Here is a 72,089-nt window from a genome sequence, read left to right as displayed (position 1 = left end):
CTCCCTTCATGACTTTTCCTGACTCTTGAAGGAGGAGTTAAGGATGAACATTTAAGGCTGAACATCCCATCCCACAGTCATTTGTTCCTAGAACCTTAGCTTTGACTGCGATTTTCAGCAAAGGGAAGCTTCTCTGATGGAGGCTGAGGATTATTCTAATCTATTGAGAAAAAAAAAAATATTTGGGAGGCAGTGTGGCAATATTTCCTTTACAAAGCAACACTAGGAGGTTCAGTTATAGTTTCGTCCTCCCCAGCTGTGGACCTTTGACCAGGTCTACAATAATGAGTATCAACTCCCTCCTAAAGTGTAAAACGCAGATGCAATCAGAAACCAGGATTTTACCCCTAACAGCTGTGCCACTAATGTGCTGATAAATACTTCTTCCCTGGAAAACTACTGCTGTAGCATTTAAGACCCAAAGGTGCCAAAGACCAGAGGAGACTTCTCTCCTCTGTAGCAACTGCCAGCACTATGATGTCTACCTGCAGAGAAACTTCTGGTTCAGCCCCAGCATTGCAGAAGGTGTGTGAAGCATTTAGCATTATGGTCTTAGCATCCAGTTCTCATGGGCAACCAATGGCAATTTGGGGATCTTTGGGGTCTTCCTGGCTGACAGCTCCTAAGGAAGTGTCTCACACTCAGTAGAAAGAATTTGATTTATAATCCATGGCTTCTAGGGCCATCATTATCCGTCTATGTTTGGTGTATCTGCTCAAAAGACAATTCTATGATCATGGAATCCAGTCATGTTCAGACTCAGGGATACTCCATATGGCTTTCTGTGTCCCTATAAGTCATTTCATGTACTTTCCTACTGGAACCTCCTCCTTCTGTTCAAGAACCAGCAAGCTTGCACCTCCTCAGACCTCCTACCCTATAATCACCTCATCAGAAAAGCTAGGGCTGGTGAGTGTGCACTTCATCTTTGCTGTGCTTTAGAGAACAGCACAGCCAGGCTCGCCCGCAGCTGGGGATTTGTTCATCACCTTGGCTAGAGTCACCCTCCTGTCCCAGAGAATTCCAGATTTCATATCTTTACTTCTTTCTTCCCAAATCCATGACCTCTCAGGTATCCTCAGCATCTTATCTCTGCTTGTTCTGGGGTCGAGACCTCTGCTATCGATGTGTCTCAGGCTCACTCTTCACGTGTCTTAATTGCATACTTTGCTACTGAAGCTAACTCACTTCATGTCTTTTCAGATGTAGTTTTACTGTTCTGTCCTGTTCTCCATTTTCTCTTTGCCCGTTCCCATTTCACCTCCCTTTGTGAAGAAGTGTCACCTGTAGCTCCTCCTCCTCTTTGCATCTGTTCCCTGCTGAAGCCGTGGCCCCGGGGATCGGTACCAAGCAGGGTGTGACAGATGGGGGACTGCATCTGGACTGGACAGGAATGCAAACTGTCACCAAATAGACACTTGCAAACTCATTTCCATGTCAAATATGTATATAACAGTGATTTATCTATTTGTTCTGTTGCTGAGGGCATGGTGGTGATGACAGGCGTGACATGATCGAGGGGACATGTCTAAGCATTTCTTACATTTTAAACTAGGATGTCCTAGTTATATTAGAACAACGGCAGGAGATACGTAATGGTGTAATGGGTTTCAACCTTAAAATATCAACACAAAACACTATAATGGTGCAAATTTGACGGCATGATAGCTACAACAGACATAAATAAAATATACAGAACAATATTTTTCTTAACTCTTTAAATTAAGCTATCTTAGGATTGTTTAGATAAGCAACCTCTAAAACAGGCAAGAGAGATCCAAACACTATACTTTGTTTTCTTTGAAACACATTTAAAAAAAAAGGTTTCAGAGTACCATGTACTTGAGAATCTCTGTAAAATCTAGGAGAGAGTGTTGATGGTCTTCATTTTAAAGGTTGTTTGCAATTTAATTATTGAAATTTGTGAGGCATATCATGCAAAAGAAACAGACAACCTATAGACACAGAATATTCCCATCCACAGAGCTGAGGTGCAATTTCTCACTGGACAAAGATGAGATGACTAATGTCATGGCTGGGAGAGATACTGTCACCACTGTGGATGTGGCAGCATGTGAATTAGATGATTTACCAGACAGACCAAGCTTAGAAGGGGTTCTTCCAATATTGCTCATGTGATGATGGCCACATGGGGACACTGGGTCTGTGCAGAGATGGTCACCAAGACTGTGTGCACAATCCTGACATTGGTTTAGAAGCAGGGACACTACAAATGTTGCTGAAGAACAAGGACACAGGAGAACATGCTCACGGCACACATACTGGCAAACTTCTGCAAGTACTCCCCAGTGACTTTCTATCACTTGGAAAATTAAAAGGGCTCACTAAGTATCCCTTGACCTAACTTACAACTTGGTCAAAATATAGCTTATCCTCAGCATAGCGCCTTTCTAATGGATTAGGAGTTACATACTGAGTGCTTGCCTGACATAATGTGGAAGATGGAAGGCCATTGGAAAGAATCTTCTAGTGACATCTGCAAAATACTTGATCAACGTTTATTCTTATAAAATTAGTTTATATTGTGCAAATGTTTAGGGGAAAATAGTGAGGTCATCTTCAAAGAGGGCCATCATGGGTGATCAGATATTATTTAATGTTGAATATTTCTCTCTCAGGATAAAAATATGAATTCATCTACCCAAAATTCCACAGACTTCCCATGTATGTGATTTCATCTGATGAGCAGCTGCCAGGTGCCTCTCATCTCACTGAAAAACCCCAAATCATCATTCAGTTTATACATGTGACCCCTTCTAAATGTTTAATTTTTATTCTTACTTATTTACTAAAAGACAGAGTCTTGCTATATAGCTCAAGCTGTCTTTAAACTTGATGTTCTCTGGCCCCCTTCTCTGAAGCACTGGGGTCAGAGGAATGGGCTGCCACATCCGGCTACATTTTGACCCAAATTTGTCACTGTCTGAAGCTCCATAGAATCATTAAGGAAGGAAAAACATCTTTAACTTGAATGCATGGTGTGTTCTGTGCATTGCTTATTTATGGAATATGTGCATATAGTAATTCAGATCAAAATATGGATATAATACTTTGTTTTAGTTTCTCAGTTTCTGTGTGTGTATTTATCATCTATCTATCTATCTATCTATCTATCTATCTATCTATCTATCTAACTAATTCTCTGCCCATATGTATGTTAGCAAATATTTGAAAGAATGACCTTGAGGGTAAGAGACACCAAAAGAGACAATTTGGGATGGAGCAATAGAAGAAAAATAATCTAAATTTAATATAGCAGTTAAATACAAATATAATCACACTAAATGAAGAGTGGTGATATATTTGTCATAGTCCTATCACATAAGCACATGCAGCAGAAACTTAAAGCACCAGCTCTGTTAAATTATTCTCATTTTAGACATTAGATAAATAGAAAACAGTTCCCATCAGTGTGTGCTGGATCATGGCCTAAGTCCTGCTGGACCTGGACCTTGAGTGATTGCTAGCAAATCAAGAAATCAAGAATACAATACGTTAAGACAATTACTAGATTTTAAATTTTATTTTATTTTTAATTATGTGTGTGTGTGTGTGTGTGTGTGTGTGTGTGTGTGTGTGTGTGTGTGTGCATGTGAGCACATGCATACACATGTAAGTACAGGTACTTCTGGTGGTCTAAAGAGGACACTGGGTCCCTGGGAAGTAGCTGAGGTTGTAGGTACTTGTGAGCGACTCAGTGTAAGTGCTGGGAACTGAGCTCTTGTCCTTGTACTCAGAGGCTTTTCTCTGTCCCGCCTTGTCCTTCAGACCCTTCCAAATAACTACTCAGAGGTTTATATTAATTATAAATGATCAGCTGGCAGCTCAGGCTCATTACTGACTAGCTCTTACACTTAAATTAGCATATATATATATATATAATTAACCCATAAAATATATATATATATATATATTTTTTTTTGAGACATGTTTTTTCTGTGTAGCTTTGAGCCTTTCCTGGACCAGGCTGGGTTCAAACTCACAGAGATCCTCCTGGCCCTGCCTCCTGAGTGCTCAGATTAAAGGCATGCACCACCACCGGGCAGCCCCATAATTCTTATCTATGTTTAGCCACGTGGCTTTGTACTTTTTCTCAGTATGGCATTCTCCTCTTGCTTCCTCTGCATCTGGCTGGCAACACTTGACTCTGCCCTTCCTCTTCTCAGCGTTCTCTTCATTTGCTCACCCCACCTATAATTCCTGCCTGGCTACTACTGGCCAGTCAGCATTTTATTAAACCAAATTAAGTGACAAACCTTTACAGTGTGCAAGAGGATTGTTCCACAGCAGGTCCTCTGCAAAAGCAGTAAATGCTCTTCATCTCTGAGCATCTCTTCAGCTTCCCATTAGTGTTTTTTGGTTCTTTATCTCACTCACTCTCTCTCTCTCTCTCTCTCTCTCTCTCTCTCTCACTCTCACACACACACACACACACACACACACACACATGTACACATACATACACACACACTCACATACACACTTCATGAGATCACTTAGGTTTTATTGTTTATTGCTCCCATAAATCGAGGCCCAGATTAAAGGATGAAATCTAAACCACACTCTGTGGTTTTGGTGTAGAAACCTGCTAATTACACATTTCCATGTTGACTTAGAGTTGGGCTAAAGATACAGAAGGCTCTCATATTTGTGAAAGATATAAGTAAATAAATGCAGACTCTATTACAGCCTTATCTGCATTACTGAAGGTGAGAGTCGAGGGACGTCTCCCTTCAGGTTCTGAGGAGCTTGGAGACATATTTATGTGAGTAGGGATTGCATGTTCTCTTATTGCCCACCCCGGGGAACTGAAACACTACACACAAATATCCATTTTTATACCTATAGAATAAGGACTCTTCCTTGTGACTCACCATTTGGAACAGTAGCACAGCCCTGATTCCCCCTCCAACTCAGAGTTATCAGGCCTCAGAGAAATAATGTGAAATACTTCAAGGAAATGAGTTCTAAAATCATGTATCTGCAGTGGTTTAAGTACATGCAAAATACAGAGTTAGCATTATGAACTCTCAGTATAATGGCTACCTGAACAAGTTGAGTGTAATGACATCACCAACTGACATGCCAACCCGAACAGGGGAAATTCCACAAGGATCTACACTTGGATGAAGCTCTGAAGATGCTCAATGGCTGCTGAGAGGGGAGAATCAGTTTTCTCCAGGGATGAGCTCCCATACAGGTTTTCCAATACCAGTCAGTCAGCCCTGGACAACACATGTATAGTCAGGCAATGGGAAATGAACTTAGCAGGTTGTATATGTGTAATGGATGTGTCTGAGAAAGAGAGAGAGAGAGAGAGAGAGAGAGAGAGAGAGAGAGATTGTATGTGTAGCAAAAATGAAGAAGATGTAGTGAATTTGGAAGGGAGGGCTATGGGAGGGTTGTGAAGGGAGGAGATGTGGTTGTAGTGGTGTATAAAGTTTTACAGAATTATTAGGATTAGAATTGTAATAACCAATGTTTTAGAGCAAAAGTTTGCACTCTGGCAATCCCTGACTGGATTCTGGAATTGGATGCTCATCCTGACTAAACAGCTCGATCAGTAATGATGAAAGACAAAAAAGAAGGGTTAATCACTGCACAATGGAAAAAAAGAGCCAATAAAGGGTCCGAGAGTCCCATGTCTGTCTTCCAGGTGCTAACTTGAGCTTTAAGTTCAAATGGGAGAAACTGAGGCAGAGGAGCAGGAGCTCTGCATAGCTAAGCAACTCTGACAATGGCAGAGTTGGTTTGATACTTTTCTTAGCTCTGCTTCTCCAAAGCAGTGCAAAAGTCATTGCTCAAAGAATAGGCTGGTTCTCAGGAGATGGCTACTCATGCTCCAGCAGCTATGCTAGCTGGCTTCATGTCAACTTGACAAAAGTTAGAGTCACCAGAGAGGAAGGAGCCTGAGTTGAGGAAATGCCTCCATAAGATCAGACTGTAGGCAAGCCTGTGGGGCATCTTCTTAATTAGTGATTGATGGAGGAGAACCCAGCCCATTGTGTGTGATGCCTCCTCTGGGCTGGTGGTCCTGGGTTCTATAAGAAAGTATGAGCTAACCATGAGGAAAATGCCAGTAAGCATCCTCCTCCATGGCCTGTGCATCAGCTCCTGCCTCCAGGATCCTGCCCTGCTTCAGCTCCCGCTCTGACTACTTTTCATGATGAACTGTTATATGGAACTGTGAGTGAAGTAACCCCTTCCATCTACAAGTTGCTTTTGGTCATGGTGTTTTATCACAGCAATAGAAACCCTAACTAAGGCAAGCATGAAGCTTCACCCTTAATGTTAGTTGCCCCTGCATGAGGGGCACTGTGTTCTGTAAGTCTCTCTTCCATAATGGGAGGATGCTGAAGTTACAGGATGACAACTAGAGTCCTTTAGGTTCCTTCAGAGATCTGTAACATGACTGTGTCTAAAGCTCACAGAGAGGTGGTTGAGTCATTCCTGAGTTTTTGCCTTCACCTTGAAGAAAAATTATGTAGATCATGTGTTGCCCTTTTCAAGGTAGACTCCTCTTCAGCAATTGACATGTGTACATGCAAAAGTAAGCAGGTGACCCAAAATAAAGAGGCTGTGAAGCTGTGTTAGCATTTTCTGTTTTTATTGTCAACCTGAAGGGATTTGAAATTACCTGGGAGACACACCTCTGGGTGGATTTCTGAAGGCTTTTCCAGAAAGGCTTTTTATGTGGGAAGGTAGACTCACCATGAATGCAAGCAGCAGCATCTGATGGACTGAAGTCCGAGACTGAGTGTAAAAAAAAAATCAGTAAGTTTATAGCTAAGTGAGTACCAGCTTCATTGTCCACTGAGAGGTGAGGCATCCCTGCCATTCATACTGTTAGCATAAACTCCTCCACACTTTACTCATTACAATGGATGAACTCTCTCAACATGTGAGACAAATAAAAATGTCTTTCTCTAAGTAGTGTTTTGACCAGATGTTTGGTCATGGCAATGCAAAGGGTAAGTAATGCAGAAACAGGTACAAAATGAAGACAAGAAAGCAAGGTTTCATCTCTGTTGAGTTAACTAGAGGGGCCAACTGAGGAGATCAGGTTTTTTATCAGAAGTTTCTTGGTGCCTGTCATAAGATGAAGGGAAATTCCCAGAAACTGTAGCATGAATATTTATCCAAATATCTTCCCTTCCAAGTTTGACCCAAGATTAGAGCCCCAGCCATGAACAGTTGGAATGTCCTTTGATGCAGTTGCCCATATATTCAACTGTCTGTGGTGTGAATGGGAGTTGAGTCTTTTAGTCATCCTCATGGAATGGGGATTAGGTTGATTGGTGCTGGGATACATGAGACAGTGTCAGTTGTTCTTTGTGGGAGGCCAGCTTCATTGGTTTCCTCCTGAAATACATAGCTTCTCTCACTTTGTTACACATAAAATGCTTGAAGTCACAGTCTTTGGGTTTTTGGATGCTGTGGTGGTCCGGGATTGTGCTCTCAGGAAACACTTTGCCCTTTACAGAAGGATCAATGAGGGGAAGAAAGGTCACTTCTGTGTTCTCAAACACTGGCCTTGCCGTTAGTCAAATGTTGACTTGAGAGCCTGCTGACTCCAAACTCAAACACTGTAACTAGACACGGGTGTGATGAGAATGTCTTCGCTTTGGAGAGTCATTTTTGGTGTCACGTTGTGTAGACATAAAGGTTAAAGGAGAAGGTTAGGATTTACAAATCTCAAATGTATAGAGAGGACGCCCTCAGAGCAGACCTTGGTGGCATTTGTTTCAGGTGCTTTCCTTGGTATACTCCTGTTGCTGTAATGAAACAAACAAAAGGCCAACCAACCAAACAACAACAACAATAACAACAATAGCAGCAAACCCTCACCATATGACATGGGAACACCATACACGAATCTCAACAATATGGCTGCCTAAAAAAGAGCTGCACAGTGAAATCTCACTCCCCTCCTGGATAAGGAAGCACAGACAACTGATGTCTGCAGAGAGGGGGAGAATCAGTGATGATGGGTTATCCAGAGCGGTCAGCACAAACATCATCCAAGTATAAGCCTTAGAAGCCTTAGTAAACTGACTCAGAATGGACACACACACACACTCTTACAGAAATTTTAAAAAAATACCCAACAAGAGCATCCAACTGCATTGCCTCTCTCAAAGTTTCTCACAATTTTTTTTTTGTAGTTGATTAATACAAAACAGTATCCAAATAACTATCTGCTGCTTTTGATTGATGTTTCTATTTATGCCTCTTCTGTCTAAATTGGGGTGTTCTGTCTATTAGCTTTGCACTAGCTACTCTGTGTCTGTACTGTAACAAAATGCCTGGAAATAGTAATTTAAGGATGAGAGGCTGTATTTCCGGCTCCCATTCCCTGAAGATCCAGCTCCATCTTGACAGAGCTGGTTATATTGTGACCACAGTCACAGAGTAGTGAATGCTAGTGCTGCTTTCTCTCTCTCTCTCTCTCTCTCTCTCTCTCTCTCTCTCTCTCTCTCTCTCTCTCTCTCTCCAGCCTTGGTGCCCCCAGCTTCTAGATTATTAGCACCCACATTAAGACTGAGTCTTCCTACTGCAGTAAACCTAGTATGGATGATCCCTCAAAGGAATTCCCACAGATTTCTTTTCATTTTAATTCTAAATTCCATTGAACTGACAATAAACATAGATTGTCACAAATGGTGAATGCCACTGTGAGTTCTGGACATGTAAAATTTTGCTCGACTTTTCGAGAAATCAATACCTAGAGGTGGAAATCTGGTTAAAAGTGAGTTCAACACTAAGGAAACTGCTTCTCAATTGGTGTTTTTGCTTTCCACTGCATTGTATAAGTTGATTTCACCAATTTTCCTGATGTTATGGTGACAGTAAAAAACATTTAGATTTTGCTGTATCACGAGATACACTCAATTAACAAAAGAGCTACAAGACAAAGATGGAAGTCCTGTACAAACCTTGTGAGGGACGGAAGAAGGCGTTTGCAAAGCGATGGAGAGACTGTCTGCTAACGGAGAAGCTGTTGCTACATTTCTGGCAGTGTTGAAAGAGAGGTGGAGAAGAGTGGATACTGTTTGTGATGACACTGGCCTATTCAGGAAGATGAAGACTAGAACCAAACTTATAAAGTAGACGGAAGCAGCAGGACATGGGATGCAGAAGGGCAGATTAACTCCTCTGTGGGCAACACCACTGCCAGCCAGTTGATGAAGCCTAAAGCAGAGTGAGGCAGAAGCAGGAAGGGCCCACAGTATCCAGGGCACAGCAGCACTATGCATGCACAGTAGCAAGCGCACTCCACAGTGCAGGGAGTAGCCATTGTCCTGTGGAATGATTTGACCAGTGCTTGGCCTCAGAAGTGAGGAAATGCTTGGAGGAAGGCTTGAAATGTTAAGGCCTGTGCATCCCATGTAATCCTCCTGAGTGTGCTGTGAAAATCAAGATGCTTTGTGTTGCATGGGTCGGCTGGGGGAGTGTACAGAAACCATTATTTTAGGCTCAGTGGATTGCAGAGGTGTCTCCCAGAGATCAGAAAAAGGGGAGCTGTGGGCATGGATAGAGATGGAGTAAAACATCAAGATGAACTCCAGATGGCAATTGCCATCTCAGACTCACCACTCAATGACGAGTAACAGGGGAAGGAAGATTCCTTCTCTCTCATTCTTCACTGTTTCTCTGCCAGGCTAGACAAGCTCCCACTGGCTGGATCACTATGAAGAGGAAAGGAAGAGAAGTTAGTGAGGAGGAGGAGGAGGAGGAGGAGGAGGAGGAGGAGGAGGAAGAAGAGGAGGAAGAGGAGAAGGAGGAGGAAGAGGAAGATGACAAAGATACTTCACTTGTTGCAACTGAACAATAAATAATTGGATATGTAAACTTAATTTTTTTAGAGATTTATTTAACTGCATACGTGTGAGGCACATGCCTGACCTACAGAGGTCAGAAGAGGTTATCAGATGCCCAGGGACTGGTGTTACCAATGTTGTGAGCATGTGAGCTGGGAATTGAACCTGTGTCCTCTATGAGAGCAGCAAATGCTCTTAACTACTGAGCCCTCTCTCCAGCCCCTTGATAGCTAATCTTAAAATGAGCACCAGCAATATAATAATTTGTTTCATTTTGTAAAATAATTATACTGTTGTCATAAACATGATAAATGTGATAGTTTATTTCATATTTAACCTTACTGAGTCCTTTTCATGGGAACTGTTTTTAGTTACTACCTGTCAAGTGTCTACACTGAACCTCTAATGCCACAGTGATTCACGTGATTACTGAGTCTCCCTCCCCCTTTCCTTCAGTCTATGATTTTTCTGCCCCATATTCCCTAAATTGAAAATAGATTTCATTTTTATAAACTGAACCTTTTTTCTGACATCTTAGCTCTCATAACCCAACCCACTCAGCCAAAGTTCCTTTCAATTACTCAGTGAACGCTAAGATGCCATGTAAGATTCTCCAGTTTAATTTTAAAGCAGCCATTAAATGTCTTTTATAATTGGGCGAAGCAAAGAACGTTATTAAAATTGAGCTGTAATTGTTTGCTTTGATATGCTCTGTGTAATGATGTTTGAAGCAGCCTGACTCAACGGGTGCAGTTGAAGACAGAGCTTCCTGTGTTAGCACCACAGAAAGATGGCTCTGAAGTTACAAGAGAAGTGGGGAGGTAGGGGGAGTGGCAGGGGGATGGTGAGGAGATGGGGCACAAGCTGCAGGAAGGGATTCCACTGCACGATACAACTATGATCTTTCCAGACACTTCATGAATAACTGGCAATTCATTTTTGTCTGTTTAATACACTTACTAAAGAAATGATGAGCTTTGAATGATAACTTTGTAATTAATAACTTAGTGGCTTACATTGGTGGGGAACTTGAAGGCTTTGGTGTCTGCCTTGGTTTGAATGCCAGGGGCCCCATGTGCTCAAAAGGAAGCAAACAATTCCGTTTAACTGTGTTGAGCTAAGGCACAAAAGAGTGAGTCTGTCCTTCCTCTCTGGTGATCAACATGTCTCCTTGGAGTAGGGTGTGTCCTGATCTCCACAGGGAGGAACAAGGTTCTAACATGCTCCTTTGCTCTGCGAGTGTCTGTCCACAGATGCCTCCAGCAGACAGTCAGGAGCCACTGGGATGTTAGAATTTACACTATTTCCCACACATTTCTGCTCCTGTCTGTCCCGTATCCAGCTGTGGTTATGTGGATACTTGGTGTTCACACCACAGAAACACTGGGTGAAGTCAAGGAAGGGTCAACTGAGGGCTGAGGGATTCTGCTCCCCTCCTCGGGTTCCCAGCCCTGTAAGAGGTGTTCTGAGAGCAGAAACAATGACACTCTAGACTCAACTAGAAGGTTCCATTCAACCCACAGCTCCAACACCACACATGCACACATACACACGCCCCCCCCACACACACATGCATACATGTGAACATGCACACATATAGACACATACATGCATTTTTTCTTTTTCTGTCCATAAATAGGAGCAACAAGTATCTCAGAGAAATGCTCTTTAAAAGGCACTCAGCCTGCTTCTACAGTCTCCGTCCTCGAATTCAAGGACATTTTCTTCTCTGAGCTGGATGCAGAAATCTATATAAAGCTAAGGAAACACACACACACACACACACACACACACATGCACACACACATGCATGCATGTGAACATACACACATACAGATACATACATGTGAACATACATAAGCGCAAAGACACCAGTGCACATGTGCACACAGACACAGACACACATGTATGAATGCACACACACATATATGGGACATGCAGATATGCATGCATACACACACATACATTTTAATTTTAAAAGTTTAGTTACCTGGAATTGCCTAGGATAGCAGTGGCAGCATGTTCTGAAGAAATTAAATTGCTTAAATAACAGCAACATGACAAGGTGGAAGCTACCCATAAGATATTTCCATTTCTTGTCACTTCTGTAATGTAATGTGTGGAAGATGTGTGGCTCTGGTAGCAATCAAGAAGTTATTCAAAATTTACTTAAAGCCTTCCAGAAGATGACAGTTATCATCCAGTCACTAAGGTTATATATACTAATAATTTTCTGAAGACAATAAAACTTAATACCACTTGCTATAAAAGTGCAAATGTCAGCACATTTCAAATGAAGAAGACCAGTCTCACCTGAGAAATGGGGGCTGGATGAGCATGCAGGCTGTACAGAGTGCTGCTCGGGAGGTTTGTCCAGCCTTGCTTTTCTCCCTGATAAGGTACAGAGTACACACGTACAGTTCTTACAGTGCCCTGTCTATTACCCATCACACAAGTTAAACTCACCCAGCCCATCACTCCTGACTTGGTTGATCCTTATATTGCTATGTGTGCATACCTATGTGTGCAGAGCCCAGCAGGCTGCAGCCCAGCATGGCTCCTTCCTATCCAGTTCCTGTTGTCTGCACACAGTGGGGTGATGACAAGTGTCCACATTTCTTTTAATTCCCAAATTGCTTGTACCTTTGAAGTGTTTGAATTCAACTGATATCTTGGTTCAAAGATGTACTCAGAGGGGCTGAGTTATAGGCAAGCACCCCATTCACACAACAGAGCTCAGATGCCCTCCTATTATATTTTATTTGTGCTGAAATGTGACTTTATTTGTATGTTAATAAATAAAGTTGCCTGGGGGTCAGAACTAATAGCAAGCCATAGCAGAAGTCTGGCAGTGGTAGCACATGCCCTTAATCCAATCACATGGTAGGCAGAGTCTGTGTTTTCAAGGACACAGCCAACATGGAGACACATGCCTTTAATCCCAGTACCAACCATAGAGACCTGGAGGTCTGTATAGATAGGCAGTGATGAGGAGATCATGTGGTTGGGTTTACAACCAATGAGAGGGCAGAACAGAAAGTCAATAAAAATACAGACACACAGGAAGTAGGCCCCTTTTTTTCTCGGGAAGGATGGCAGCAGCTGGTAAGCTAAAGGTTATTCGCTAGAGCTCTGACCTCTTGGGCTTTTAACTCTTTATTTGGCTCTGTGTTTCTTATTTAATAAGGCTGTTTAGAGTTACACACCCTCCTTTGGTTTTGACTGTGTGGGTTCTGTTACAGTGGCCTTGTCAACAGATCCCTGGTATAAGGGAAGCCCACAACCTTCCATGCCATTTCATCAATAATGAAAGTTGTTTACCCAGCACTTATGGACAATAATTCTCAGACTAGGTTTATGACATGTGATTGTACTCATGGAAATTATAGAATCTAGTGTCTGGGCATATCACTGAGTTGATCATTATGACCACCATCTGCTGAGTGCACCTCCAAGACCCTGTCCTCTACCGAATGCTAGTCTCATCCTCCTCACATCCTAGAGTCAACAAGAACTATTTTCTGAATTTAGATAAAGTGTTTTCATCTCCATTCTAAGGATGAGACAAATGTGGTAAAATGTTGCTGTGGATATCGCTCTATGTAAATCAAGTTCTGATTGGCCAGTGGCCAGGCAGGAAGGATAGGTGGGACAAAAGAGAAGTGAATTCTGGGAAGTAGAAGGCTGGGGAGAGACACCGCCAGCTGCCGCCATGAAAAGCAACATATAAAGACACTGGTAAGCCACAAGCCATGTGGCAAAGTATAGACTAACAAAAATGGGTTAATTTAAGATAGAAGAAGTAGATAACAAGAAGCTTGCCAGGGCCATACAGTTTCTAAACAATGTAAGTTTCTGTGTGCTTTCTTGGTTGGGTCTGAGCGACTGTGGGACTGGCGAGTAAGAGAGATTTATCCTGACTGGGCCAGGCAGGAAAACTAACTACAAATGGCGCCCAACGTGGGGCACGAGTTTCCACCTAAAACCTGAAAAAAAGATTCTAAACAGAGCTAAAAACAACTTCCTAGTTGTCTCTCTCAAGTTAGTGGCAGCCTGCAACTATGGCAGGTTCCTGGCGGGTTCCTGGTGTGTGTGTGTGTGTCTGACCTGCAGTGTGGTGGGAATGAAGAATCTACAAGCAACACTTTACTCTGCTGTGTGGTAGATTTAGCCTTTGCTAGTTAAAAACAACAACAACAACAAAAGGTTTCTGGGCTATGCACTGCTTTGATAGAACTGCTTCTGATAGTTGATGGTACACATGGCTCCAGACCCAGAGCTGGCAGTAAACTGTACCACCGCCATGTTGGGAAGCTGAGGTAGGTGGAGCCAGCAGCCACAGTGTCATTTCAGTCTTACAAAGATGGATATTACACAGCAAATCTGGTTTGTCTTGTCTTTGGGATTTTTAACTACAGAAAAAGATTTGATCATAAAAGCTGTTGAGTTAAACAAATATGTAAATTTTAAAGGTACCTTGACTTCAAAATTTGGATATAAGGATATGTTACTTTGAAAAAGAGTCTCTGCTTTTGTTTCCACAGAAAGCCAGAGGCTATGGATTTGTTCCAGAATAAGATACATCAGGTTTGATCAGCCAAGACCACCTAAAGGTCTCCAATGACACCATGGCTCAGATGATCCAAAATCCAAAATGATTTCAAGGCAACTGGCTCAAAGGTTTACCCTCTTGGACTACTCCATAATCCTAAAATTTTCTTTGTGTTCCCAGAAGATACAGCGCCCCCCTCCAGAAGGAAGAGGTAAAAAAACTACGCCCAAATTCCCAGCTGGCTTTGGAGATGGAATTGGCTCACTCCTTCTCTAAACCCAGAGATATTGCTAAAAGAAAAGGTTAAGAGATTCTTGTGTCCCAAATCAGAAGAGCCCTCTGGTGTGGGACAGAGAAAAACCACTATTTTATTTAAAACAGGTTGATTATAAATGCAATCTCTTTCTAAAGATAAAAAGGGGATATGATTTAGATATGATAGGATGAAAGGGTAAATTAATAAACTTAGTTCCAAAGAGCAAAAACTCATTTAAAATGTTTTACATTGGTATAGATTTTAGTTTATTGATACAAATTTAAAGTTTATTTTTTTATACTGTGTGTATATTTCTATTCTGGTTTAAGGTATTATGTTTGTACAGCTCATTTTAAATTGAAATGGATAATTAAAAATAGATTAATAATTAGTCATCTATGATAATCATACTCATAGCCATGTTAGTTAAGTCTTCTAGATATACAGAGAGATATTTCAGATAGACGGGTAATCCTCAAACACTTCAAAGGTCTACAGAATATGGCATTTAAAATATTTTTAAAATTTAGACTTTCTGGACAGTGAGACATGTCTGCTCCTGGCAGCACCAATTTACTTCAGAGAGGAGGATGGGCATTGAAGACACTTCATATGGAGTTTATCTTCACCTTGGCAAAAATAGCCATTTGGACAAGAAACTGTTCTTGCCTGGACTGCTTGATCAACTGGACGTACAGGACCCATAAAAAGGTGACCACTAAACTTTGCTTGACAAAATGGTCCTTCAGGTTCCTGCTTCACAGAGGAAACTGCCAGACATTCTACAGGACACTGAGAGAAGTGACCGAGAGACTCTAGCCCTGTGGGCTGAAGACAAATGCCCCAACTTTACAAAGGAACATTAGGTGACTGTCCAGGCTGCCAGCTGTCTCTGTCTACCCTGAAAGACTCCCAAAAGTTGCTTGCATCCTTCTCCCGGTTCTCAGGTAATATTATATCCTTCTGAGGTCTTTGATGTGGTCGAAGACTAGATAGTTATAATTTCCTCAGTTATGATAAAAGATAAGTTAGATACAAAACCTTAGACTCACAAATATAAGATAGATAGGATATCTTCTTTAATATTGTAATGTAATTCTTGCTTGATAATTGTTTTGTTATATGTAGTTGTACTATGTAAAAGTTAAAACCTTCCTTAAAAAAAAAAAAAGAAAAAGGGAAGTGCTGTGGATATCGTTTTGTGTAAATAAAGTTCTGATTGGCCAGTGGCCAGGCAGGAAGGATAGGTGGGACAAGAGAGAAGAGAATTCTGGGAAGTAGAAGGCTGGGGAGAGACACCGCCAGCTGCCGCCATGAAAAGCAACATATAAAGACACTGGTAAGCCACAAGCCATGTAGCAAAGTATAGACTAACAGAAATGGGTTAATTTAAGATAGAAGAAGTAGATAACAAGAAGCCTGCCATGGCCGTACAGTTTCTAAACAATGTGAGTTTCTGTGTGCTTTCTTGGTTGTGTCTGAGTGACTGTGGGACTGGCAGGTAAGAGAGATTTGTCCTGACTGGGCTAGGCAGGAAAACTCTAACTACAAAATGTTTATAGTCAAGGTGAGTAAATTAATGGCACAAGGAAGTGTTTTATTTTTATTGTTAATTGTGTGTCTGTGTGTCTATGTGTGGGTATGTGCACAGGAAGATAGGCATATACAAGGGCCAGAAGAGGACATCAGCTCCCCTGGAGATGGACTTACAGGTACCTGTGTGGCACTTGACCTGGGTGCTGGGAACCTGCTCACACCTGCTGGAAAAGCAACGAGTGCTCTTAACCACAAGCCATCTCTCCAGACCCAAGAGCAGATATGAATGCCATGCTTACAGCTTTTCTTTACATTTTAAATTATTTCAACATGATAAAATCTTTAATTCCAACTTCATATATCAGGCTTTAATGACATATTTTCCAGTCATTTCTTAGTATACATGTATATATGTATATGTGCATATTTATATATAATATATAACTATGTAATGGACTAAATACACCATGCACTGTGTATTAAATATGCATCATTGCAGACAAACATGGCCTTCATATTTGCCTGTTAAAGGGAAGGGTCTGTATCCCGGTCCGTTAGATGCAGGCTTGTGATTTCTTCAATGAAGGGGTCATGACAGAATTGACATTGTGAGCATTCACTAAAGAGTTGGAAGCTTCTGTCTTTGTACTGCCATGAAAGAAGCCAGGATGGATAGGTGGATAATTGAGGAAGAAGGGCACAGGAGAGAGAGGGGTAGGAGGAGAAAGTGTGTGTGTGTTGTGTGTGTGTGTGCATGTGCGGGGGGGGGGGGGGGGGGGGGAGGAGAGAGAGAGAGAGAGAGAGAGAGAGAGAGAGAGAGAGAGAGAGAGATGGGGGAGGGTGAAAAGAGGAAGAGAGAAGAGGTCCCAGTCTAAACGAGCTCTAACAACCCATGTGAAGCCACCTCCATGGCACACCAATCTTCACAGGCAGCTGAGGCAGCCACAGCATCAGGCCAAGCAGGATCAGCAGGAATAGTGACCTTATGAGCCACTAAAGTCTGGGTGGCTTTCCAAGCCATAGGCAGTATGGTTGCTCACACACAGGTACACTGCTTCCTCTGCTAGTCATATCTCACACATGCTTTCTGTGGCCCATTCCCATGGCCCATCCCCCAGTGAATCACAGAAACATTGACTTGGATTCTGCTTTTCAAGCCACCTTCTGGATATCTCTCTGAGTGAAAGCATGTTTCAGATGAGCTTTGTGGCAGCAGGGGCTTCATAGATAGCCAGCCCTTCTGTCAGTGGTGACATACCAGAGCCTGCAAGGAAGTGTGGGAGGGGCTAAGTCAACAGGGCCACAGGGACATCATGGACGCACCGTGGTTTCCCATAGTTCATTTACTGTGCGGGAAAATTTTTTCCATTGCCAAATGATTGTGGTTCTTGACCATCCATTGATCCTCAGCATCCAAGCAGATTTTCTCTATTATAAGTGGTCCAGAATTACTTGTGAAATGAGTCAACAAAGAGCTCCATGGAACTGCTTGAGTCTTCGACTGGGATGGGGTCTATCTTCAAGGGATGGAGCGAAGGTAGAAGGAGCCTGGACCGAATTATGACATCTAGGTCTTGCATGGGGTTCCCTAAGGCATCTTTCTCCTGTGTTTGTCTTCTAATCAAACATTAAGAAGGCTTTCGCTGTTGAGGAATTTACCATTACCTTCTTTCTTTTGGGGATCCTTTCCCTTTCCAAACTGCAGTATGATTAATCTGGAGGTTAACTATCAGGAGACATAACTACACAATGTGAGTCAGAAGACAGCCTCACTCACCTTACCCTTCTGTTTCTGTGGAGTTGAAATATCGTCACAGGGTGGCTAGAGGGCTGCATTCTTGTTACAAACTACCACAGAGGCAACCTATAGAGCCCAACTGCTCAAGTAACTGAGGCAGGGGACTGGCTCCCATCAACTACTCTCATCTTTCCTGTGGTTGCATGTTCCTGCTCCACTTGATGCCAAGCCACAGATACCCAGCACTTCAGTGCAGTGTGGTGAAAGTGTCTGGTGCTTTATGACCCCATCATTTGACTCTTTAAAGATGTCCTGATCAGATTAAGTGTTATAGTTATCCATTGAGTCTAGAGGAAGAAAAACACCAGGATTACCTAAATCCTTCTAAGGGACTCTGGTGGTCCTCTGCTGTTTCCTGATGGAGGGCTGGATCTGTTAGTTGCTACATTGGAGCTGCAGGCCACCTATGGTGGAGGGAGCCTCTTCGGTTTGTTATTCTTTAGGGAAAATCTATGTGAAGACAGAGAATAAATGAAGCTTCAAGTTGCATATATTTAGTGTTTTTTCTTTTTCTGTCCATAAATAGGAGCAACAAACATCTCAGAGAAACACTCTTTAAAAGGCACCCAGCCTGCTTCTACAGTCTTAATGTCCTCAAACTGAAGGGCATTTTCTTCTCTGGGCTGGATGCAGAAATCTATATAAAGCTAAGGAAACATAATCAGTGGCTGTCAATATGTCATGTTTCCTTTTAATCTTCAAACTCATTATGGGGACAGAAATAAATTAAATGTGTGTAGATAATTGAGTAACTTGTTAAAACAACAGATACTTAGAGAAGAAAACCTAGTAGCTACGCCAGCTCCTCACGTGACTGACTAATCCCTCACTGTTATAAGGAGCCATTCACTGGCAAATTGTTAATGATATCCAAGGATATCCCTCTCACATGACCTATATGTTTCTTGCTTCTATTTATGACAGGAATTAAAAAAAAAACTCTGAGCCTATTTATATACATGTTTAAACTTTATATTGAAGCTTATATACATACACACATATGTAGTACATGCACACAAGTGTGTGTGTGTATATATATATATATATATATAAGCTGATAATTATCCTAATCTTCAAGTTCTGGTTATGTTTTGATTAATAATTCCTTCAGTTCACCTCTCTCCTCTTACATCCAGAGTAAGGAATAATTAAACCCATGATGTTCCTTCCGTACTTCGCTTGGAAAATTCCTCAGTCAAATGTCTAACTGATGCTTTTAACAAGAGCCAAATACTTCTGGCCTAGAGGTGTAGTGCCAATTCTAATTGGTCTTAATAATAAAAACACCCAGAGTCAGATATCAGGGTGAAAGCTGAAAGATCAGAGAAGCAGAGCAGCCAGCCACTAGGAAGACTAGGAAGACTTCTTACCCCTACTGAATCCTCAGACTGAAATGGAGCTGAGCTCCTGTCTCCTCCCACTTTATCACTTCCTGTTTCCACCTCCCTAGTGCTGGGATTAAAGGTGTGAGATCCCAAGTGCTGGGATCTGAGGTGTGTACCACCACTGCCTGGCTCTGTTTCTCTTTAGACTGGATTAATCTTGTGTAGCTCAGGGTGGCCTTGAACTCACAGAGACCCGTCTGCCTCTGCCTCCCAAGTGCTAGGATTAAAGGTGAGTGACACCACTGCCTGGCCTCTATGGCTAACTGGTGGCTTAGCTCTGCACTCCAATCTTTAGGCAAGCTTTGTTTGTTAGATCATAAACAAAATATAACCGTGTGTGTGTGTGTGTGTGTGTGTGTGTGTGTGTGCGCGCGCGGGCGCGCGCGAGCATGTGTCTGAGTTGAAGACTCCATGCTTGTGAGTGTTGCCCTTACAGGTCAGCACTGCTTGAGAGTTGTCCCCTACTTCAGCACTCAGGTATCTCTACTGTGCCTCATAACTGTGTCCAATGTAGGTGGCTGGAACAAGGCATCTGGAGAGGGCATAGAAGTGGGGAAGGAGGAGGAGTCCTTACTTTGCTGCCATAGCAAAATATCCCAGGCTAGGAGGCTTATTTCTCCCAGTGTGGAGGCTGGGAGGTCTCCTTTGAGGGTTCTAGTGGCTCCACTCTATGGTGCAAAAGCTCTTCCTGGCAAGCAGGTGGCTGGCCATCACAAGACGTCATCTTGTGCGGGTTTCAACTTGCCCCTTGCCTGGTTCTGCCACCAGGTGGAAGTATGTGGTACCTCTTGTGCTGTATCCAGCTGCCCCACAATGACTATGGCCAGGGAGGGATCTGGCCTGAGCATCTGTGAGAACCTGTGGCTAGGAGTCTCTAACAGGGTCTGATGAGGAAGCAGGCCCAGGTTGTAGGCACCTCTTCTCCCCTCGGCGGTCTTGAGTCGTGCTTCCAAGCGATCGTTGAACTCTCAGTTGCTGAAGGTCCTGATAGTTCTCTGCTGAGGCATTGGTTCTTCCTGGTGGGCCTGTCTCAGTCAACTCACAGCATGGCAGGCATCCTATCAGAAGCAGGTGAGAGAGAGTGGGGCAGGGTGTGCAAGAGAGAAACCACAGTGCCCTGGTAACTGACTCTCAAAAGTGCCATCCCTTAAGGCCTCATAATTGCTGCCAAATTCTAAGTGTCAGGAAAGACCTTCTGTGTGCATTCTGTGCTAGACGAGATCAATCAAGGGTGTGCCCACTGTGTTGGCTGCTATTATAGCCATCCCTGGCACCAGTGTCCCCTGCCCCTTCCACCTGTATTTCCACTTCCTGGGTATTACACACTAAGGGTAGACAGTGGTAAAATGGGTGAGAAAGATGAAGCATCCAACAACCTCTACAGTGCAGAGTAGATTTACAGGACTTGAAATAGCTACAGCTTGGACGCTGGCTGCAAGCCACCTGTGTTCAGATGAACAGCGAGGGATGCTTAATAATGCATGTGTTTAGTGTGTCCTTACCTTTCGGCAGCCGTGCATTTTACTCCAGTTGGACTGAGTGGATGTGCTAAATTCTACTTCTTTCACATTGTAAACAACACCATTGAATAGACTTTGTCATGAAATCATTAGACAGTGGCTGGTGCCTTATTTCTTCTCTTTAAACAAAGAAACAACAACAGGGAGATTCCTTCCATCATCATGTGGGAGAGTTAACACAGATGATTCCTGCAGCACTTTACAAACTGCTCATATTTATGAAGGAAAGGAAAAATATAAATCCACACATATTTCACTGCAGGGGAAATAGATGAAGCCCGGTGTCGGGGAGCTTGTCTTTAATCATAAAATGTGCAGCATTTGGCTGGGGAGAATTAGCCATTTGTCTTACTAAAGTAACTCCTCAAGAGCGCCAAGGGCCCAGAAGCAAAACCCATAGGGCTGTGTGTGCCCTCCAGGGACCTGGGCATGAGCTATATTCAGAGACAAAAGGATACCAGCATGTACACCCTCGATCGTATTTCTGCCAGGGACGTGCTAACTTACACCATTCTCTTTATCCCAAAACGTCCCCGTGAATATATCCATCAGGCACACTGCACATTTGTAGCCATAGGATACTGAACAAGAGACAGTAAGACTTCACTGTCTGGTGATTTATCTTTGGGCTGTGTCATAGACACTGTGGATGATGGAGTCATTTTTCCTCCTTTTGGAGACTTACACCGTTCTTAGCCCATTTTCTGGATCTTCTTTGTGTTGGATTATTGTCTAAAGGGGCGTGAGAAAGAAATACACACCAGAATAGTGAGGAAGGCAAGACATTGTCCCTGGTGAATTCTCTCCACCACAAATGTGGCTGTTTTGATGAACTTGGTCCGTATGTCATCATGGCAAGCTATCCATCCATCAATCAAGCGGGTCAGTCCCAGGTTGATGGCTTCGTAGCAGATCCTCTGGCTGAAGAGACTGGCGTTCATCTCCTCAGCTGTGGGTTACTCATGCCCGTTTACTATTCTAATCCTGAAGGTTGTTTATAAGAAATGTCCTCACCAGAGAGCATGGTATTTTCAGATCGGTTTGGCCAGATTTATGTTCTGAGCTCATCATGCAGCTGGCGCAGGGGGAGGAGGTTACCAGCAGTGTTAAATCCTACATTATCCTCAATCTTGTTTCTCATGTAGAGAAATTTTACATCTTTTATGTTTTCTTCACATTTTAGAATGATGCCATTATCAAAATATCACATTAGGTTTCATAAACTTCCTGTGATTTTTTTTTTTGAGGTGGATTCTTAAAAACATTTTATTTATTTTTATTTTCTGTGTTTGAATGTTCTTTATTTTTCTGGCTTTTTATGCATCACACAAATGCCTGGTACCCAAGAAGAGCAGAAGAGGATGTCTGATGCCTTGTAACTGGATTTAGAGATGGTTGTGAACCACCATGTGGGTGCTGGGAATTGAACCCTAATCCTTTGTAAGGACAGTAAGACATTACCTACTGAGCCATCTCTCTGGGCCCCGCTTAAGTTTTCTTTTATTGCCCTCTAACATTTGGGTGAGGCAACAAGATTCAGGGGTGTGAGGGTGGAGTTCTCCAGGGGTGTGAGGGTGGAGTTCTCCAAGAATGAGCTAGTCTGTAAAAAGACAAGGGCGGGGGGTGGGGGGACACTCTTTAGACATAAAGCTCACCAATGCTACTGCTTTTGACATCATTTCATTCCTTGATGGCTTTATACATGCATATAATGAATTTTAATCACTTTTACCTTCAACCCCTTGCTCTCATCCCTCACTGTTGAAATGCCCCTGCTTCACAACAAGACCATGTGTGACTTTTATGTGTTCTGTGTATGTGTCTAATTAAAGTTAAATTAGAGCTGCTTACAGGAGTGTGGGTGGAGGTTATTTCCTGGAACATGGGTACTGACCAATGGCCACACCATTGAAGAAAATGAGACCCTCCTACTTGCTAGTAGACCCTCAGGGAGGGCCCATTTGACACACTTTATAATATGGCACTACACACTTACATACAAAGCACACTGGAGTGTTTATAACAGCAGAATTAAAAGACTTTTCCAAGCTACTCTTGATCTTCTTGATCCCCTGGATTGGCCCAGAGGAAGAGATGGTGAGGGCATGTGGAGGCCAGGGAGAGCTCATTTCGTAGATGCTCCAGAGCATGCCCCAGGAGCAAGGCTGGACAAGACGGGTCAGGACAATAACAAAAGCAGTGATGAGTTTTCTGGATAAATTCCAGTCAAGCCGGAGGTGTTGCATGTGGCATTGTTCACAAATGAGATCCTGGGCAGGCCACACTTGGGGACAGATGGGAATCTCTTATGACAAGGACATGTAAGTTCTCCAGGTGTTGGGAGCTGTTTACAGCAGAGGCCATTCTTCCCAGGGTGTACCTCCTAACTCTCTGGAAGGGCAGAGGTACTTACAACTGAGTGCTAGTGTTTAAACAATGCATGTTGTAGGCAGCCCCAACATCTAGGAATGACAGCCAGCAAAGGCAGACCTAAGATGGACACTCCCTTCATCTGGTACCCTACAGTAGAAGTGAAGGGAGCTGAAGCAGGGGGCTGCTTATTAGGAGAGCATGCTCAGACAGTGAGGCAAGCAGCATGGAATCTCCCCTGCAATTTTGCCAGTTCCCACCGTGTCCTATGAAGCCTTGAGGTCAGGCAAGCACTCCTCACAGGGTACTGTCTCTGGGACTGAGGAGGTAAAGGAAGGCTGGAAACATTGCCAGCCTCTGGGGATCCATAATCATATTGGAAGAAGAGCGGTAATTAAATATCTTGATGATTTTGACTTTATTTTGAATTCAGCTTGTTCTTCAGAGCAGGTGGGTATTCTATGTTGAATCCTTTAATGCTGCACCTGGAGAGAAATAATGATTACTAGTTTTTAGCATAAGAAGTTATGAAAATATTTTGAAACATTACAAAGTTTCATTTCCTGCACACAATTACATATTGCTTATACCACTGATGACTTCTAACTTGTGTTTTTAAGAGATTTTCCCAAACATAATCTCTAAGTCAGGTTCAGCCGTCAGTTTGATATAGCCTGTAGTTACCTGAGAGAGTCTCTGTTGGGAGGATTGCCTGCATCAGATTAGCCTATGGGCATGCCAGTGGGGTAATTCCTGGTTGACATAGGTTGGCCAACCCATGGTGAGTGATGTCATTCCTAGGCAAGGGGATCTGGGGTGTATAAGAAAGCTGACCATACAAAGGTGGGGAACAAACTGTTAAGCAGCATTACTTCATGGTTTCTGCTTGAGTTCCTGCCCTGATTCCCCTGAACGATGGACTGTGACCCCGAGAGTATAAGCCAAATAAACCCTTTCCCTCTTAAGGTTTTGGTTATGGTGTTTATCGCAGCAACAGAAAGCAAATTAGAACACAGGGTGGTGTCCTGGCCACATTTATAACAACTTGTCACCAACTAGAGTCACCAGAGAACGGGGTGCCTCAATTGAGTAAATGCCTCCATAAGATCAGGCTGTGGACAAGCCTGTAGGGCATTTTCTTAATTAGTGATCAACAGGGAAGGGCCCAGCCCATTGTGGGTGGGGTCATTCCTGTGATAGTGGTCCTGAGTTCTATAACAAAACAGTCTGAGCAAGCCAGAGGAAGCAAGCCAGTAAGCAGCACCTCTCCATGGCCTCTGCATCAGCCCCTTCCTTCAGATTCCTGCCCTGTTTGAGTTCCTGTCCCGACTTCCTTCAGTGATGGACTATGAATGTGGAAATGTAAGCCAAATAAACCCTTTCCTCCCAAAGTTGCATTTGGTTATGGTGTTTTATCAGATCAATGATAGCCCTAAGACAAAAATTGGTGCCAGAATTGTGGAGTTTTGCTGTGACAGACCCGACCATGTTGTTTTGGGGAGGACTGTGGAAGGACCTTGGAACTTTGAGTTAGAAATGCCATTGGGTGCTCAGAGCTTGGTGAGCTGTTCTGAGGGAGCTTGGAAGGCAATGCCAAGAGCAGTGCCGATGATGGAGGCCTGGCTTATAAAGTTCGAAGAGATATTTGAAGACTTTATCGGGGTCCTTTGCTACTCAGAATTAAGGCTCTGTGTTTCTGGTCAGCTGAGGCTGAATAGTTGACTTCAATCAACAAGAGACCAGTGCCCCTCAAGTGAAACAATTGTTTTACTAGGACTATCAATGCTGGACAGTTGGAACTGAGAAATTAGTGGTAATTAAGAAGAGACCAGCTTCACAGATGTGAAATCTCCCACAAAGTGTTTCCTCAGGATCAGCACACAGACTGTGTTCTACAGGTGGCCATTATTGTACCTTGTGCTGCTGGCAGCTGCACTTGGTCCCATGTAAGAGTCTCCCAGGTGGTGGTGGTTCTGAAGGCATGAAGGGGTCTTGGAGAGCAGAAGTTCAGCACTGTAAGAGGCCAGGAGAGGCCGTTGGTGAAAGTACAGTTCATTTCCTGTAGAAGACTCCAGCATTTTGGAAATGCCAGTTCCGTGGGATGATTGCCAAGAACAGCAGCAGCCATAAAGTGGAGCCTGCCCAAAACCTAGAAGACAAGTTGTGTGTGCCATGTCAGAGGGCGAAGCCTGAGAAGTGACCCAAGCCCTTTGAAGAACCAGAAAGATTGTGAGTGAATCCTGGATATTGGACATTGAGTGATTTACACTGTTGGAGTTTGGTTTTTGCTTTGATCTGATTATGACTGTGCCCTGGTTCTTCCCTCTTGAAATAAAGTATTTAATTTATTTTTTATTTTATAGGAACCCACAGTTGAGAGACTTCTAATTATAAAAGAGACTGAGCTTTTAAAGTGTTTGAGTGTGTATGACTGTAGGACATTATAAGTTTCTAAAATATTTTATACTGTGTTGTTTATATTAATGTATGATTTGGGGATGAACAAAAGTGGAAAAGTTGTGGCTGAACAGTAATTTATTTGTGTGTCAAGTTGGCAAGGGGTTGTGCTGACCAGTTTTATGTTAAGTAAACACTAGGGTAAGGTCATCAGAGAAAAGTGAACCTCAACTAAGAAAATGCCTCCATAAGATCAGGCTGTAGGCAAGCCTGTAGGGCATTTTTGTAATTAGTGATTGATGAAGGAGGGCCCAGCCCATTGTGGGTGGTGCCATCCCTGGGCTGGTGGGTCCTGGATTCTATAAGAAAACAGGATAAGCAAGTCACAAGTAGCAAGCCAATAAGCAGCACCTGTCCATGGCCTCTGCATCAGCTCCTTCTTCCAGGTTCTAGACATGTTTGAATTCCTATGCTGACTTCCTTCAATGATGGAGTATGATGTGAAAGTATAAGCCAAATTCCTTCCACTCCAAGTTGCTTTTGGTCATGATGTTTGATCACAGCAACGAACCCTAAGTAAGACACAGGGTAACATTTCTTTTAAAGGTAAACATTGCAATATAGATTACTAATATGTGACTCTAACAAGACATAGTCTTTATTTTAAACCAAAAAACTTCCCAGAAAACACTAAACATTTTTAAATGTCACAATCATTAGGCTTATTTTAAAACAAACTAAGGAGACAGTGACGACTAAGATTATGTTGTTAGTTATCTCTGCCCTTCACTAGGGCAATTGTTGTGTGTCCTGGTGTCCTAAGGGCTTTGCAATGCTTACTATGACCAACAGGAATGGGAGTATCAAGTGGATTCAGCCTTGCCTGGGCAACACGATGAATGTTTTTAGTGGGGGAACACCATTTATGTACGCAGTCAAAGCATGGTTGTCACTCAATGAATTTTATGCTGAGCCCTGCCTAAGGACATTCCCATCTTTAGAATTTATCTTGAAGCTTATGTCTTTCTGCAGGCACAGAGGTTCTACAAGTTTCCATGGACCACCACGTCGAAAGGACACAGTGATACTAGTATGTCTAGCCTTTAAAAAGACGTCTCTGTTTTAGTAACTGTATCTGGAATGCGTTGGGGTCATTTTACCATGATTGACACCTTCAGGTTGTTAACATGTGATATCATTGCTCCCGAGTCCTGTCCATCCTTAGGCTTCTTGTCTGGAGCGGGGTTTTCTCTGTCAAGTCAAATTGTGTTGAAGAGAAGAAAATTGTGTTTAAGTAGATAAATGACTAATTAAAAGAAAAGCCATGCAGGTTGCATTCATATATGTGATTTTTTTTTTATTGAAAACTTGCCACATGATCTATTCTGATCATGGTTTACCCTTCCCCAACTCTTCCAAGATCTTCCCCATGTCCCTATCCACTCAACTCCTTACCCTTCCTTTCTCTCTATTTAGAAAACAAACAGGTATTTACATTTGTAAAATTCAGTGTAGTCCCCTTCTCCTTGATATCTTCTTTCCTTGCTTCCTCCTGGGAGCTCTGGTCACCTAGAGGGCAGAAGGCTTCTGGCACTTTCGTCCCCATTACTCTTAGCAGGCACCGCATCACCTCGCACTTCATGAATGTCACTCCTGGACCCCAGGTCTCTGGGGGACACTTAAGGGACCTCCTTGGGCTGTGGTCCTCAGAGCTCAGAGTATTTTCCCTGCTCCCAGCTCTCTGAGGCCAGGCTTTCAGGCGATTTCTAACCAAGGTTTTGGAAGAGCCAAGAGCCATAATCACGAAACAAGACCATGTCCTAGATGCCTCTTATGTTTCTGCTTTAGTGTTTAGGGAGACAAGCTGACACCAAATTCCAAAGCAGAATAACCCCTCTGGGCTGTGACCTCAGGGAGCTATTTCATTCATTCATCACATTAGCTGGTTATGATTTTTTTTCTGGCAGCTATCTGGCTCTCCATGGGTATCATTCATCTTAATTGCTCCCATGGTTTCACACTTCTGTGTGTGTGTGTGTGTGTGTGTGTGTGTGTGTGTGTGTGTGTATGCATGCCCATGTGTGCGTGAATAAATATGTCAGTAGGCGAATTGGTGTGTGGGTGTTCTCCTGAGTGTAGGCCCCACGCTGTCTCCTCAGCACAGGTGGGGTGACTTTATGTTGCCAGCAAACAGGAAAAACTCTGGGCTGACTTTGGGTTAGCACTAACGAGCTCCCTAACCTTGAGTGGGTCATTCTCCTCCTCCAAAGATTTCTGTCACAGGCTGGGCTGACTGCACAGGTCCCTGGGGGCTTAAAGATTAATTTTGGGCTGGATTAATTTTGGGTTTTATGTGACATTGTGACATGGGCATCTGGTCTTGACTCAGAGAGTGAGATCATGGGCGGCTAAATTCTGATTCCATCATGAGAAGTATGGCAGGGAGTATCACAGCCTGCCTCCCTCTCTTTACCCTGGACATGCTGGACTGTGTCCCATCCCTTTGCTGCTTGGAGGGGGATGCAGACCTGCTGGCCAGGCTCAGCTCTAGATAGACGGACTGTGCTTCTGGGTGAAGGCTCTACATCTGGTCAGACACAGCCTGGCTACAGAAAAGGCGGTGAATGTGGTGTCTGGTGTCTAGGATGATAGTAGCAGGATAACAGAGGTGGAGGACAGGATGTCTAGGATGAAAACAGTCTCAGTAGTTCAAAGCATTTCTCCAGCCTTCAGCACAGGGCCCTGTTTTACTCAATGTGTGATTAGGGACAGCATTGTCCCCTACTAGCTGTCTCTTGACCTCATCTCTCTTAGGATTTGAAAACTTACCAATAAGTGACCTTCAAAGAAATCACACATATATATGCATTTATATATATGTGTGTGTGTGTGTGTGTGTGTGTATGTATGTGTGTGCGCGCGCATATGCTTAAATATGTATGTATGTATGTATGTATGCTTAAATCCATCAGGGTCATGTTCTGCTGCTAATACACAAAGGTCTCAGTGACCAAGGATGCTGAGGGCAAAGTGGAATTCTGATTGTGCAGGGTACAGCAGATGAATCTGTGATTCCCACCCATACCCAGGAAATGACAGTTTTCCCAGGGCACAGGCCAGAATGTGCCTTGCCTTGTTAAATGACCTGTGTCGAAGTGGCTGTGCTGCAGAGCTGATCACCTGTGTGTCTAGAACAGGTCACAGGGACACTGCTCTTGTGGGGAGTCAGGGGTATGGGAGGCTGACTGGTGGAGAGCAAGCAACCTGTCAGCAGCCCAACTCTGTGCTCTAACCCTATAGATAGTCTATTGATCATTCCCACTTCAAAACGTCTGTGATCCTGGGATGAGACATAGCTGAGTGGCAGAAGACTTGTCTCCTTGCCTTGCATGTGCAAGGTCTCAGGTTCAATCTTCAGGATTGGTAAACAAACAAACAAACAGAAACAAACCCAGCAAAAAGCTCTGATTCTGACAAACCTGTAAGAGCAGACTAGAAACATCACCAGTGGCTTCAGTGTTGCTGTTCTGGTCTTTCTCTCTCCTTTCCATATTTAAATATTATTTATTTTTATTTTATGTGTTTGAGTGTTTCCCTGTGTGTATGTATGTGAACCCTGTGCATGCAGTACCTGTGAAGACCAGAGGAGGGTGTCAGGTCCCCCAGAACTGCAGTTAAAGATTATTGTGAGCTGCCATCTCTTCAAACACAGCAAGTGCTCTTCATTCCTGAGCCATCTCTTCAGCCCCATTCTCTTTTTCAATACCTGTCAAGCTTTGCGCTAGCATCATAAGCTGGGGGCCCCTTTACCTTCAGGAAATTGTATCATATCCTGTTTTCATCTCCCTGGCACCTACATGATTCTAAGGGCTGTTGTAGCAAACTTCTTCTGTCACTCTTCCTCCCCATGTTGTGTGGATCCAAAATAAACCCTCCCCTCCTTAGTGGCTTTTCTTGGGTATCTTATAGCAGTGATGAGGGGATGAATGGAGCTCACACATTCGAGATTCACTCGAATCTGTGGCATCTGCTCTTCCAGATCAGGTCTTCCATCATCAGTACCTGGGTTTGTAGATAACATTCATCCTGTTTCAGCTCCTAATGCAGAAACATACAAAGAAACACACATCACTTACTCCAAGCATGCACTGAATATTTTTCTCCTGACATGACTCCAGCCTCTCTGCTTTACTCTTCCCAACCAAAAGAATGATGCATTTTCATGCCCAGGACAATGCTCAAGGGGGATTGTGCAGTTAGCTGTGTCTTTCTGCCTCCCCATTACCATGAAGAGCACCCTGTCTCTCCCACCCACTATACCTCCTCCTCATGATCTAAAATAGAAATTCACAGAATATGGGGATGACATACTGCCTCTGCCCTTCCAGCTCAGCTAACCCTACCATCAGCTCACTCACGTGGTGCTGAGGAAACATCTGGAGAGGAGGAAAATGGGAGCAGCCACTGCAGAAAAAGCACCACTTTACCATGCAGCAATGTAATGAATCCTCCTCTTAGCCTGTGTCTGCTGTGGGCTGGCTTCCAGGACAGATGCATCCTCTGCAGCAAACACTCAGATCTGTGTGCCTGATATCATGTCAGGTGTGTGTGTGTGTGTGTGTGTGTGTGTGTGTGTGTGTGTGTGTATGTGTGTGTGTGTGTGTGTGTGTGTGTGTGTGTTGCAAGGTTAACAGGCAGATGCTTGCTCCCATTTTTAACACAGAGAATTCCAGCACCATACCAGGGAATGAGGAAAGCCTGCCCCTGCTAACAACTCAAGCTTGTCTTCACATCCCTATTTTCTTCAGCCTCTGAGGGTTTGGGAGGGCATGCAGATAGGATTCAGGAAGCTCTTCAAACTGCTTATGGAAAGAGAAGTTTAAGATGGCACGAATAGCAGCCTGCCCTTCATCTTCAGCCTACTCAGGTTGGACAGAGATGAAGGAGGAGATGGAGGGATCATTGGACTTTCGAGGGCTTCTCTTGAAGAACTGAGTTACTAGTCTGTTTTCCCAGAATCAGTTGCCTGTTCCTAGCACCACTGTGCGTAGCCAAAGGTCTAATCAGCTCCTGCTCTAGGAAGCATGGTCAGCAGTGCACACTGCACACATGCACTCTCAGTGTGAAGGGTGAGAAAATAAGGATCCAAGGCCATCTCTTCCCCCAGCCTCCTTGCTCACCAGCAGCTGCCATCAATTTGATTAGGAGTTCCCACTCATCAAGGCAGCCACGGTCTTTGAAAAGTTTCACCAACAGAAGTCCCATGAACTTTGCCTGCTGCAAATACCATGGTGCGCCCCATTAATCCACAGTTGGTCACAGTGGGAAGCAATTGGTAGGCATTATTAACTGAGGATAAGGCCCCCAAAGTCCACAAAGACAGGACTGTTATTTTCATCCTTCAGGCAAAGCAAGGGATAAGAATGAGCAGGTGGTCTGGCAAAAGTCCCCAGTCAGTGGGAGATGACAGACTAGAAACTCAAGACACCAAACCCCAATGTAAATGTTGTGTGGTGAAGGGTCTAAGGGGCACACAACAGTTCACATGCACAGTAGGAAAGTGAAGTGAAGGAAACATCTTTCAGCTGGAAAGACTCAAAATAGAAATAAGCAGTGCTGGTGTGCAAGCAAAATGGTAAACAAACCAAACCCCCAGAAAGCTCCAGAGGACTGGCATTGCACTGCAGTAGATTCTGGGGTAGGTGGAGTTGGGGTGTGGCTGAGTGGTAGAGCGAGTGAGTGCTTGCCTATCATGTGAGGTCCTGAGTTGAATTCTCAGTAACACACACACATGCGCGCGCGCACACACACACACACACACACACACACACAGAGGCACACACATGCACACACGCACACACAGGCGCACACCCACAGGCACACACATACCCAAGATAGAGAGACAGAGAGAGGAGGGAGGGGAAAGGAGGGAGAGAGCACTAAAAGAAATGTCCTCCAGTATTGCCTTATGTGTTCACCGTGTCTCAGAAACACTTTGAAATTGTACAATCTGACTCTCAGGCCAGAAGGTGACTCTGAAATTGGCTGGATCATTCTATAACCTGTATTACTGGAAATACTGAAATAGTTGAGAGCAGGGAAAACAAAACAAAATCAGCAACAAAACCCAGTACGTTTGCTTGGATGGAGAACTCATTTACTTTTCCATTTCCAAATGGCTCCTCAGTTGACTGCAAACAATTAACATCTCACAAAACAAGACTGGGGAGAACAAATGGCCCTTTGCCTGAACTTGGTGCTCGTGTATTGGATAAGGAGGCAAACCAGAGGACAACTCTTCCTGTGTGTTGGAAATGAGAGAGAATCTTTGCTTGCAGCTAACAGTGCACAGATCCCAACCTGTTGCTGGGGAAGTTGTGTCAGCCTCAGGGTCACAGCGGCAGAGTGATGGCTAAAAGAGCCGGGGAGCTGGAAGGTGCTTATTACTGGACCTGGAACCTGTACTTTCAAAGCCTGGCTGTTTTCATGTTTCCTGTCTTTTCTTTGCCATTTCTTCTTTATTCTCTTTCTCTCTCTCTGAGTGTGTTAAAGATCTCTTGGAAAATTCTAACCTGTCTCAGCTAACTAAAGGAGCTGTGACAAAAGGAGCCTGTCTAGGAAAGCTGCTTTTTGTTTTAGGCCATGTAGTATTGGTATTTTACTTTTGGAAAATGATTCGGGTTTTCCAGACTACAAATTATTGCATCTTTTGTAAGCAAGGAGATCATGATAGGTAATCTTTCCATTTCAAGAGAATCTTTGTTAGCGTGGTGACACTCTTCAAGGGTCTTGTGTAGATGGCTGTGGGTACAGGCTTAAAAGCTAGACAACCTGGTTATATAGACTGGGTCCTCTTCCACATTTTTATAGCCATTCTCTCAGATATTTATTAATGTTAATTTACGTGGATGAAGAGGCATTAATCTTACAAAAGGATTGCATTTCATTTTGCTGACCCACCCTCATCCCCACTTTTAGCTTGGTATGGGCTCGTGTGTGGAACATGGGTTTATTTTCACATATATGCCTTCCATATTGTGCACGTATTACAACTTTCCCCTGAGCATCTTGAGACTCTCGTTATTGCAGTGTCTAAGGAAACATCTCTTTCAACTTGTTATTTTGTCACCGTAGTTTGAATATTCCCATTTCTCCGTCTACAGTGACACACAGAGATGTCTCATTATCTGCCTTGTTTAGGCGGTGATTAACACATCATTAACATAGGAAGAGTTGGGGAAATTGTTAAAGACTGTTGAAAAGTGTAGTAACTGTTAATAGTCACCAACTGTTCATAAGGCATTTAGCTTAATTTGTAAGAAACCGTAGTGTTTGGAACGTCACCAGTTTGCATAAAAATTTGCCAACAGTAATGGTCCTTTTGCTCATGGGCTTGTGATTGGTCTCCACCCGGGGTCAGGAAGGATTTCTCCCCATGCTAGGGTTTATGGTTAGGGGCATCATGGGGGTGTTTTGCTTGCTTCCATGACATCTGGCACCAACTACAGCCATGCACAGATCTCCTAACTCAATGGACCATTCATTTTCCTACAGAAAGCTATGTGAATTTTAAAAAAGCACTCAGGAGTGTCTATAATTGAGGCCATGTGTTATCAATTAGAGAGGAGGGAGCCATTAGTTTTTCTTAGCTTGCTGCCATTCCCCAGGAGGAAACTTTGTCCTAAGATAAACCTACCACATCCTGAGGCTGTTGGGTCAAGGGCCACTGGTAACCTTCGCCAGACTCTAGGAGCAGTCACCCTTGTGTACCTGAACTGGGCGGGTCAGGCTTTCCTGCACCTGAGTGTCACACAGACACATGACACCAATCTGTTCCAGTGCATGGAAAGCAGCTGCTTCTTGGTATAATTTTAGGAGTGCTAAGCAGTTTCCTCTGGACCTGAATAATCCTTCCTAACTTTAGCAGCTCATTTCCAGTGAAAAATTATTTTCCAATTTCAACAGCCCCTTGCTTCTGTGTCCTTATAGTGATGACTTAAGGGAAAGTTACTTCTGGTCTGATGAGGACAATTTGTACTGAATAAGCCTCATCCAGGAGATTTCCAGCGGATGGCACCTGGGTGTGTGGGGAAGCATGGTGGGAGTCGTGTGAGGATGGGTGGGAACTCACTGCATGTGGGCAGGGAAGATGGAGTGGGAATCCAAGGAAGAACAGGAAAGCCCTCTGCTCAGGATGCTCCAAGGCCTGGCTGCTTAGCAGAGAGCTTAGGGGTCAGTAGGCTCTGGGGTTCAGGAGCAGGTAGTTTCTTCTGCAGAGCAATGTGGCCTGTTGACCACCGTGTTTCTGTGGAAATCTGCTCCTGATCACACCCCATTCTCTTATCATCTCTCCTAGAAGCATGGTCCACTCCTTCAATATGCCCTGTGGCTCTCCCTCCATTGTGCCACTTTACACCAGCCTGGACAGGCTTGCTCCTGCTCTTTGATTTCCAGACTTCTGCTGGTTTTACAAAAAGACACTTTGTTTTTCTAAAGACACATGAGAATACCTAACAGAGTGTGAGCACAGTAGAAGACTTTTGGAAAAGAGATCTTTATAATGTGCTGTTTGGCTATTTAAAATATTACCTTGGAGCATGGCTTCAGTAGTTAGCTTAGGTGTAGAGCAGTGTTTGTCATGCTGTCTGGTAAGAGAACAGAAACACCGAGCCTACCACAGTGATCCCAGAAGCTGTAGACTACTATGGGAAGAGCTCATGAACTAAAATAATGGTTTATGTTTTATAAGAGGGCTTGATTCTGCCCTGCTCCCGAGGACTGTGCATCACTGAGACTGGACCTGTTACAAATAGCCACAGAGTACATGGTTGAAACAGGGTGTTCCTAACTATGGGTTTATAGCACTGACTGAAACATGGCCTTCCCAAAGCTTCCCATTCCAGCAGGGAGCAAACATATGTAAATCAAATAGAATCTGCCAGAGAGCATTGGAGAATGAGGAGAAACCTAAACAGACAAAAGGGTATGGAGCTAGGGTGTTCTGGCAGGGTCTGGCTCTTCAGTGTAGCTTTGGAAGTAAGGCCGTCCTACAGCTGGTAGAATGAAAGATGTCAACTGTCACAGTGTCCTGGAGGGTGTTATAAACTGTACCTTCTTCATATACAAACAATTCGAGCATACTGAAAGTAGTGTACCGACCTTCCTCCTTGGAATAAGACACTCCTGGGAAAGATACTCCCTGATTCTCTGTGGGGTCTGACTCTTTGGGTGTGAAGGCCCAGCATCTACTACCTGACCAATGGGCACACATAACTGACTTTTCTGTGATGTTACAGTTGTAACAGGATCTCGGCTTTTAAAGAGCAACAAGATAGAAGGAGTAACAGATACACAGATTGACAAGATACACTAGACAACAAGATGTGGACATTAAAAGCAGAAGGGGCCAGAGAAGAGACTGGACAAAAGTTAAAAGGCCCATGTGCCTCTGCTACCCAGCTTGTAAAGAGGAATAGACTGTTTTGGTTTACTGTTGCAAAATTTTAGTTCTTGGTTACTTTTCCCCTTGGCTTTTGGGCCTAAGATAGGGCACTGCTTCTGGGCAAGCAGGGAGGTCATGGTGGAGATCTCACATTGATTTTTCCTGGAGAAACATGAGCAGACATAGATTTATTCCACATATGGCACAAATGACTAACTAAAGAAACCCAGCTCTGTTGATTAGACATGTCCTCCATAGGCTTAGACATTTGAAACTTCATCCCTCATTGGTGGCCCTGTTCAGGGAGGCTGAGAAGTTACGGCCTTACTGGAGGACACTGAGGGTGGGCTCTGAGAGTGTGTAGCTTTGCTCCACTTCCAGTAGACCTTCTCTGTTTTGTTGTTGTGAGTTGTCATGTGATCTCTCAGCTTCCTGTTCCTGCCAGCACACCTTCCTGCTGCCATGGTTACTCTTTTACCTCTCTAGAACCCTCAGTTGCTGCACTGGTTGGTTTTTGTCAACTTAAACACAAACACAAACACAGACATGTATCTGTAGTGGACCATTTTCTTGATTAGTGACAGATGTGGGAGGACCATGCTTGTTGTGGGTGGTGCCAACACTGGTCAGGTAGTCCTGGCTTATGTAAGAAAGCAGGCTGGACAAGCCACAGGCAGCAATCCAATGAGCAGTGTTCTTCTATGGGCTCTGCTTTCCAGGTTTCTGTTTCTAGGTTTCTGCTTGAATCCCTGCCCTGACTTCTTTGGATGATGGACTGTAATGTGGAGGTGTGAGCCCAATAAACTCCTTGCTCCCCAAGTAGCTTTTCGACAGGGCCTTTCCACAGCAACAGAAAAGTAACTAAGATGCTACCAGGTCTAGCTTGGTGAATCATTGAGTTTAATTGGGATTACTTAGAGGAACGTGGGTAAAGGGTTATCTAGATACAGGAAGGAGCAGCTTGCAGGTTGTTATCTACTGTAGAAAAGCCTCCCTTCCCCTAGCAAGAATTAGCTGCTTACATATCATCACAGAGGGGCAGGGCCTCATTCTCTGCCTCATGAGCCACTCTCAAGATGAGCTTGTGCATTACCCTCTGTCTTGAGAGCCACAAGGGAATGCTAAGGGCCCAGCCTTGTAAGGATCTCCTGCAGATCCTAAGAGCTGAATTGTAGTGGCCTGTGCCTGGAGGGCAGGGCTAACCCATATCAAGGTTAAGGCTTTTTGCCTTGAGGCAGTGAAGAATAGAGAGAGCAAAGCATTGGGATGGTACCATGTCCTTCACAGACAGCCTCCCTGGAGCCTTTTTGTCTTCCACTAGATACTACCTCTTAATGTTCCATCTCCTAACAGTGTCACAAACTGGGGACTATGCCTTAAATATGCATACATTTGGGAGATTTAATGTCCAAGTCATAGCAGATGTCTGCTGTCTTCACTTTAGTTATCAGTTTTCTAAGCAGTTTGAGAGATTCAAGATGCACACAATGTGTTTTGTTCAAGTCCACTCCCATTTCCCTCCACTCTTATTCCTTGGCCATTGTTCTCTTCCAGCTTCATAGGTTTCTGTTTTCCGTGCACTGAGTCCACTTATTTGCAAGAATATAGGACCACTGCCTGGAGCATGGACAGCCTTCCAGTACCCTTACCTCAAAGAGAACAGACTCTCCTTGATCTTTGTCTTAGGGTTTCTATTGCTGTGATGAAACACCATGGCCAAAAACAAGTTGGGGAGGAAAGGGTTTATTTTATCTATCTATCTATCTATCTATCTATCTATCTATCTATCTATTTTTTGGCTTATATTTCCACATCATTCTCCATCACTGAAGGAAGTCAGGACAGGGTAGGAACCTAGAGGCAGGAGCTGTTCCCGAGGCCATGGAAGGGTGCTGTTTATTGGCTTGTTATGCATGACTTGCTCAGCCTGTTTTCTTGCAGAACCCAGGCCCACCAGCCCAGGGATGGGACCATCCACAATGGGCTGGCCCCTCTCCCATCAATCACTAAGAAAATGCCCTACAGGCTTGTCTACAGCCTGATCTTTTAGAGGCATTTTCTCGATGGAGGCTCCCTCCTTTCTGATGACTCTATCTTGGGTCAATTTGACATAAAACTAGCCAGGACAATCTTGCACAGGTCTTGTGCATGCTATTACAATTGCTGTTAGGTTGTATGTTCAACTGCCCTGCTGTGTTCTGAAAACTTCTCAGGCATCTCATCAGGTGAGTACATTTCAATTTTGATACATATTTCCCCATTAAGGAGCAATTTCACTATTTCAGATAAGTAAAAGCTATTTAGAGGTAGCCTTTGACCCATTTTTTCCCTTACTTTTTCTCTGCCTTTCCTCTTTTGACTTGGAAGATTATTTCTTCATCTTGGGTATTAGGTTGTCAGATACATCTCCTGCAGGTAACTTCTCCCAGCTGTGGGCTACTACTTGACTCACTGGTAGATCAATGGCCAAAGCTCAGTAGAGTTGTCTTTTATAGTTTGTTCATTGCTGTGGATTGGGTACCTATCCCCCAGATCGACCAACCAAAGCCCTGAGCTCAGGAGTGGGGCTTGGTTCAGGTTGGATTGGGTCATGGGACTTTTCTGTCTAAATCTGGGGGCCTTTAAAAAAAAAAGCAGCATAAGATTGTTCTCTCTTCATCTTCCTGCTGTGCTAAAATTCAGCAAGGAAGTAGCTGCTCCCAAGCCAGAAAGATCAGGCACAGCAGGGGCCTGACATGGAGGTCCAGACTCAGATTTCAGTCTGCAGAACTGGAGAAAATAGTCTTTATTATTGCTATTTTTATTTATACGTGTGTGTGTGTGTGTGTGTGTGTGTGTGTGTGTGTGTGTGTGTGTGTGTGTGTTGCTCACATGTATACAAGTGAAAGCTAGGGGACAATCCCATATCTCAAGTATCATCCCTTTGGGGTCATGTACCTTACACTTGGGAACAGGGTATCTCAATGGGATGCAGTCATTACTAGGGTAGCCTGAACTGACTGTTTTGCTTTTGGCATCCTTTTTAAGAAGTCTTGGTTTGTATTAACATTGCAAGGATATTTTCTTACAACCTGTATTATTTTCTTTCTCATTGAGATCTATGAGTAATTTGAGATTAATTTGTTGGCTTAAGGTATGAGACAAGGGTCTAGTAAAATATCTATAAACATCCAATTAACCCAGAACAGTTAATTGAAATGATCATCTCTCTAGACTATTGCAGACTCTAATTTTTATCACAAATTTGGTAACTGTGCATGTGTGTTTGTGTCTGGTTCTAGGCTCTTTATTCTTGTAGCAAAACTATGTCTTCTTAATATTTATTGTCTTACAATATGCCTTACTCTTGTGTTAATTTTTGTTCTAATTTAGTATCATTATCATTCTTTGGGGAATTAATTTCCATATAATTTTTAGAATGAGCTCATCAAATTTTATTTTTTTAAAAAGACCTTATTGAAATTTAACTGAGGATCACAAACTACAGATTAGCTGAAGAACAAGATATTTTTTATACAATATTGAATTTTATAATGTCTATAAATAGACCAGGTTTATTTTTCAATAACTCTCAGTCATAATTTACAATTATGTTTTAATATCTTTATAGGGTCTTGAATTGCTTCTGAATTTTTTTTAAAAATTTAGTATTTGATGTTTTGTAGAAATGTACTTAAGATTTACATATTGATTTATGTAGTGGATTTGATGACTTCATTTATTAATTATAATAACTCAGAATTTTTTGGAGACCATATGGACACAAAGCAACACTACTCCATATGCAAATGGTGGTGTGTTGCTTTGGTCCTTGCCTGTGACAAAGCAAATTACTGACCTCAGTGCTGCGTGGAGATTAACTAAGGTGTGCTTTGACACTGTGACTGTCCTAGTTTGTCTTCTGAGAGAAACACCACCATCAAAAGGAACTTTGGAGGAGTTATTTGGCTTATGGCTTACAGTCTATTAAGAAAGGAAATCAGAGTAGGAACCTAGAGGCAGGACCCAAAGCAGAGGCCATGGGGCGATGCTGCTCAGTAGCTTACTCTCCAGGGCTTGCTCAGTCTGAGTTTTATATAACCCGGAACTATAGTGGTGGGACCACCTACTGTCGGTGGGACCACTCACAGTTGGTGGGTGTCTCACATCAATCATTAGTCTGCAAAATGTCCCCGAGACTTGTCTGAGAAAGGCTTTTTTTCTCAATTAGGGTTTCCTTTTCACAGATGACTCTAGATTGTACCAAATCAAGAAAACCAACTGGCAAAGATTCCCACTGGCTAAGTTTGCTTCTGACTTCCCAGCCATCAAGATGCTGGAAGATGTTTTTTGTTTGATCTTCTTTTCCTAGAAGCTCTTCTGAGTGCAGAGTGGGTTCTGGTCCACACTCAGAGTCCACAGTTCTAATTTTCAATTGTTTTCATGATGTTGCTATCTTCCTACATGGGGCACTGACTCCTATCCTTGAAATACAAACTGTTCTTGTGTTTATGAGAAGCAGAGACTATGCTTGGATATACAAAGCCGTGTGTGTGTGTGTGTGTGTGTGTGTGTGTGTGTGTATGTGTGTGTGTGTGTTGTCTGTACATACACATGCAAGTGTGAACTCAGAATTGTATATTTTCCCAGACACAGCCCAAAAGAGCATTAAGCTCTTACCTCTGGCTGACTCTGGGGCTTTGTTCCAGAATGGTGTAAAGTCAAGTATGACCCAATTTCAGTCACATGCCTGTGCATTTAAGGTATGCCCAACAGGTACACAGAGACGCTTGGTAAAATAGTATTCCAGGAATTTAAGGAAATGCATATGTCTTAAGCATTGACCATTAAACTAACAGAATAGCTATCTCGAGGGCCGCACATGGTAAGAATTCACATTATAGGACTGGTGACAATAAACAGCAGCAAGAAGAAAAATGACAGTGACATTGTCTGTGAGGGCAAAGGGACAGAGTCCTGAGGTGGCCATGCCATTGTGACGGATGTCCAGCTTTCAAAAAAAGGTAAATGATGCGATTTGGCCTAGACATAGGGAAATGAATCAATAGAAAGTGTCCCTAAAATATCCCAAAGTCTTGGTTTTATTACACAAACAATTTTTTGTCATATCTTTTAGATATTTTCAAACACCAAAGGGACCCATTGAGAGCAAAATGAGAATAAAGTCCCAGAAAAATGGAATGTAAAAGACAAAAATCCTTTTTTAAAACTCAGTAGTAACCATGTAGTTAAAAGTTATAATACCCGGGGTAAAAAAATTAACTATAGAAGCCCAAATCAAGTTGAATAGGCAAAAAACCATAATGTTAGTTATATTCCACAAAGAACACCCAGGAAACAGCTCAAAATATAATAAAAAAATTGAGAATGTAGTAAAATGGTATAATAGAAAGTGAGGGGAAAATGTGACATGCTGAATACAAATGACGTTCCTGGGTTCACGTGGAAGGTAGGTGTGTTGCTTAATACTCGAAATAGGCAGAGTTGGTCAGAATGGATTTTTAAAAACTCCTCTGTGGTTATGCTGTCAAGATAAATCTTTAAATTTAGTGACATGAATAGGTTAAAAGAATTAGTTGAAAAGATGTAAGTCATAATCAAATCTAGGAGGAACCAGAGTGGTGGTGATGTAATCACCATAATGTGTCGTCGCTGTGGATCTGGGGGGACTTACAAAGGTGCAGCTACTGCAGGAATTTTATACTGAAGCTTTACCTTCCTAAAGCTCCTCTTTGCTCTGTCTGGCCATTCATCTCTTTGATACGGCCCTGGAAACGTGGATTCTTCTGACTGCACGGGTAATATCTGTCTTCCCAGAATGCCACGCCATTGGAACCACTGTATGAGGCTGTTAGGAAATAATCCCCACACACTGCTTTAAAAGCTACAATTTGTTATGAAATATAACTTAGATGTAATGGCTAGTAAGAAATTAATAGGAAACTTTTTTGATACATTGTGGGAAGTGGTATAGACAATATAGCCTTGGATTTCTTGGGAGATATTGGCATAGCAATTTAAACTAGTGATGAGGTTTTGAAGGACATTTCCATCTCAGTGAGAGGGAAACTGGGGGTGGGGTACAGACTCTTGCTGTAAATTCTGAGAAACTTGTTGATTTCCTCTGGAAGAGAGATTGAAGATTGGGCCTTAAACTCTTGGTACAAGTTCAGGAGATATAGATAGACAGATCGATTGATTGATAGATTGATAGAGTGATAGATTGATAGAGATGATAGAAATAGAGATAGGTAGATGATAGAGATAGATAGGTAGATATAGGTATAGATATATATGATAGAAAAAGAGATAGGTTTATGGTAGAGATAGAGAGACAGATAGAATATATACAGAGACAGAGAGACAGAGAGACAGAGAGACAGAGAGAGAATGAGAACACAGGTCCATGATCCCATGCATGTGCATGCAGAGGCCAGAGGAGAAACAGTGGCATCCTCTTTTTTGTTTTCTGCCTCGTTGCCATGAGACAGGGGCTCGCTGAAGCAGAAACTCACTGTTTCTGTTGACTGGGTGGTCAGAGAACTCATAGTGTCCATCACCCATCTCTGTCCCCTAATGTGATGCTGGTTAGAGGCATCCATGGCCACACCCAGCTCTTGTACTGGATGCTGGGATTTGATCTCAGGTCCTCCTGCTTGTGTGGCATGTGCTGTCACACACTAACTAAGCTGTCCGTCAGCCCCCGAGATTGTACATTAAAAAAGTTGGAGTCTGCAATAAACTGTACATCTTTGAAGTAAAGACAGATGGAAGAAAGCTGAAATGAATATTATTGTTACTATTGTATGTTTTAATAAATGCAGCCAGGGAATCTACTGTCCCCAAGGGTTTCAGCAATCGCTATTTATTTGGTCACAGTTGACATTTACTTCTAAAGCCAGTGTTTTTGTAGTTGTTGTGGTTGTTGTTCATTTTGTTTTCTGTTCTTAGGCACTTTTCGAGTTCATGCTGCCCTCAACCTATGGATAGTGTTTGTGATCACCAGACTCTAACTTGGTCAGCTGTTTCCATCTTGGGGGCTGAAGACACATGCTGTTTACCCACAGTAGATGTCTTTCCTTCCTTATCTTCAAAATTTCTCATGGCCACTACTCACAATGAAATCATTTAACCAGCTCTATAGCCGTGCTAATAATGTCCGTCTCGTAAGGAGAACTCAGTGCATTACTTTCCTGTTGTATAAATTACCATTTGTCATTTTGTCTCTCCACACCTCCCTCTGCCTCTGTGAGAGAAGACTTAGAGATGATGGTTTGGTCTTGTGGGCTGCAAGAATATATCATAGAGATTCAGCTGTGTACTAAAGCTGAACTTTGACCGGCCAAGGGTCTGTCAAATGGCAAAGCCATTTATTATGAATATTTGATGTTACCCAGCCTTTAATATTTTAGCTGTCTTCTGCTATGAAATCCTTGTATGCCCAGACCTATTGGTAAACAGTTCAGCTCCCCAGACCTGCTGAACCTACTAAGTTACTAATTGCCCTGCTTAGCTTAGGAGACAAGCTAGCTTTGTTTGTTAGGAGACACCTAGCTTTGTTTCCTGTTAGCACAGAAGCTCAGACCATCCCTTAGCTTTGAGGAAGCCTAGTGGTTCTCCAGAGCACTTTGAGAACAAAAGATGTTTTTACATATCAAGGTGAGAGATAAAACAACATTCCTGAGGAGGCAGGGAAGAGGTGCCCAGGGAAAGAAAAGGCAGGCATTTTCTGTAGACACAGACAGAACCCATGTTGAGAGAGAAGGGAGGATGACAGAGGTTCCAGAGAGGGTAAGCAGATCTCGAGTAGTCTTCTGAGTGCCAGGAGTAGAGAGCAGCAGAGATGGAGAAAGAGCATACAGAGGATGAAGATGAGGCTGGAAGCATAGGAGTTAGTTGTTAGCAGGACTGTGAGCTGGGGAACTGGACGTAACTGCAGTTATGGAGGCAGGATTTCATCCCAGAGAAACAAAGTAGATGGATAAAGAGCTTAGTATGTCTGGAGTTGTTCCTGCCTTGAATGCCTGGTGGAGCCATAGCTGAATTGATAGAATTTTGTCTTAGAGGAATAAAGTTAACAGACATAAGAACATAGTGTACGTAGATTTTTTTCCCCTAATATCCCACACTGGATACAGCAGAGCCCCCTTGGATCCTGGGCAATTGAAAGTTTGGAAGGATTCTAGGTTTTCTAAAAGTTGCTAGTTACATCCCAGGTATCCAGGCAATACAGTTAGTGTCTTCCAACAGCATATGTTCTCCACAAAGATGTCACTGGTGAACTAATCCTGGAATTGTCTGAACAAATTCTTGTTTATTTGCTGTATGTTAAGTGTCTACAGTCTACAGTGTTGTGTGGTTCTGTCAATCTCTGAAGGCAACGGAGCGTAAAATATGGTTCACCCCTGCCAGTAATAATTAATCCATTGAAAAGACAGCTCTCAGACATAGCAGGAATTCAATACATCTAATAAATGTATTCAATTCTAATATTTGAGCTACTGTCCATAAAAAGAACTTTAGCCATTTAAAGTGTCTCATTCTGGCCTTATACTTAGTAAGAGTCTGTAATCTCTAATTCGACATAGGACTTTTAGAACTGTACAACTGACCAATGTCAGAGCATGGCCTTGATTCTATGTGAACAGGAGCTGTGTGTTTGAGTAGCTGGAGGCCTTGTTCGTGTATAGAGGCCAAGATGGAGCTGAGTTTAGAGTGGCCAGGGAACTACAGGCTTCATGTGTCTAGGAGCAGTGAAGCCTTGTAACCTAAGTTTGTCCTGAATCCAATGGGAGGGCCAGGCTCAGGAGGCAAACAAAACTTACAGAGGAGATGAGGGCCTCAAGGCAGCATGGGAATGTGAGCTGTCAGTCATTGCTGAGTGTGATGTGCTTGGTATTTGCCATTTGATCTCCCAGAGACTCACCTTACTGAAGCAGAGGTCTGGCTTGGGTGTGTAGTGGCTACAACATTGGCTTACAGAATGTGGCATGCACATGAGTGAGTAGCCATGGGGTGCCATGATATGTTCAGGGAGGAGACAGTGTGTCAGAAATCATAACTTCTAGTCAGTGAGCAGTTCCTTTCATTTGAGTCTTTAGCAAAGGGTGGCTGGGTTCAGGGTGACTTATGCCATGATACATATTTTATAAAATTTGAAGTAATTAATTTTAATCACAAACATTGTAGGACTGTGGTTTTCCTCGGCAACAGAAGCTTGACTCTGCTCTATGAAGGGACTAAACTCAGAAGATGCAGCTGGGTTTTTGAGTTGGCCCCATGCATTTTGCTCCCATGATTTGACAAAAGATTAGCAGCTCACTCTCAAACACTGGCCTCTTTCCTTGTCTCACACAATGGGAGCCTTCATTTTTCTTCCAAAAGGCTTATTCACAATCCCACACCCTTTTATGGACACTTCCTACAGAAAGTCACACAGAGCCACACAGGCTTCCAGTTTGTCTGACTTCCTGCTGAGAGGCAACCATTTAATGAAAACAAGGATGCCAGCCCATGTCCTGAGTGAGATTTTAATATCAACAACCAGCCCATCTCATTGGAAGGAACGAAAATACACTCAGTCTAAGTTCAGGATGGACACTCTGGCTTTTCATACACTGTCCTGAGCGTCCCCTGGTTTCACCTCCACATTTTGAACCTGAGGTTATGAGGAAGAGAGAAATATACCCCTCATCTTTATACTTTAAAATCTTGCAAGTTGAAATGAAATATCACATTTAAAACTCTTGGAGCTTTAAAATTATTCAGAGGAGTGCATTTAAATGAGCTTGGCAATGAAACATGAAATATTTAGTTCCCTGATGCATGCAAGCAGACTCTCCTTTATTGTTTGGGGGCCATCCTGTGAGAACTCATTCCTGTGAATAGCTCCCCCCCCCCCCCCAGACGGCTGTTTGCCTTAATATTTTCCAATAATTATGTAATTAGTTGATCACCTCTCCCACACTCAGCATTTCCCTCCTAGCTCCTCGGTTTGTTTACCGTGGGGACCTTCTGAAGCTTGTGTATAGAATTATTAAGAGGGACCATTTATTGCTTCTCCTGCAGCGTCCTTCTGAACGCTGAACACTTTTATTCTCAACAACAAATGACGACACCTTGAGGCCACCATGGTGCTTAGCCGTTACTGATACTGGGCTCAGCTTACAACGTGGATCGCTCTTCACTGCCAGTTTTGTTTTCTGAGCCCTGTCTATTTCATATTTGAAGTCAGTTCTGAAGATACTCTCAGGTGTGGACAGTCTGCCAGTGTCAGGAGGGTCTGCTGTGGAGCTGGGGGAGATCTGAGAGAAGGAAAATGCTGGCTTCTTTTGGAGGAATGATGGGAGAAATGAAGAAAAAGCTCTAAAATCTTCGGCTAAAACGGATGGCAATGATTTTGGTATGATTATTTTTTAATGTGCTTAGGCTCAGTGAAGTGAAGAAAGACGACAGCCATGGGAAGGGAGGGAGATGAGAGAAGAATCCTGCAGTTCACAGGAGTTCACTATGAACAAAATGTTAGTGCTAGCGGCTTGAACAAACAAATGAGTGTAATCTGAATGGTGTATCCTACCATGCAAGGGTTGCACGCACTCTCAGAATCACAGGGAAAAAGAATATGGACATCATCACAGCTACCAAATTCATCAGTGGGAACATCAGGTAGCTCCTGATGGTGCAGCCTGGGAACCTCTCCCACCGCCTTCAGATGGTATCTGCCCACATCCCTAGCTTTGGGTAGTAAAGCACAGTTACCTGCTAAGTTCATACATCCTAAAGCCTAACCTAATTGTCACAGAGGCATTAGGTGAGAGGCAGAGGTCAGTGATGAATGGTATGCTGACAATTAAAGACAGCTCGAGATAATTTTGGTTCTTTATCTGTAACGTCCATCGGCCTTCAGGATCTCACTCTCTGACACGGTCCTTTCAGGGTTCTTTGTTCACAGTGCTAACTCAGGAGTGATGGGGGGTAAGGATACTCTCCCTCTGAATGACAGAAGGGCCCCCTTTACAACTCCCCACAGTGAGAGCAGCAGGCTCCATACAAATGGGTCTCTCACCAAGACACATGCAGCAAACTACTTCAAATGCAATTATAAAAATCTGTAAAGGAAATCAGCAAGAAAAATCATCATCAGCACCCTAGCATGTGCCCTATGTTCAGGAAGCCAGATGAGAGAAATACTGAGTGGAAGAAAATAAACAGAAATGAGGTTTAGGTTAATTAAAGCAAGAATTTGGCAACAATCAAAACTGTTCTAAAATCATGACATTTGCCCTGCAAATAGCAAATTCACCATGACTTAAGGTATCAACATATTATCATTTACTTGGCTCATTTTGGGACAAATGTGGGTGTTTGCTATATTATCACACAAAATTACCTAAAAATTGATTTATAGTACTCAACCCATGGTTCCGAGCTTTTTTTTAACCTTCTCTGTAATTTTTTGAAAATTGCTGACACTGATGCCATCTTCTCTGGTCTTATAATAGCTGTGTCAGAGTGGTTTTTCCTTTCATTTCATCACACCAATATGTATCATTTGTGGTTTTAATTTGCATCAATGAGAAAAACTGCATTTAATACCAGTAATTGCTGAAAATACAGATGTGACAATGTTTCCAATTTTTAATTTCCAAGCATAAGCAGGTAATCCTAATATATTCCTTAGCAGCTGAGTATGTCTTGGTTTACACATAAATGTATGGTTTATATACATATATGTATGACTTACATATGTAGATATGCATATATATGTTTGTAAGACACACACAGAGGAGAGAGAGGGCACCTAAGATCAAAATAGGCCTAAGACAAGAATAGTAAAGTGATTACAGAAGGAAGGCACAGGAAATTCTAGGGCAGAGGCCAGAACAAAGCATGTGCTAAATCAATATATAATTATCAGTTCAAGTTAATTTGATTATAGCCTCCTGGTAGAAGATCTTAAACTCTATAAACTTAAGATTTTATTCATAGATGGCTTTTTCTTTGCTTTGAGATGTCCCTTTGCCTTTCAGAGTTGTTTAGAAGTGAGCCTTTGGTCATTCGGTGTTTGCAGATGTTATATTTGGTCTCTCTATCATGGATCTTTCCTGTAGTTGGAGAAGATCCTGCCTGTGACTCTGATTTGTAAGGCAGACTATGATGCACTGTTCTGACTGCCTGTGGAGGATTGAGAAGAGCCTGCTCTCTGTGTTGAGTGGGCTCTGCCAACTGGAGCCTTGGGGTTGCCTTTATTTTCAGACTTTGAAAACTCTTCTCTCATTCTGCTTTAAAATACCTCAGACTGTTTACATTTCAGAATTAATGTTGGCTTTATATCCTACATATAATTCTGAAATCATTTGAATTATATCTGAATTATATTGTCAGTTCACATATGGTCTTCTCTCATTTCCAAGTATTTTAATGATCGCCCCAAGGATCCATTGTTGTGAACAAGAGATTCTATTGTAAAATAAATGTAAGGCTAGGCAGTTAGTGGCCTTATTCACTATGAGCCATCAAGTTGAAATTCATCAATGGCTGCTTGTCTATTTTTGTGCTGGTCAATGTAATATTAGCTCCAGTCTACTGCTTTAGAAGAGACATCCTTTAACCCTGTCTCATGGACATCTAGACATTAGCACCTATGATATTCTTCATGTTCTGAGGAAAGGAACATGGAGATGTGACCTCGAAGGGCAGAGGAGCAGTACTGGTGTCTGCCTAGATGAAGGAAGCTGGGATCTTCTGCCCATCACTGTTGCCTAACAGCAAAAGCTGGGTGTGTTTGATTGACACAGAGGCAGGTCATGTTGGATCACATCTGGGAGCAGTGCAGTCACCCAGGCTCATATCTATCTTTAGCTCCAGAAAAATAACAATATATAGCTGTCTGTTGTAGTATATGTTTCTCTAGTCCTACCCAGCCCTGCAGTCCTACAGCCACTTATAAAATAATCATTCAGAGGCTTAATATTATTTATAAGCTGTATGGTCTATGGCAGGCTTCTTGCTAGCTAGCTCTTTCATCTTAAATTATCCCATTTCTATTTATTTATGTTTTGCCAGGTGACCGAGGTGTTACCAGTCTGCTGGCATCTTGCTACTCCTTGGGCAGCAGCTAGGTGTCTCTCCATACTCTCCTTTCTGCTTTACAGAACTCTGCTTGGATTTCCCACCCACCTCTAAGCTGCCCTGCCATAGGCCAAAACAGCTTTATTTATTAGCCAGTGGGAGCAACACATATTCACAGCATACAGAAAGATATCCCATAGCTGTCCATCTTTCTTTCTTTCTTTCTTTCTTTCTTTCTTTCTTTCTTTCTTTCTTTCTTTCTTTCTTTCTTCCTTCCTTCCTTCCTTCCTTCCTTCCTTCCTTCGGATCGATCTATCTATCTATCTATCTATCTATCTATCTATCTATCTATCTATCATCTGCCTCTGGAAGCTCCCCTTCCTTTACAGGTATTCCATAGATGAAGAGTCAAAAAATAAGTTATAAAAACTATGGCTCAAGTCTTTCTCTTAGACTCAGGTGCTCCACATACCTGTGCTTGGGTGGTGCTTCTGTGTGTTAAAAGCACCTGCTGCAATCACTGTGGACTCATTATCCATCAGTTAGCCACGCATTAGCCAGAGAACAACAAAGAGAAATGTACCCTGAGAATCCACAGCATAGTTAGAACCATACCTTGTCACATTCGTGGACATTCATGTCATTTGGCTGGCTGACCCTGCCTCTAGTTGCAGGTTTTCTGTTTGGCTGTAGCTGTCATGGCCCGGTTTTTCTGTCCTGTGTTTGCTTTTAGACACAAATGGACATGCACCAGCTTTCTCTGGCAGATTTCCCCACAGCAGATAATGAGGAAATGATAAAGCAGTCTGGGCAGCTTATTTGCATACACTACTCATATCATACCTGTTGACAGTCCATCAGCCAAAGTGAGTGGTAGGCCCAAATGCCACTTCACGGGGGACTGAGGCTCTCTCAGGGGCAGGTGGGGTAGGGGCAGTGAATGTCTGCTCCCCAGCAGTCTAAGCTCCTATGGAGGTCCCTGGCCCCCATCTCATGTTTAATACATGTATGGGCTATAATGTCCTGGATGCAAATAGGGAGATATTATATTTAATTAGAGAGATGAATGTAATTAACATTCTTCTTATGATTAATATTGACTTAAAGCAGAGACAACAAATTCAAGATAAATGACTAGAGAATTAATGACAACAGTTAGGAAGAGAATTAAGATACCAACAATGTTCTGTCAAGATCAGCACATGGGCCAGTCTGGCCAGTCTGGTTTTCTCTTTGGTTAAATTGTCTTTTATTAATTTCCTGGGATTGGATTAGTCAAACAGTAGCACAGCGTAAGGATACAGCAATAAAATGCCTTTCCTATCAAACTTAGGCACCAATAGCCTGTCCTTTTCCAGAATATCTTTCAACTTCTTTCTTTCATATTGAAATGCTTTTACTTTTTTTTAACTGAATATGTTCCTGATGTGTTTGGTATTTGATTGAGTTCATTGCCTGAGGGAAACTGATTATGAAAATAACACCTAGGTTGTAACATTTTAAATGATGGCGTGCAATTAATGTTTCCCATAAAACGTAACACGTGGATGATCAGGGTAGCTGAGAGGTCAGGAATTTGTAAGCTTCTTCCATGCACAACATCTAGATATAGAGGGAAGACATAATTAGAAGGATAAATCCAAACACAAAGGGAAAAGGAAGTGCTGCTCCTGGGTCCTAAATTATGGGCTATTTCTGGAAGTTCAAAGTCCATCAGAAATGCAGCAGGAGAGACTTACAGTGGAATATAAATAATGTGAGCTGCTCTTCAGAGGGGCTGTGAGAACCAGCAGGGACCTGGGTGGGGACCACATCATGAAGCTATTAGAAAAAAATGATGTGGGTTACGAGTGTTGGTGTGTGTGTGTGTGTGTGTGTGTGTGTGTGTGTGTAGGGACAACTTGTAGAAGTCATTTCTTTATTTCTATCAAGTGGGTCCTGAATTCAAGTCATCAGAATTGGTGGCAGGAACCTTTACTCAATAGGGCATTTTGCCAAATGTTACTTAGTGATTTTTAAGCCTAGAGATGATATTTGCATTTGAAAATGCAACTGGAGATAGTTGCATAGGGGAAATATCTTGTAAGAAAATCTGTCAAATGAGTGAACTCAGACTATAAAAGTCACAATTGAAGTAGAAAGTCAATTTGCTCTATGTATCCTGACCATTTTTATAAGTGTGGTTGCCTTTATTGACATCTCATGTGATTAAGAACACATAGGATGCTGAAAGATGAACAAAAATGGGTCATTAGTCAATTCTCCTGCCTCAGTCTCTCAGTCCTGGGATGATGGGCATTGATCACCACACCGGGCCAAGTTTCAATTTCTAATTACTTTCACTATTGTGCACTAGTGTGTGCATTCGTGGTGTGCCTGTAAGGGCAAGAGCACAGCTTGGGGAAACTGGCTGTCTTCCATCACACGGGTTCCAGGGATCAAACTCAGGCTGTCAGGCATGGCAGCAAACCCCTCAAAATTAAGCAATCCCTTTGTTCTCACAAGTTTTGATTATGTTCATAAGAGTACCCATCATATAATAATGCTTCATCATTATTTATTCAACATCAACTTTTTGCCTTTGTCCAGTGGGAAGGGACAGTATAGACACAGTTTTATTCTGTTGCCTTGGCAAAATCAAATAGTTTTGATTATTTTCAGAGTAATTCTTAAATCTATAATTCTGCCAAGTTTATTTATCATCAAAATTTCTACAGGTATCCTATTTCATCTCCTCACAATATAATTTAGTCTTGGAGCTGAATAGCATCTTTAAAATACTGGGTTTGTGTCAATTCCTTAGAATATGTTAGGTAATGAGCTGTTAAGTGAGAAGGGAAGACTGATCTTACAGATATCTGACACTAGATTAGTCTGAGTTCTAGACCAGCCTATATTTGCTTTGTCTCCACCCTCTCAGTGATAGAGGATTAAGCCCTTATATATAGCCTGCCCAGGAACATGCTTAAACTGGAGGCTATGTCGTTCCAAACCAGCAGGCAAGCAGATCAAAGCACAGAAACCAAACTGAGAAACATGAGCAACCACAAGAACACAACTCCTTAGGAAGACTGCCACATTTCAGACCCCGAGCCAAACGTACTGAAGAGGGTTCACTTCCTAGACCACGGGTTCATGTCTACTTCTAAAAATGACCAATGATTTCAATTAGGATAAAATAAACGAAGAGAAGAAATCAACTTAATACATATCCATGAAACAGAAATTCAGTGATATGGATGGGAAATTAAGCAGTGAAAATGAACTATTGGCAAAATTGTTGAATAAGAAAACCAAGCAAGAAAAAATGAGGGGAGGGTGCTTACCGGATGGCTTAGAGAGTCAAGGTGCATGCTTCATGAGCCTGGTGCCCTGAATTCCATCCCAAGGATCCATTTAAAGGTGGGAAAGAAGAACCAATCCTGCAAGGTTGTCCTCAGGCCTCTACACATCCACCATGGAAGGTGTATTTCCCCTTTACCAACAGATAATATCAAGAAAAGAAAGAATATTTGGAATGGAAGATAAGGTTGGAGATATATTATTTTGTGACTGGAATAGCTTAAAAACATAAATATGCATGACTACTGTTTCTATGAACTCTGGGACATGATTAGGAAAATGAAACTGCACATCCATAAGGCATAACAAGTGGAAATAACCACCAAGGGTCCATGGGATGATTAATCTTGATTGTAAAATTGATGGAATTTAGAACCATCATGTAATAAATCCCTGTGCATATCTGTGGAGGATTATCTAGATTAGGTTAATTAAGTTGGAAAGATATGTCCTAAAAATGGACATCATCCCATGAGTTGGTCCCATACTGCACAAAAAGGGGAATGGCATCTGAGCATGCACATTCATCTCTCTTTGATTCCTGATTGCAGATGCAATGTGACCAGATGGTTCAAGTTCCCACTGCCATGACTTCCATTGTGACTAACTATACCTTCAAACCATAGGCTAAAATAAATATTTCCTTTCATAATCTGCTTTTCTTTGGTATTTTGTCATTGCAATAAGTAACTAAAAATCATAGAATATATATTCAATAAAATATACAACAGACACATCTTCAAATCTGGGGAAAGAAACATATAGCCAAACATGAGAGACAGCTGGAATCCCAACTTAGATATGGCCAGAGAATACTGTAACATGTTATAGTCAGAATGCTAAAATTCCAGAAGAAACAGTGTTGAAAGTTGTAAGTGAAAAATGACAACTCTCTCACAGGTGCAAACTCTGTACACTAACAAAAGATCTGCCAGTGGAAATGCAAATGCATTTCAAAGTAAATAACTATAGCCAACCTTACTATGTACAGAAAAGGTCTCTTTTTTCAATAGATAAAACTAAATTTCAGGATAAGTGTAAACTAATAATATCTATGACCACCAAGTGTGCTGAAGATAGTGAGAAAGATCCTATACTAAGAGGAAGACAGACAATGATGTCAATCACAAGCACACAAAGAAGAGTACATCAACTGGAAGGAATTGAAACAGTACTCAAACCAACCAACAAAACTGCAGGACTCATTAGACCCTTGTTTTAAACTCTGAATGTAAATGGTCATCTGAATAGATTTTTAAAAAATGAAGGCTATAAAAGATGATCTAGGAGCTGCTAAGCCTAATGACTTGAATTTATCCCCTGAATCCATATGGTAAAAGGAGAGAAGAGACTACTGCCAGTTGTGCATACCCCTGAATAATAAATACATGAGTAAATAAATTTCAAATAATCAAATATAATAATTATGACATAAGATCCAACCATTTATTTTCAACAGGAAACACACCTGACCGGCAAAGACATGCAGACTCCAAGTGAAAGGGTGGAAGTTAAAACTTCAAGAAAATAGGAGTCAGGTTTAAATAGAAGTATTCTATATTATTTCATAAAATAAGTTTTAAGCAAAAATTAATCAAAAGTAGAGAAAGTTTCTATATATTAATAAAAAAGAACCATCAGCCATGACTTTAAACATATAATATATCCAGCATAGTGACACCCAATTACATAAAACAAACATTAATTTGGAGAAAGGTGTAGATAGGTCCATATATAGTAGTGATGGGTGGCCCTAACACTTGCCTCTCAATATATATTATTCAGGGGAAAAAAAGCAACAAAGATACTTCAGAGGTAAACTATACCCTAGATTAAATGTACTTAACTATCTGTATAGTGTTCCATCCTATAGGAAGGAAATACACATTCCCTCTTAGCAATTCATGGATCTGTCTCTGAAGTAGATCAAATTGTAGGACAAGACAATCCTTCACAAATAGCATGAAAAAATTCCCTGTATCTTACCAGATCATAGGAAGCAATTAAGAGAACATATGACATTTGGAAATTTCATGAGACACTCTTTAATGCACTTCAAGTCATTGAAGGAATTAAGATGGAACCTAAAGCTTATTAACATTGAGTGAAAATCAAAGCACAGCCCCTCAGGACTTCTGAGATCTGGCAGAGATGATTCCAAGTGTTCACAATGAAAGAAAAGAAAGGGACTTTTCACATAACTTACTCATATGCCTCATGGTCTTACGAAAACAGTAAGTTAAATCCAAAATGAGTAGATAAATACCAAGAGAGACATTAAGAGACCAAGAGAAAGTTACAAACAACCAATGAAGCAAAGATATGATTGAAAACATAAGAGCAAAAATTTCTTAGTCGAACTAACCAAAAGAATGAGAAAGAAAAAAAGAGGCAGAGAATGATAAGAGATAAAAGGGAGTCAGTGCAACAGATATCCATGAAATCCACAGCATCAGGGGATGGTTTGAAAGCCTACTTTTCAAAGAGCCAGAAGAAATGGGTGCATTTCTAGACTGAGATGGCATGACAACATTAAATTAAGAAGATACAACACAAACCTATCTAGAAAGGCAAAGAAGACTGAAGAGCTAAGGGAGCTTCCCAACAGGGAGAAGCCTGAGATAAGACAGGTCCACTGCTCAACCCTTTCAGACATGTATGCTCTCTGTACTTCCCCTAGGCAGAAAGGGAAGGACCATACTATGTTAGTCACTTTTCTTACTGCTGCAACAGTGAGCCACTTAAGGGAGATTTATTTGGGCTCAAGTTTCATGGTGGGACGTCACAGCAGTGGGGAGCTTGAGCCAGATGCTCACATTGCATTTACATTCAGAGAGCAGCAAGAGACATTCCTGATGCCCAGCTACCTTTCTTCTTTTTATGCAGCCTGTGACTCTAGGTCACAGAATGATAACCCCATGTTGAGGGCTTGCCTTTCCTCCTCAATTAACTTAATCTAGATAATCCTTCACAGGCATGCCCAGAGGCTTGTTTCCATGGCGATTCTCAATGCTGTCAAGCTGATAGTCCATATTAGCCATCATGTCTATCAGATTCACTCTGTGAAGCCAGTATTATTTTGATACCAAAAATAAAATAAAGACCCAATTTTCTCAATGAACACAGACATCTTCAGTTATATGCCTGTGAACTTAATAACACATTGTATAAGCCATACACCATGGACAAACTAATGTTACTCCAGGAGGGCAGGGATAGTTCAGTGTGTATGCAAATCAATGAATGTATTACAAAATATAAATAGGGACAGGAATTACATAGTTTCAATAGAAACAAAAAAAGGCTTGACAAAGCTCAACATCCCTTCTTGATAAAAACAAACAAACAAAACCTTGTGGGGGGCCAGTCCCTGGGGTGGCCAAGTCCCAGAAAAGAGGTAAGGGGTTGGTGAGGAAAGGATGAGTGAGGCATGATGGTCAAAAGAATCTTGCAATCTTGAAGCCTGACTGACTAGCAGCCAGAGTGCTTCTTTATTTATACAGAGTTCAGTAAGCAGGTATAGATTCATATTGTTCCAAAACATAGGTCATACAACTTTTAGTTCTGGACATGTGTGTAACTTTTTTTCTCTTGCACGCCTAGGTTTAGTCATCACTGATAAACTGTGACAGAACAGTTACCTTTTGCAATCATCCTCTCTGCAGTTGGGTCAACAGAGTTACTTTTATAATCATCTTTACTCATCAACCCCATGACCCAATTTTTAAGAATCTAGAGGTGTGTGACAGCCAGTTCTGGTGGCTTCAAGGATGCTAGACAGAAAGACAATCTCCAAGCCTGCCCCAGCAGATTGTCATGTCCCAAACAGTGTCTTATTAACTCTTAATGGTCAGAGTGCCCAAGAAAATCCTCAGGCCAAGGCTGCTACCTACAGTTATCATTCAAATTCTGGCATAAGATAATGTTTACATTTTATATCTTTATAGAATTTGTTTATATGTCTAATCATGGCATTCTTTTGCTCCTTGGTCATAAGATATCACAATGGCCCTTGTGTGAGCTAACTTTTCTAAGAAAGGGAGGTCCTGACACCTCATTCTTATGTCATCTTTCTGTGCCATTCTTTGTCCATTAATGTAAGTCTCCATGTAGGGCAGAGGTAACTTCAGCCAATCTAACTTCATTGCTGTATATGTCCTGTAATCACTTGAGTGTATATTAGGAAAAGGCTTGTAATCTGATCTGGGCCCAACTCCTCTAGACCACCGAATCTTCTTAACCTTTCTAAGTTTACTTTGTTTTGATTATCTTGTCCCTAAGTAAGTATAGGGAAAGATGTTTCAAGAATGTTTCATAGCCTCATAAAGAGACTTCTGGCTTCTTTATGTGTGTCACAACCTCCAAGGCATAAGGAAGACCTTCAAGTAGATAAAGATATCTCCATAAAAGTGGGAGGGGTAGTATGTTCAGGACATTCCTGGAGAAGCTTAGAAGTAGTACTCCCGGGAGAAGGCACAAATGATTCATAAGAAAATTTCCATCAATCCAATATACTCAAATTGTACAAATGTAAAATGTTCTGATCTCCCAGCATGCAACCTGTGGAGAGCAGAACCCAAAGTGGCCTGGCAGCTAGCATGTGGCTCAGCTTTGGTGCGTCTCTGCTAAGCAGCTGTACTTGCTTTATGACTTTGGCTGTTCCCATCAGATAGAGCGGTGCTAAAAACCCAAAGAAGTTAAGAACTGAAGTAATTGGATATAGTAAGGCTGCATTTGACCAACCACAGCCAACATTCACTCACTGAGGAAAAATGGAAAGTATTATTCCAAAGTTGTGAATGTGGAACAGAGTCTGCTTTCTTCACATTTGTTCCACATAGAGCCTCAATTTTTAGCCATAACAATAAGAAAAGAGAAATAAGAAAGAGACAATAGGAAAGAATAGGGCACGTTATTCATCACCTAACATCTACCCTTTGGAGATGATCCGATCCTATACTTGGAAGACTGTAAATATTTCACCAGAACATTCTTAGCTTTGAGAAACACTTTCAGGAAAGCAGCAGGATACAGTAAAACATTAAAAAGTTACTTTTTCATAAACAATAAACTTTATGGAAAGAAATTATGAAAAAACCCTAGCATTTGGAATAGCTTGATTATCTAGGAGTAAACCTGCTGAAGGAAGTGGGGGGAATGCAACACAGAAACATTTCAAACACTGAAAAATTTAAGAAGAGGATGGGAGGTGACAAAATTTCCCTACTGAAAGAATTAATAATGTGAACATGGCTATATTGCTAAAAATTCACAGATTCAACCAAGTTGTCATTTTTTTTCTTGGAAGTAAAAGTATGAAATTGTTATAAATCAAAAAAGATGCCAAAATCAATGCTGTCTTAAACACAAGTGATTCTGCTTTTTTTTTTTTATAATTATGACTTCATTGTAAATTACTTGCAAATAAAAATCATCACACTACAATGTTAGCAAGACCCAAGTCTGTATATCTATATCTATCTACCTATCTCTCTATCTCTCTATCATATCTATCTATCTATCTATCTATCTATCTATCTATCTATCTATCTATGTTTATATATGTATATAAATTGGATATATATATATATATATATTGTATATATATATGTATATAAATTGGATATATATATATATATATCCAATTGGATTTCACATTTTCACAGTTAAATATTTTAATGCAGTTATACATTACTACACAATACACACATCTACAAAATCCATAACAGTGTTAAAACTAGGAAAACAATTAGCTTTATTTCCTCTTTCATGATTCCTGTCTTCATTACCTGCATTCAGTCCTTCTTCATCACCCAGTATTTATGCTTTCTTGTTCTTCTTTCTACATGTTATACTATATCCACATGTATGCTTGTTTGTTATCTTTTGATAACCCAAGCTATCACTCTATGTATTTGGCATGATATAGATCTGCTTTCTATTTCTGAAATTAAGATGCTAATCTTTGGAGCACCTATGCAAGAGAAAAGACAGTAGATATAACGGTCTTTATTATTGCAGTTAATCTTATACTCCAAAGTCATTTATTTGTATTAAATAATTTTTAAATAACTACAACAGAGCTTTCCAACATAGCTACTTTTCTCTACTACTCTGAAATGTGGGGGTGGAAAGCAAGCTTGAAGTTCTGCAGACTGTCCTGCCTTGGTCTAAGACTGACTACATTCTAGTTACATATGTGGTGTTTATTTTGTCTGTGAATGATGTAGTTCAGTACTGCTTGGTCAGTAGTGCTTGGCCTCTGGGTAAGATCAAACTATCACATTAGCTTTGCCTATAAATTGGTACCACTGGGATAATGACTATGCCTGATATGGTGTGGTTTTTTACAAGATGTTGTAGTCTGCCTATATTTATGTCAATTTTACACAGCCTAGCATCATCTGGGAAGAAGGAATATTCTTCAAGGAAATTCTTCCACAGGCTTGGCATCTAGACCCGTCTGTAGGACATGTGCTTGATTGGTGATTGATGTGGGAGGGTCCAGTTCACTGAGGGTGGCGCCGTTACTGGGAAGGTAGTCTAGGGTAGTCTAAGAGAGCAGGCTGAGGAAGTCATGAATAGGAAAACCAGTAAGCAGTGTTCCTCCATGGTCTTGGCTCCAGCTCCTGTTCCAGTTTCCCTTCATGAAAGACTGTGATTAGGACATGGAAGATGATACAAACCCTTTCCTTCCTAAGTTGTTTTGGGTCATTGTAGTTAGAGTTTTCCTGCCTGGCCCACAGTCAGGACAAATCTCTCTCACCTGCCAGGCCCATAGACGCTCAGAACCAACCAAGTAAACACACAGAAATATTGCTTACAAACTGTATGGCCGTGGCAGGCTTCTTGTTATCTACTTCTTCTATCTTAAATTAACCCATTTCTGTTAGTCTATACTTTGCCACATGGCTCGTGGCTTACCAGTACCTTATCTCTTTCTTCTCTTGGCAGCAGCTGGTGGTGTCTCCCCACCCCAGCCTTCCACCTCCCAGAATTCTCTTCTCTCTTGTCCTGCCTATACTTTCTGCCTGTCCCGCCTATACTTCCTGCCTGGCCACTGGCCAATCAGAATTTTATTTACACAGAGCGATATCCACAGCAGGTCATGGTGTTTTTTTATGTTTGTTGTTGTTGTTGTTGTTGTTGTTGTTGTTTTTCTCATTGCAACAGAAACCCTCAGAATCCACTCATCAAGCCAGTAGCTCAGTGAATATCTGTTGCAGTCTTTGCTATCTGGGTCAGTTAGCCTCAGTATTTGTGAGGGTGATGGAGGTTTGGGTCCCTGTATGATACAGTTAATTTCTTAGTTAAAAAAATTAATGAAACTTGGGTAGAGTTGACACCTGCGTTTCTAACCTTTCTGTCTTGTTGGTGCACATTAAAGGCTAGTAAGGTGACATGCCACAGAAATGTAGTTGATAGAATAGCATTCATCATTACTATGAGGGACACCCAGTATTAATTTGCCCTTATGTAGAGAACAAACATATAAATATATATAATTTGTGATGTGTCTGTACTTAAATGAATTTAATTTTGACTAAATCAGATAATAAGTTAATTACTTTGAATATTAAAAAACATATTGATGACCAAACTCTGGAGCAGGGCATCATACGTGCACACGTGCGTGTGTTTGTGTGTGTGTGTGTGTGTGTGTGTGTGTGTGTGTCCACATGTATGTGGAAATCTGAGGTTGATGTTGGGTATTTGCCTTGGTTGCTCTCTTACATATCTAGACAGAGCCTCTCACCTGAGCTCAGATCTTACCTATTTGGCCAGTCTAGCTAACCAGCTGACTAGCTCTTGGGACTCTCTGACTATACTTCTTAAGAGCTGGGGTTATAGGTGGGCTCCAGACCCAGCCAGCGTTTGGAATCCTTTTGAGGCTGACAATGTACTATGTCCACAGCCCTCAGGGATAAGTCTATACAAACACAGGTTCTTGCGGAATAATTTGAAACTATTTGTTGTCCATTTTTTCCACAATCACCCCATCTCCCTACCCTAAGCAGGTAAATTTATTATTTAGGATTATTTGAACTGATAGCTCAGTTGGCCTTCTAGATTGTTGAGCCCTGGTTGGTTCTATGGACGGCCTTCAGTGCTGCTGGTAACTGCTCAAATGCTCACGAGTCCTTCCAGATATTCTTTGCCAGCCCTGCCTTTTCAGTCCATTGTCAAAGGGACAAGTTTAACTCAGTGTCTTCATGCAACCCTTCAGTCTAAGTAACTCCAGGTGCTACTTCCTTCAGTAACATCTAAGACATAGAAAACAATAAGGATCTGACTTAAGACATTTACCATCCATGTGTGGAGAGGTAGCAGTGAGTGTAACTAATTTTCACTGCTGTAAGAACAGTACAAGCTGTGGTGGGCATGGACTTCACACATGATGAAATGCTAACCGCCGAGATTTGCTGGTTCCCAATGTAGCTAATATCAAGTGTATGGAACTGAGGTGCTAATTCAGTTAGAGACATCCCTCAGTCTGCAGCAGAAGATGCTACTAAGACACTGGCCCCCAGCAGACACTCAAACCTTGACTGCTCAGGTTCTTTATATAAAATGGGTGTTTGCACATCACACGCCTAGTCCTTCTGAGTTCTGCAAATCATCTCTCAGTTACTTTCTGATATTTTTACTGATTGAGTAAAAGTTCCACATAAATAGTTATTCTACTGTATTGTTTGGCAAGTAAAGACACTTGAGTGTCCATATATGTCCAGCATGATGGAGCTTCTGCACACCTTCTGCACTGCATCAGTAGCAACCTCAGGAGATGCTCTGCTTGAGCCAGCTGAATCTGAAAACGCAGGACCAAGCAAACTGGTGTAACATGAATCTTAACAGGTCTTATTAATAAGAACAAACCTGAGAACCAGGTATTGGGGTGAATGCTGGAAGATCAGAGAAGCAGAACAAGCTACAGTTACCTCACCTTGCCAGTTCCTCAGCTGATCCTTTTTCCTCAGACTGGAAGCCTCTGAATCGTCACCTGAATGGATCTCTGCTGAACTGCTGCTAAAAGCCTAAAAGCTTAACCAACCAAAAGCTTTTTGTTTCTGGTTCTCATGACTGATATACCTTTCTGCTTCCTGCCATCAAATTCCTGAGATTAAAGGTGTGAGTCACCATGCCTGGCTGTTTCCAATGTGGCCTTGAACTCATAGCTATCCAGACAGATCTCTGCCTTTGGAATGCTAGGGCTAAAGGTGTGTGTGCCACCATTTTCTGGCCTCTATTCTAGTGACTGTTCTTTTCTCTGACCCCAGATAAGTTTAGCAGGGTGCACAATATTTTGGGGAACACAATATCACCCCAAACTGGAATCAATTTTTTTCCTGCTTCCAGCAAAGCCATTGTAGCAAGCTGGGTCCCTTAACCTCCCTAGACATCCATTTGTTCCTGTAAAGAAATAATGAACATGTTTGAGAAGATACTAATCCCAGATCTCTGTGAATTCAAGGAAAACCTCATCTACATAGTGAGTTCTAGACCAGCCAAGGCTATAAAGTATGTCCCCCAAAGTCAAAATCATGATAGAAATAATAATGATCATGATATATCTGAAAAAAATCACAATTTTGAGCTATAAGTAGATGCTCAGGAAATAAAAACATAAATTATAAGTCAATTGTGTGCATCTTCCAGAGCAGACAGTATTTCTTTGATAGACTAACACTTGGTCTTGGAGTACCCACGCATTTCCATTCTGTCTCTGCATACCACAGTCTAGGCTCTAGCTGAACATAAAAGGGCCAGGGAAGCAACAGGCTTCCTGCCCTTACATTTTTTTTTTTTTTTTTTTTTAGCTTTGTGCCTTTCCTGGAACTCACTTGGTAGCCCAGGCTGGCCTTGAACTCACAGAGATCCACCTGCCTCTGCCTCCCGAGTGCTGGAATTAAAGGTGTGTGCCACCAATGCCCGGCCTGCCCTTACATTTTTATTGCTTTCAACAACGAGGAAAGTTTGATCTATCAATCATCTGTCTATCTATCTATCTATCTATCTATCTATCTATCTATCTATCTATTTATCATCTACTAATTCTTCTTGTATATCATCTATATATCCATGCACCTATCAATCATCTATCATCTACCTAACTACTATCTATAATCTACATATCCATCAATGTGTTAATAACCCATCATCTATTTATTACCTATATCTGTAATCTATCACCAATCATGCATTAATTAATCTAACTTTCATGTATTTATCATTTATCCAACAATCCAGCTATCATATATTTATGACATATCATCTGTCTGTCTATATCTATCTATCTATCTATCTATCTATCTATCTATCTATCTATCTATCTCTACCTACCTATTTTTTTCTTCTTTGACACAAGCTCTCACTATGCATCACAAGCTGGCCTAGAACCTAGGATCCTACACCCATAGGTTCCTGCACACTGAGGTTACAGGGTATACCAATAACACACACAACCTAGTAGTGTATGTTTTGTAAGCATTTGCTTTAAAATAGTCAATGACCTATTTTTTACAAAAAAACAAAAAGAAAAACAAAAACCCTAATTCTCTTTGTCCTGAGATTTTTAATGAAACAAACCAAGCCCAGGGCATGTATTTGTAATACATTATGAATAATTCCCCCCCCCCCCCTTATATAGCATAGGCATACAGGTGGAGTTACAAGAATATTTATTTTTCATTAGTTTTTAAATCAAAATCTGTCATTAGAGCCAGGTATGGTGGCTCATGGATGGAATATCAGCACTTGGAAAGCTGAGCCAATGTATTCTCATGAGTTCAAGACCATCCTACATTACATAGTAAGGTTCAGCCAGTGCTACATGGCAAAACTCTGTCTCAAAAAAATATCTTTAGCTCTTGCTGGAATTTGAGTATTTCTTTCTCTGTATAAATAATACATTTTTATTTTTATTTAAAAACTGAAAATATGTAGATGTAACCATCTTGTTAAATAAGAAACATAGAGCCAATTGCAGAGTTAAAAGCCAAGAGGTCAGAGCAATAGCTGAGAGCTGAAAACCTTACCCTTCACTGCTGTTCTGTCTTTCCTCTCCACTTGAGAGCTACTTCCTATGTCCTTTCTTTTATATAGACTTTCTGTTCTGCCTTCTCATTGGTTATAAACCCAGCCACATGACCTCTTCATCACTGCATGTCTGTACAGACTTCCAGGTCTTGTATAGTTGGTATTGAGATTAAAGGTGTGTATTGCCATGCTGGCTGTATCCTTGAACACACAGAGATCCTGCCTAGCTCTGCCTCCCAAGTGTTGGGATTAAAGGCGTGCATTTCCACCACCTAGCTTCTGCTATAGCTTGCTCTGACCCAAGGCAACTTTATTAATATACAAATAAAATCACATTTCAGTATAAATAATCACTATAAAAATAGAATATTTTTCTTCAGTTTTTCTTTCTTCTCTGATGGTAGCTTTCAGTTTCTTAAAACACATCTATTTCCAGCACATGGGGCTACAGGGTGGAAGAGATAAGTGTTTTGACATGCTTCCTCTCCAGACCTTCAAGTCAGGTCTTACAGAGAAGTCAGATGTGGTTTGATGGTGACAAAGTGGCAGACGCAGGTTTTTCTTGCATAGATTCCCCATGTGTAGGCAACATTAACCTGTGCAGCAGAAGATGGGGGATTGTCTCATGCCTTAGCCAACACTAGGACCAAGGTCTCATCACATGAGGGATACTGTACCTGAAGTCCCCATGTTCTTCTCTGAATATCACCTATACCCTTCCAATCTGACGGGAGACATTTTCTCTATTGACAGTCCCTCTTCTCATGTGACTCCTGCAGCTAGCTTGGGTGAAATTTGCAAAAGCTATGCTGCACACCACCATTCCTGAAAATGTGGTATGATACAGACTATTTGATGGTAAAGCTAGGGTTCTGCTGCCAGAAACTATGTAAGGATATCATCACGATTCAGAGGGCAATGCTATGCATTTTGAATCTGGCCATGCTGAAATATTAAAGGTTGGATACAAGATAGCAAACAAAATAATAAAAACTCATGTTCAGATACTCAGTCAGGCAGCAGCATCAGACATGTGTCCCCAAAGAAAGGAAATGGTGAGAACTATGGCTGAATCAGGTCATACCAGGTTCCAGTCCTGCTGTATCAGGTTTAGGACATAGGAAAGGAGGCTCTTCATGTGTTGTGGGCTTCTTCACCCCAACTAGCTGCTTCTCCCCATCTATCACTGGGGTGTCGTCTCACATCATTTACACAGGAAGTGTCTCCGTGTGACCCTCCAAGTATCTCTTCAAGTTCAGTTATGTCACCACTCTATGGGAACTACTATTTGTAATTATACTCATAATAATTTCAAGTTTAGTTATTTGGATGTGTATGTCTGTCTTCCTTTTAAATCTAACTCGCCATAACAGCTAGTAAGTAGTTAATGCATGAGGAGATGTGTGGCGTGTGTTTTGCGCTTTCATTTTTTACTTGAGCGCAGGTAGTGTTTAACAAAAGCACACACCACAACTTCTCACCAGACAGAGCAAACGCACTGGAGGGAGCCAATCTCCTGAAAAGCGTCATGTCTGGTTACATGAAGATGGTTTTGCTCCTTCAACTTCAGTGCTGTGTTCAAATGCACTGACTAACCTTTGATGATCACTTACTGGAAGGTCATTTGTCATCTTAATGTGGGCCAGGCACCAGCCTGCTGTGAATGACACAGGCAAAAACAAAACCTTGTGGTAGGAGCAGATGTGTGGGCCTCTTGCTAGTGTTGTTGGTTGTGGGGTTTTAAGACAGATTGTAGCAGAAGTTCTTCCGGTCTCACCCAGCCCCACGGTCCCATAGCCACTTATAAAATAATCACTCAGAGGCTTATATTAATTACCAATTTATGGCCTATGCAGGCTTCTTGTTAGCTATCTCTTTCATCTTAAATTAACCCATTTCTATTTATCTATTTATTGCCACCTGTCCCATGGCTTTACCTGTGCCCCATTACATATTGCTCCTTGGACAGCAATTCGGCGTCTCTCCCACTCTCCTCTCTCCTCTCACTGTCTCTCTTGGATTTTCCTGCCTGGCTCCCTCCTGCCCTGCCATAGGTCAACACAGCTTTATTTACTAACTAATGGGAACAGCATATATTCACAGCATACAGAAAAACATCCCACAGCAACAGATAATACAGAAGATGAAGCCAACAGCCAACCTTATTCTTACTTATAACAAATCTCCATAGGTGTAAGAGTGTACAAGCCATGTACAACCAAATCTTTAAACCATCTCAGAATAGAAGGCTTAGAAATGAAGACATCTACCCTCAGGTTATCACATATTTGAATCCTAGGCATAACTGATGTTTTCATTGCTCATGACTGTTTCTAAAATGCTGGAGAGAATGCGTGTATTCAAACAGCCATTTGCAAATTTTCCATATCAGTATGTGCATATTCAACTGATTTTTAGGGCCTTATAATTCTGTAAATATACCACAATCTGTATAAGTACGCGCCTATTGATGGAGTCTTATTTGTCTACTACCAAAAGGTATTGATAACTGTATACTACATTCTAAGGTGGATGGGACCAGTACAAAATATTAGAGAATAATATTAATAAATAAAAATACAATGCCCTACAATATACAGTCAATAGTTTAGTGATATGGTACCCAACTTAGTGATTTGGCGCTACATGGTACCCAACTTAGTGATATGGTGCCACATGGTACCCAACTTAGTGATGTGGTACCACATGGTACCTGACTGAAAGAGTAGACCTGAGACACTTGGAAATGGCTAAGTTTAAAAATAATCTCTGTTTTTCAATGCAAGAATACAATTTATTCCTAAGAATCTACCAAAAATAGATCAGCATTCAAATAGCCCATACCCCGAGAGACCCATGTCACAGCAAATGTTCCATGTAGCTTGCTCACACCATGAAGTAATGACAACTTCTTTTGACCAACAATTTGGGGGTATAACTCGAATGTCCTCTTGTCAGTGTCCGATGCCACCTATAGTTTTCGTGAACAGCAGCTAACCAAGAGCCTGGGGGTGCCTCTGCACAGGATGCCTTCCTTTTGGAGGAGCTGTGAGCAGCCAAGCCAGTCTGTGAAATGTGTCTCACACCATCACATTGACGAGGCCAGGACAGCATTCATCTGGAACCACCCGCCAGATGCTGCCATGGTGTCCTGCCAATACGCTCACTTGGCCTGTCACGGCTGTCCTGACACAATGCTTGTTCTGTCGTGTAGCTGTCAAAGATACTGCTACATTGGCAGGCCCAGCGGGTGATGGGCTCGACTTTCTCTCTTTTGTAATCTCATATGATCACAGATAAAGCAAACGACTCACCAATAAATCAGCCTAAGTTTCTAATGAGTAAAATACCAGAGTGTACTAACCCATCCTTTTGAAAACAATATGACAGAGAGATGATTTGTAGAAGACAGAGAGCAAGACAGACCCCACCTCATTCATACTCAGGTGCCCTGTCCTGGATCCCTCCTTTCCTCTCTCTTTCTCACCCTCTATGTCTCTCTGTCTGTTTCTCTTCCTCACTCTGTGTGTGTCTGCCTCTCTGTCTCTGTCTTTCCATGTGCCTGTCTCTCAGTCTCTCTTCTGTGTCTCACTCTGTATTACAGTCTTTCTGTCTCTCTGTCTCTGTGTCTCTCACCCTCTGTCTCTGTGTGTCTTTCTGCCTCTCTGTTTCTATCTCTGTGTCTCAGGAGTCTAAAAGATTGCTGCCTGTTCTGAGCCCTAAGTGTTTCTGCCTGAACATTTCTTTAAATGTTGAAGTAATGGTTTTTTTTTTTTGTTTTTGTTTTTGTTTTTGTTTTTGTTTTTTTTTGAGTTGAACACTTTAAGGCTCCAACAGATCAATGTGTGGACACAGCTGAACTAACCTGCCTTAAGTGTGACAGGCAGAGACCACAGGGGTGCAAGCTGGTGTTTCCTCAGAATGATGCAGCCTCTTGGCATCAGAAAGTTACCTTCTCAAGAATCAAACCCACTCTTTTGGCAGTCAGACTCTTAAAAAATGTTTTACTTTGAAATGGTGTAAAGCCAGAAGCAATTGCCACAGTAGTTGCAATCTACCATACCATTAATCCAGCTTCCTTCAGGGTACACCTTATTCAAAGTGCACCCTTGGACCTGGATTTTCTGATAAAGTATTAATTGATCAACCTGGACATGGAAAATTGCACATCTCCAGTGAAGAATATTGCACACAGTGCTCCTGATCTCAAACCTTGTTGAATGCAGAATTTTCTCCACTATTACAATGTCCACATTTGAAGAATATTCAACAATATTCAATAATTTTCTAAACTCTTTGAAGGCATTAATGGTTTGCTTGAAATTAACTTGATCTGTAGCTGATTCAGTAGATATTAGTGTAGTCACAGAACTGTGCATTATCAACACCATCAAATTTTAAATGTTTTTTTTTTCAAAAAAAAAAAACAAAACAAAACTGATTTTACTGTTAAGCAGGGTGTGCCGCTTTACTGATCATCATTTGGTAGGAATTTGGGTTATTTCTATTATCTTATTATTAGGAAAACTCCTGGTATGAAAAATTGTGTTCAGGTTTCTGTGTGGTCAGATTGCCTGTTCACCACGTGGGCCCACATCTTGCTGAGCACTGGGCTATAGCCAGAAACTTTTCTGTGTCCCACCCAGCCTGCAGCAGCTTATAATACAATCACTCAGAGGCTCAATATTAACTACAAACTGTTTGGTCTATGGCTCAGGCTTATTGCTAGCTAGCTATTACATATTAAATTAACCCATTTCTATTCATTTGTGTATCTCCATGTGCCTCATAGCTTTACTTGTGTTCTATTACATCTTGCTCCCCCAGGGGCTCCCTGACTCTTTCTTCTTCCTGTATCTTTGCTTGGATTCCCCACCTGGCTATAACCTGTCTTGCCATAGGCCAGAGCAGCTTCCTTATTAACCAATGATAGCAACACATATTCACAGCATACAGAAAGACAATCCCACAGCACTGGGCTCTAGGCTATTGTACATGGATGCTTCCATTTCTTGGTTATAAATAGCAGAAGAGTAATTTCTGAATTATAGTTGTTGATTGGCCGGTATGAGTATGAGTCATCAATGTTTTTCAAGACAACTTCAAATTTCATTTTCCCTGTATTGCCTCCTCAGCAAAATCAGAAAAATTCAGTACAAAATTTTCATGTTTTCTTATCTTTTAAGGATGTACTGGTATCTCCTTGTGAGTTTCATTTCCATGATGAGTTGAGTTGCTTCATCTCCTGATATGGGTACACATCCTCTTAGCTGGGTGAAGTACCCCTCAGTCCCTGGCTGCTGATTCTTATTTTTACATTTAAAAAGTACTTTCTGCCTTATGGAAATGGTGTTCATATATGTAACTTTTCTCATGTTTTCCTCCGATCTCTAGCCTTCCCTTGCATTTTTCCAACAGTCTTTCAATAGGAAGAATGATTTCAATTCTAGTGAGCACCTATGGAAAAATTATAGTTTTAAAGGATGGTTCTCTTGGTAATCAGGAGCTCTGTCAAAATATGGAGTTTAATATCTATCAGCTGGTACATGGGGAAACCTATTATGGTATGTCCATATAATAGCATATAATTTACCAATAAGATAGAGATGACCACCACTATGTCAAAAAGAGAGCTGAACATCAAAGATGTTGTGCTAGATACAAGGCCTAGGGAAAGGGTGATTAGTAAACTATCTTGATATGAAGTTACAGGAATGTCAAGTGGCCTGGGGCTGGAATGGCATTGTGGCTATTTTGGGAATAGTTAGATGAGAATATGTTGAGGAGATGGGGTTGTTCCAAGACTAGACTGAGGTAAAAAGCATCATAATATAACATTTTTGAGATATGAGCATAACAAGGTAACATTTTGGCTCATACATTACACATAGTGAATTATATATAGTTCATTGATTATTCTTTAGTCACCAAAAGTTAGACCAGTTATTATAATTCTGTTCCTCTTTCATCTCCACAAAAGAAAACAAAACATCAGAATTCATGAAAAGGAAATGAAGTCAGAAAATAACTTAGCACATTTCTGGTTCCCTTATGTGTTTCTACAGACAGGAATTTGGGTGGTTCTGGAGAAAAGCACATGTTGTCTTGGTCATGGTCAGGTCTAGCATGTGGAGTGGACAGATATGAAATGCCCAATGGTCAGGAACCAGAAACCCCAGGGTCTGAGCAATAGCATGGCAGGTGATGTGGACAGGCAGGACTCTGGTCACAAAAGGCCCCAGTATTGGGAAGTGTAGCACACAAAAGCAGCCAAAGCCAGAATAAAGAGGCTGGGAGCCAAGGATGATGGATGTCTCCAGAAGTTGGAATAACTGAGGAAACTCATCTGTGAGAACCTTCCAAAAGCAGGCAGACCTACCACAGCCTTGACACTGTGAAATCCACTGTAGAGTTCAGACATCAGGAACTGCTGGATCATAAACTGGTGTCTTTTTAATCTTCTGAGTTTTTATAGTTGATTTTATTAGCCATGGGGAATGGATGCAGGCTCTACCTGATCTGTTGTCACTGAAAGCTTCACATCTACACCCCACTGGGATCGGTGGGGACTGACTTCTCACTGCTGTGTTTGTTCACAGGCCATTTCACTGCATGAGCAGAAGTGATTTGTATTGACAACATTGCTTTCTCTTATACTGAAAGATGATATTTAATTATCCATGTAATTAAAGTATCTAGCAGTCCATTCAGCACTGCCTAGCATAAGCTCATACATTTTCTTCTCTAAATAAAGCACCAAGATATCACAAAGTTGATATCATGTGTTTTCTTTTTCTCATATTGAGATATTAATCACTGAAGACAAAGTGGTGAATTCCCAAGAGTGCAGGGGAGAGGCATGGTGCTTTCCCACTTCTGTGCGATTGTGCAGATGTGGGGATGGGCACGTTTTGCCTCACCCTTTCACTTCCCAGACCACACTAATAGATTGGCATGGAGCATGTGCAGTGTGTGCCCCAGGACTGCTTGTTTTCTCTGCTGTATTGCTTTTCCTGACCTCAAAACAGAAAAATTGTTTCTTTATCTCACATTATACTTTCTATCTCAGATCATAGAAAACTTCATAATGTGCAACAGTTACTAAATAACATTAATTTTAGCTTTAGGGATAAATAAATACAGGGATACAATTTACTACATTTAGTATTTTTAATGTTAATCAGACCACTTGGTATATAACATATGAGGGAACCTTGACCTAAGTGTGGCAAGGCAGCATATCCACACGTCTTTGCCATGGCTTATATGCGTGAGTTCTGTCTTTATCTGACTAGAGTGTCTGAGGCTATGATCATGGACAATGAGAAAATCCTACTATAGTCCAGCACTGTAGTTTTGGTCAAATTATCAAGCCTGTCTTCATATAGATTTCTACATCTTAAACAAACAAACAAACAAACAAAAACTAAGGAAGCCATGGCCTCTGTCTTGTGAAGCCAGTTTGGATATCATATAAAGAACCATTCATAAATCCCTTAGCATAAATATGTAACTTGTGGTTGTCTCAAGTTAGCTACAATTATAATCACTCTCTACACTCAAGTTATCCATTGTTAACAAATGTAGATGTGTTCTGACATTCTCAAATACCAATACAAAGCAGTAAAATGATGCCTATCACTTAGTACACTAGACATGTATTTGAAAGCAACAAAAATGAATCATGAATAATTTAACAAGAAAAGTAGATTAAAAGGATACCAAAAACTCACAAAAACCCTGGGAATCCAGAGAACAAGCTACAGAAGGCATACAGGCAGAAATGATAGTCCACTGGCTATCCCACAAGATACCACAACTAAGGATGGACAGAATACTAATATCTAAACACACGCTGCCCATGATAGGGCAATAGAGACAATCCTGCCATCAGTTCTGGAACAGGAAGAGGGACACTTGTGGACACCATTCCCAAGGCCTCAGGTCACAGGTTGACAGTTCACAGTGTAGGTCAGTGTGATCTGGTGTAGGGAATCCAGGTTGCCTTACCTGCCTTACCTTAGAGGGAAGACCATGCCTGATCTTAGTTTCCAGGGGAGGAGAAACCCTGTGTCTTATGCTGGGTCCTTCTTCATTGGAGAAGAAAAGCTAAGGCTGACCAGATCTAAAAAATACAAAAATCCTTCCATGATGTAATATGTAATAAAATAGACAATTCTTGGGATTTCAAGGAGTACAAAAGTTTAATGATATAGCATTTGAACTTAAATATGTATAGGGTTTAACATCTATAAAACATCTCTATTAGAAATCCTCTTCCAAAGAGTGAGCCTGTTTCCTCCTTCCCCTCTGTCCTCTGGGGAGATAGCTGGTTTCTTGGGCTCTTATAGTGGTATTGCCATGCTGCCTCCTGAGGGAAGCTGAGTCTGAAGAGCAGGGGGGCTGGGCTGTGTAGCCTGACATCAGTATGGACACAGCTGACTGCTCAGATGGAATCCTGAGGCTTCTATGATGGGAGTCTGCTGTGACATTCCCCCACTGTCTAGAGTCAAGTCATCTCTAGATTTCACTCAACCTTGAGCAAGCTCCACCCGTGTTTGCTTGCTAAGGACTACACTGCACTTCCCCCTCAGCCAATGGTGACTGAACACAGCTTTTGTTTCCATAACTTCTTCATGCAGTCCTTTGGACTTTGTCCCCTGGTTTTTTATTTCCCAAGAGCACCCTTTCAATGCTGCTCAGAAGAAATAATGTGGGCTGAACACAGCGGCTGTGTGACTGGAGTGAATATGAAACCCTTGACACAAAAGATCTCTCTTGAGTGTTTGCACAAGTAGGGTAAAGAGTTCTACCTCGGGTGCCATAAAAAGCCAAGATTCTCATTATGGGATGGCATTGTCATTCACTACGACAATCAGAAGCACCATATTTAAATATGTATGACTATGTGCACATATAAATATTCATATTTGTACAGTTTATTAGTTATACCCTGTGTCACGAAGCCCAGAAGTATGGTAATAAAATTTACAATACCCATGCCTCATTTCAATATTTGAAATACTTAAAGTCTTTATGAAATACCTGGTAACTAGTAATGTTAATATAAAATCCCCATGCTAGAGTAGTGAAAGGGAACTTTAAATATTTATATGAAATATAAAAGTTACTTTATTACATGTATTCTTATACATCTGTTTTCTGATCCATAAAAATGGCTAAAATGTGAGATGTTAAGAATGGTGAATTACATTAATCTCTAAAGAGTCAAGACATCAGGCATGGCTTAAAGGCTCTTATATAACATCTTGTCTGTAAATAAAACTCACTTATTCAGTCATGAGTCTATAGGCTGAGGAAGAGGCTGCTGGAGACTGCTCTTTACCCAGGTGTTTCTCAGTTTCTCATGGTTTCAAGTGGATTTCTGAAGCAAATACACAAGACAAGAGGTGAATGAAAACTGCTATGGAGAACGGAGGGCCAGAGTGAGGACACTGTCCTCATAGAGAACCTCCCACAGTGGACACATCCAGTATAAAACAGGAAATGTCTTGGCTGCACACCAACCTGAAAAAAAAAA

This window comes from Onychomys torridus, chromosome 19, assembly GCF_903995425.1.
Source record: "Onychomys torridus chromosome 19, mOncTor1.1, whole genome shotgun sequence".
In the NCBI taxonomy this organism is placed as follows: Eukaryota; Metazoa; Chordata; class Mammalia; order Rodentia; family Cricetidae; genus Onychomys; species Onychomys torridus.
This window is presented reverse-complemented; position numbering follows the sequence as displayed.